We start from the raw sequence: 72089 nt of genomic DNA, 5'->3' as shown, positions 1-72089 counted from the left end.
TCTGCACCGCTTTAACTATAGCTGGCACTGCTGCTTTAATGGTGATCAACACAATCTTTGCTAGATCTTCAGTGCCAAAACTAGCCAGAACTGCGCTAGACTCGCCTTCAATTGCATCCATTATTTCGGCGTGCATGGCTTCATCCTCTTCCTCTCCTCTCATGCCTTTAATCACAGCCTCTTCTTTCTCACTTGTCTCATACCTGTTGCTGAGGAATGACCCGGGCTTTGCGGCTCTGGGTCCCCTCAATCTCGTCGAAGAAGCTGTGGTGTGGGGGGGGCTTCGGCGGGTACTAGCTTCACCGGACTTTTCCCTTGGCCGTGCTCCGCCGCGCTCCACCGAGCCGCCGTCAAGCTGCACCGGGCTGCCGCCGCGCTCCTCCGAGTTGCCGCGCTCCTCCGAGCCGTCGCCGTGCTCCTCCGAGCCGCCGCCGAGCTCCTCCGGACCGCCGCTGTTCTCATCCGAGCCGCCACCGTGTTCCTCGGTGCCGCCGCGGGCGTCGCACACCTCCTCTCGGCCAGAGCTTTTCGTTGTCTCGGTCCCGCCGTTCTCTTTAGCCGCGGCCACTTTCCCCGCCGTCCCCTTGTTTTCTCTCTGCCTCATTGTGGTAATTCTTGGGTTATCACGGTGTGGTTTAGCCCAGCGTGACATGTTGTGAGCCATACTTCCACGGTCGGACACCGCTTCCTCAAACAGGTCTGATCTTTAATTGTGCACCCTGTCTGGTGTCGTAACTCCACAATTCTTTCACGCAGAAAACGGTTGTTTAACCTTCACGTCGCCTTGTTTCCATTTATTTATAATCGTCCACTTTTCCTTCAAACTTGTAAAACTTTTCTCAGCGCTCTCCTCTGCTTCAAACCAGCCGCCATAACGTGATCAACTGATCATGTCACTAGTTTGGGAGCGCTTCCTTCCAGAACTTAGCAAACAGGTGTTTCGTTCGAAACACTTGTGTTTATGCTTAAAATGTTATCCATGCTTATTGCTTAATGTTGTTGGATAAAGAAGGAAGAAGGAAGAGGGGAGAATATTTTCTGTTGCATGCTTACCCACAGACATCAGCTGTTTCTTTGAGTGTAACAGACAGTCATGGCTCTCCTCTCACTCTCAGTTTACGGTAATCAAACATGCCGCTCTACATTACGTTTTGTTATTTTTTCTCTCTCTCTCTCTCTCTCTCTCTCTCCCTGTCTCTGTTCAATGCCTGTTGTGTGCTCAAGAAGCCGGGGGAGGGTGGGGAGAACAGAAGTGAGAGTTGATCTTACTGTTGCAGTCTTTTTTTTTTCTTTTTTTTTTTCTCCCTGTCTCTGTTCAATGCGTGCTGTGTGCTGAAGCTGATCTACACTCAGGACCGGGGAGGGTGGGGCGAACAGAACGTGAGAGTTGATCTTATGTGCAGGGCCAATGAAAAGACTTTCCATTTACTTCAGATGATCATAACTGTCTAGAGCACACCTAAGTTTCACAACCATAACATGATGCAGGCGGACGCACAAACCGCAAAACTACTGTAGGTCTCAAAACAACGTGATAGCAGGAGAAACCATTTTAGCTTTGTAAGGGGTGAGTATACAATATAGAGATCCTCAATTATTTAAATTGTATGCAACAGTCGCTCATTGGTTTTATTCCAGCGGTAATTTTACGTTTTTAGACACAAATGATAATTTTTTATTATTATTATTATTGGGGGAAAAAAACGTTTTAATCCAGACTTTTCGAGGGCCCTGGCACCTTGGGCCCCCCTACCTCAGTCTAACTTTCCTAGGCCCTTCAGCGCCACTGCGCTCACCACATGTTTGAGCACACAGTGCTTAATGGCGTGTTGTCTGTCCAGCTACTGTAGGCTCTCTTCATGCAGCCACTAGAGGAACTGTGTCTGACACTTCTTTTTAAGCTGCTGAGTGAGCAGGTGTGAGCGAAGCGAGCGGTTTGCCAAGGCCTGCCTGTGGTTTGGCCGGGCGGGGGCGTGTCAACAGCCTCCTTGAGCGTGCAGCGTATTTCCCAAGCCCCCAGAACCCAGGGCTAGATTTGAAGCAACCCCGATGGTGGCCAAAGTTGGAACTGCAGCCTAAACGCGCATTTTGGCCCCGCCCCCTCCACTCCAGACAATCCTTCCTCTGAGCGGAGAGCAGCGTGACGTCATTTTTGGCCACTAGGTAGTGACCAATTTCCCCCAGAATGCACCTGGATTAGCTACATGCTAGCATGTAGCCGTTGCTTCAAAACGCCACTGAGCACTTGCATTGAAATGATAGTGGGGGCGGGGCCGGTCCACTCTCTATTTTATATATACTCTATGGTATTTCCCCTACACACTGATGTTAAATGCCCTTTAGTAAGTTAACGTAAATGATGCTACTTCAAAGTAAAAGTCAAGGCTACTGTTCCTTCTCTCTCTGAGCTTTATAAAGTTTACTCTGTATAATAAGATGTCATTATACAGTATAAACTTCATAAAGCTCACATATTATATGAACACAAATGTAATATTGATGATCTGTGCTCATTAGACGCCCATCTGAAAAGAGTTCAGGCCAGATACAAGATTTGGGTCACATGTTCTTTTTTTCCAATATTTATTTTGAAAAGAGCAGATTTACAAGCTCACACTGTGTTGCATCGTAGACAGACAATGACTATAGGGTCAAAATGGTTATGGCATCAGATTGATGCAGTGCAGTACTGGATATTAACTTGTTTATGCTGTGGACTCCCTGGAACCCTGCCAAGGACCCCTGGGGGTCCCCAGACCCCACTTTTGAGAAGCAGTGCAGAAGAACAGCACCACATTCTGTCACTTCATGACTTTATCCTCTCAATGAAGCATTGATTCATTTGATATGTAGACTCCATTTGGTTCCATTTGTACTCTTCTGGGTTCAAAGAGCACTGAGGATTTTACTGTGTGGCAGGGGCGTCACACCAAATTCTGGGCCCTGGGTACAAGGATTCACTGCGGGCCCCCCATCTAACATATAATTTAGCGAATGTCTGTCTGTCTGAGTGAGTGAGTGAGTGTCTGTCTGAGTGAGTGTCTGTCACAGCGTTTCTCCTCAGTGGCTGGAGCAATTGATCTGAAATCGCATCACCAATAGCATATGAACACACCTGACATAACTGTGAAGCCCTTTTTTCACTTTCACAAATCGTTTAATTGATATTAATTTATTAGTGAATACATTTTTCCCATTGACTTATAATGGGAATCGCAAAAACTCACATTCAATATTTTTTTTCTCGCAAACCATAGGGGCTACAGTTACAAAACTCTGAGAGGAGATTTATAATGATATCAAGGATTAAATAAAAAATAACTTTGTCAGTTGGCCTCATGGTGGCGCTATAACAGTCCACTTTACGTTTCGGCCTGTAACTCTTGAACCGTAGGTCGGAACATTAAAATTCTTTTTTCCCTGGATTCCTTGGGTCAATACGCATCTCCCGATATAGGCCCCGCCCATTTGCGTCAGGATAGATTTTCCGCCATTTTGAATTTTCTCCAAAACACACTTTTTGCTCCTTTTCCTACATATTTTCTTCAAATGTCACGAAAATGGGTACACATGATCTCTGAACCCATGCAATGAACATAGTCAAGGGATATTTTGATAGTCCATACCGTTCGTTCGTAACGGGCCTCCAAAGTTAGCGGGAGGGGCCCGTTTTGCAAACAATAGCCATAAATCACAAACAAAACGTCGAGTCAACACTGAATTTCTGCCACAGGTTTAGGGTGACCAGACGTCCCGTTTTACCCGGGACAGTCCCGTTTTCAAGCTGCGTGTCCCGGTGTCCCGACACATATCTCTAAAACACTAATATGTCCCGGTTTTCAACATTCACTGCAAAATTGTCCCGGTTTTCACCAGAATTAAAATAATAGTAGCTGTTTTCAGTGGTTGCAACCGTTGCATAGACATTTATCATGTTCTTTTCATGAAAACATGCTCACCTAACCAATCAGAAAAAGGAACAAATTCATTGCGTGTCTGAATTCAACGCTGAGGCTGTTTGTCAATCACTCACTGCCTGTTTGCAACACTGCGGTGCGTGTGTGCGCGTGCACGAACGTTAGAGAATGGGCACGCGCGTGCGCGGTAACGTGCGCATTGCTTTTAGGGTCCCAGTTTTAGGCAACAGTGTTTTGCGTCCCAGTTTGAGTGGCTGAAAATATGGTCACCCTACACAGGTTGCGGGTGGCTTACTCAACGAATCCCCAGAAGCATTTCCAATTCGACCCGTAGAGGGCGTCACAAACGCGCAAAACGTAACCGTTTTGTTCCAAAACGCGTTTTTCAGGCGGACCGACCCTCTCAAAAAGAAACACAGACCACTCTGCGGATGGTCTCACGGTCCAAACCGCTGCACACACACACACACACACACACACACACACACACACACACACACACACACACACATAGCCATTAAACGAAACGGGTATTTCTTACATTGATGCTCCTACATATTATCATGCAAGTACCAGTTAAAGTTACTTTCCATCCCTCATATACCGTGTGCACAGTGCACATCCCATAACCCACACACTGCACATCATTTCGGAGCTCATATCTTTGAACGGGTAAGGACTAGTGAATGTTAACTATTGAAAAATAGTAGATCTACAAGCTCACAGCGCGGCACCGCGCTGTGAGCTTGTAGATCTGCTATTTTTGAAAAATTGTGAAAATGTGTGCAAGAAACCTATGTCAAGGACCCCCAAGATGATATGTATTTGACCACGGACCCCGATCTCAAAGTATTTAGTTACAGGGACCCCCAGAAGCAAAATTTGAGTTAGAAATGTTCGCTTAAAAAATACATATATTCAAAGATTTTCACACATTTTCACAACTTTTCAAAAATAGCAGATCTACAAGCTCGCAGCGCGGCACTCGGTGCCGCGATGCGAGCTTGTATATCTGCTATTTTTCAATAGATAACGTTATTAGGGCCCCTCCACCTTGGGCCCCAGTAATTCAGTCCCACTTTCCCACCCGTTGTGACGCCCCTGCTGTGTGGAAATGAACACGGTTATAGTCAGCCTTCCTTGAGCCGTTGATTGACATGATGGGATAAATGTTCAATTATGTGTGTGCATAATGTGTGTGTCTGTGCGTGTATGCACGTGCACGCATGCATTAAAGCTATACTGTGTAATTTGCTCAACTAGTGGTCAGTAGCTCTATAGCAAACCTCGGTCGCGTCCGCGTCTTTCGGCCGTTTAATCCTTCTCACACCCCCGCGTCTGCCTCCACCTCGCCGAGATCTATCTTTAGAGGGGTCCCTGGTTCCTGTGCGTTCAGGCATTCCGGAGAAAAAGACTCCTTCACCCATGCTTCCGTTCAACCGAGTATAGAGACACACGGGAGACTACAAATATGGCCGCCCTAGCGACCCCACTTCAAGATGCGCTGTGATTGGCCGGCAGTGTATAACCCTCGCTGTGATTGGCCGGTAGTGTATGATGACGTCATTTTGCCGCGAAATTCTCCCCCCCTCACGGCTCATAGAAAACATATAAAGAGAAGGCTTTTGAAGCTGAAAATAACGGAGTGGGTGTTCTAAAACTTTAGCGATTTAACAGTTAGGACAATTTTAAGATTTGTTTTATAAAAAAAGTTACATGGTATAACTTTAATGTGCCAGTATGTAAATATCATGGTAGTTGTGTGAGGGCTGCTACAGTACAGTATGTTTGTAGATATGTTCCTTACTGTAAATGCTACTTCCCTTTACTGAAAGCACAATATTAAAATATCACTGTGTAAACGTCTTCATCTGATGTTATTTGTACTTGTCTTTAATCATCAACAATAATGATCTGATATTAAATGTAGTTTACTATTGATAGTAAAAGTAAATGCTGTTGATAAAGAAATATTTAAAAACATCCACCAGACTCTCTCTCTCAAAGAAGGCAGCAGAAGAGAATTGCCTTGTCCAAACTCTCCCGAACTTGAATGCAGCATCCCTCTCTGTGTAGAAATCCATGTCATATACGCCACATCTCCAGTACTGACTTGATTATGCTTAGTTCGGTGTGGTATCAAGCACCGAAAATAGCTGACCTCCAAGCTCACAACACGTTGCAATGCTTGGAGGTTTGCTATTTTCAATATTGTCTCCCCAAAGCCCTTTTAGAAATGTCAGCCCCTGCCTCTCTAACATTCTCCGCACGTCTCTGCTCCTCCTCACTTCAGTGTATGTAAACATTATGGTACAGTACAGTATGTGTTATATCAGGGGTTTTCAAAGTGGGTGACGGGGCACCCTGGGGTGCCGTGACAGCAGTCCGGGGGTGCCGCGAGATAACTTGATAATATTTGGAATTTATTTGGACACTTATATTATAATATTTAGTATCATTTTAAACTTGAAGTACAAAGTTATTTTCAGTCAGTTCTAACCAAAATGGCTATTATCTCAACGTTTTCCTCACAACATAATCACTCAAATATCGTCACTGTCGGGCAGAAACCTCGTATCTCCATTCAAGTTTCAAATGTGTATGTCTTTTGGTAAAGCAAAGCCCTGCTTCATCATACAAGACAGTCGCACAAAACTAGTGAAAACAGCCGATCTACAAGCACTGTGTGCTTGTAGATCGGCTGTTTTCACTAGTTTAGTACATTTTATAGATGATAAATACAAAACGAACGGTTTTGGACATAGGCCTTCCACCCGACAGGTTTCCACCCGACAACGCCAATATGCTATAAATATAAGGTGCTGGGAGTGAAAATTATAATGTAGGGGTGCCTCGGAAAAAATAAATATTGGACTATGGACTTCATAGACCCATTATGAGACAGTGGCACCCTGGTCCCTCTTGTATCCTCCTCCACAACTAACCACCAACTGTAATATCACCATGACACTCAACAACCACCAACCAACAAGCTGACTGCCCCCTCAGGCTATGGGATAATAAGACTGACCAAGCAACTAAGTAAACAGTGTTCTGTTTACTTCTTCAAATTTGAGGCGCGCCGGGTTTGCAGCCTACACGGCAGTTTGTTGTGAATTTGTTACCTTGGCTTGGATTATCTACCCGTGTATAATTCCGGTCAAACATGCAGACTCCACCAGCACTGTAGTACAACGGCGACTCCACTTTATCATGCACGGTGCATTCTCATCAGCTGTGACTAACAGTGAGTAAACATAATAGCCTATGTCTCACTGGTGGGCTGGTGGCTGTGTTAGGTAAGACATTAAGCCTAAAACGTTCTGCCGCTGTGCAATAACCGTGTGAAATCTTTCTTGTGAAATGTCTCTAGGAAATGTTGATAATATATTACAGGTCGTTCTGACCCAGCAATTGGTTGAAATAGGCTCTCCAGCCGTGCTGAAATGAGCATGACAGCAGATGGCAATAGATGATTTGAGAATGGATTAATTAATTGGAAATATCAGCTATTAGCATGGGATGTTCACAGACCTATAGTATAAAAGTCTCAGGGACGCACTGGGCCCCTGATTCAGCCCGGAAAAAGGAGTTGGAGAGGCCCTCATTGCGCACGGGCATCGGCCGTGCACCAGATTTTCTCGCCTTCCGGACGCACCGCGAGACCCCAAATACTAACCGATGAACGTTTACTGTGATTTTAGGTCTCATTGTTTTTCTGGTATATTGAGAGAGATCTCTCTCTATAGCTGCTGCTACTCAAAGATTGTCCATTTCAGATCATGAGAGACAAGCCAGTGGGGCCAATTACATGAGTTATATTTACTTTGTGGGCCGGCCATTTTTTTGTAATGGCCGGCCGGGAATGGACCAGCCTTTCGGTAGTTGTCCCGCTCTTCCCAATGGTCAGCACGTCCCTGATAAGTCTGGCTGATGATCCGGTCATCAAATCATTGGCTTAGGAATGCAACAAAAACTAAAGAATCTCTATGAATTCAAGGATTAAATTGGCCTCCTGTGTGCATAGTTAGGATGGGATCTGCGTGCCTGTATTTTTATTTTATTTTTTTGGCTTTTTTATGCCTTTAGTATACAGTAGACTGACAGGAAATGGGGAGAGAGAGAGATGGGGAGTGACATGCGGCAAAGGTCGTCCGGATTGGGAATCGAACCGGCGACGCCTCGGCAACCATGCCTATGTGGCGGTGCCTATGTGGTATGCGCCTTGACCAGTAGGCCACTGGACGCCCCTGCGTGCCTGTATTTTAACATCAGTTATTATGGTGGTACTTGGAGACACAGATATTTTCTGAGGTGGTAGGCCTACTTGGTGTAATAAGGTTGAGAACCACTGGTCTATATCAAGGCTATTTCTGGCACTGCACAGACCCGTTTTAACCCACCAAAAACATCACGTGCACGCGCGGGCGTCCCCCACTACAGCACTGATCAATAGTCACACTTGATCCCTGATGTCATCAAGATTAAGCCCATATCTGGGAATGCCCACATATGGACATGTCAGTCTCATGTGGTCTATGACGTCAAACATCTATGGTGTCATCCGTCAGTCATCTCCATATTTTAGAAAATATGGCCATATTTTGGCCCATGCCAAAGCGCCAGCGCTCACCCAGCAGTCTGACAGATGCGTGCACGCGTCAATGTGCACGAGCCCATGTGTTGCTTCTTGCCCTTAGGGTGTCTCAGTCACTGGTATCATATCATAGCTCATATATCATATATCATGTATCATGTATCATGTATCATATATCATGTATCATATCAAACAGTAAATCATATCACATCATCTCATATCATACTGTATTATCAATATAATATCATATATCATAATATGATAAATGATATTATATTGATATTGATTATCAAATTCAAATTCAAAGGAGCTTTATTGGCATGAGAAAATATACCGGTATGTTTACATTGCCAAAGCAAGTGTCACAAATAACATATAAACAGTTGAAAAAGGGGAACATAGCCTATACCAGTGGTTCTCAACCTGTGGGTCGGGACCCCCAGAGGGGTCCACAAATTATTTTGGGGGGTCCCCACAGATGATTAACTTAATGTGCTGCACTGTTTTCTCACTCAACAAGTTTATGCATATTTATAAAGTAACAATTGAAGGACTTTTTAACACCCCTGAAATGACAAATTAAACATTGGTCCAAATTGTCAAATATTAGAGGCAGCAATTGTGAAAATAGCCGATCTACATGCTCACAACGCCGAGGCGTTGTGAGCATGTAGATCTGCTATTTTCACAATGTTATACAAAATGTTATACAAAATGTAATGCCTCAACTCTTAGTGCTTGTCAGAGAGGGGGGTCCCCAGTTAAAATATGATTATTTGGGGGGTCGCGGCCTGAAAAGGTTGAGAACCACTGGCCTATACAGTTGGAGGGGGTACAGCATTGTGTAAACAGAGCTATGAATGTTGCATCGTGTCATTGTATATACTGTATAGCCTACATGGGTATAAAGCTAATAGGTCTATATCATATCATATCAAATCATATCATAAATCATACATCCCACCCAATCGTATATCCCAGAAACTGTCTTATGGATCAGGAGCAGCAGCTGAGAACATCACATCTTACACATTGTGCGTGTGTGTGTGTGTGTGTGTGTGAGAGAGAGAGAGAGAGAGAGAGAGAGAGAGAGAGAGAGAGAGAGAGAGAGAGAGAGAGAGAGAGAGGGTGAGTCAGGTCTGTGCATGTGACGTGTGTCCATGTTTAACCACACAGCTGTCCCAAGAGTATAGGGACCACGATCCGTTCAAATGAATGACCCCACCGGCGGACCCCCTTCCCCACCCACCCACCCTTCACTACCCCTGCCTGCCGTCTCTGATTGGTCGAGCCGGGCCCAACCTACCAGGAAGCGGTGTAAATAATCGTGTCCACTACATTCACCCTCCCGCGAGAACGCTGCATTATCCTGCATAGCTAATGAGCCGCGAGTCGCGACCCCTCCCACCCCGCACGAACGCTGCATAGCTAATGAGGCTGGCCGCTCCGTGAGGTGCGCTCACAGAGACTATGGTCAAAGTAGCTTTGGACGCGAGGAGCAGCGCACCGTACCTGGACCAGACACACTGACCAGCCCAGCCGGGACTAACAAGAAACCCACACAACAACAGACATGATTTCATGAACTAGAATTTCTATTTTTCCAGCTTTTTGTTACCAAAGAAAACACACAACAATTCGTTGGAATACTTTTTTTCAAAGCTTTTTGATCTTGGGGAGGTTCGAGGGGGAGAAGGAACGACGCTTGACACCAAAGAAGATCCTCGCAGATCATCCAAACAACCAAATAATAATGATACAGAGGTTTTTACTCGCTTGTTTGGCGACGTGTGTCTGTTTGAGTGAGTATGGTTTTATTGTTGTTGTTTTTTAACGCTGGCTTGTTGTGTGCATGTTCACTTTGCAGAGCTTTCTGGGGGAGAGAAGTGTCGCTGTCATTCTAACGGGTCGCACCTGCGTCCGAGCGACTGTCCCGTTGCTTTTATTGGGTTGTAGAGGAAATCTTTCTTTGTCATGTATAGGCTGTAAGCTGTGAACTTGATCTCGTTCTCGAATGCATTGCTGACATTTTTAACGAGCTTTAATAGCCTGTAATTGAGCTAATAGTAACAACCGAATGCGTGTTCTCATGATGAGGATGATGATGGCAGAGGAGGATTTGTCATGTTTAAACAGTTGTGGAAATGTGTTATACAATCTTTATTTGTGGCTATGCTTGAGTTGAGTTGTATCGACTGTGGTTTAGGCTACTTTTCAGTCCTTTTCATTAAGGACCACCAAACTGATTTGTATTTCACCGCGGACCCCCATCTGAAATTAGTTTGAGCAAGGGACCCCCACAAGATAGATAGGCCAGTACTTGGACTTAATTGGACTAATAAAAAAGATTCTGTCATATATCCAGTGATGATAGGCTGCGTTTGTTAAACTTTTGAAAGTGTCTTTTTGTTGCTGTGGTGTCTGTCAGCCATGGCAGAAGTGATCCTTATGCAAATCCATGCACCTGCTCCTGTTCTGTGATGCTTTCTGGACAGTATTAGCCTAATTGCCAAGTTGCCATGATGGTAGATTGATTTGAGGAGACATATCTTAATGTCTACATGCTGTTTTTTCTAAATCTAAAAGATTTGATTATGGTGGTGTAATTTTGAGTCCTGCAGAAAGGCTTATATTGTCAGTTCAGAGTCAGACAAACCACTCACTCTCTTGTCTATTCATACATATTTGTATATAAAAAAGCATATTTCCTCATGCAAATCAACATGTCATAGCTAAAGATCAAGTTTGCAAAGTGTCAAGGTCAAGATCAAGATTGCATGGGGACAGTTTGGACATGACACAGAGTCTTCAATAGAGTTAATTTTAGGAAATGTGACATGGCTTTTTATTGATATTATTACACTTTAAGATCTATGATTGTTTTGTTCAGAAAGTTGCATTTTTTATCAGGCTTTTGTTGCTTCCTTTGTGTGGGGTAGATCACTGTTTCCCAACATGGGGTTTGGGGACCCCCAAGGTGACCAAATGGACCATTACGGGCCTGTGGCCTAACTCTGACAGTGCACAAATGGAACCAAATAGACCCTTATAGGTCAACTCTCAGTGCACTAACCAAATGGACCCTTATGGGTCTGTAACTCTTGACAGTGTACACATGGAACCAAATGGACCCTTATCCAAATGGACCCTTATACAGCCCTACAAAGCCAAAATGGCCCTGAGCCTGAGGGTCCATTTGGTTCATTTTGTGCTTTGTCAGAGACAAATAAACACAATGCCTTTTACAGCATGTATTGGGGTCCCATATATTAATACAATGGTGTCAAACGGTGGGTCTGTGGTCTAATGCATCATACTAGGGCAAAGCAGATATCAGGGACTCTCTAGGTTCCTTTATGGGGGTCTAAATGGACCCTTACAAGTCTGTAACTCGACAGTGTACACATGGAACATATGATATACATAGCATATGTATATCATATCATAATATCGCAATATAATATCATATATCATATCAAATCATATCATAATTCATACATCCCATCCATTTGGTTCCATGTGTACACTGTCAAAGTCTCATATATCATATAGCATATGTATATCATATCATAATATCACAATATGATATTAAAAGAGTGTACACATGGTCCTCGAAGTCATAGTTAAGGGGAGAGCTTCAAATTTCAAAAGTTTTAGAACCACTGTACTATAGGGGGTTGTGATCTTACTCTCCTCGAGTTAAAATGAATAAATAAATTCAGCGGTCGCAGTAAGAGCAGCAGCAGCAGCCCTTTTGTCAGCTGTGTTCCCACCGTGCATCACTAGGACCACTGACCTTCCACCTCTGTGGGGGGGGGGGGGGGGGGGGGGGGAGGGGGGGTTGGCTGTGACTGTGACCAAGGAAAGGAGGTTTGGGTGGGGGTGGGTGGGGGTTGTAGTTGACCTTTAGGGTCCGAGCAGAAGGGACCAGGGGAAAAAAGGCAGGGAGACAATAGGGTGACCCCCCCCCCCTCCCCAACCCCACCTGACCCCTTATCCTGACCTGACCCCTGCACCCCCCCCTCTCATCTCCATAACACTGGCCCGACACCCTCAGATTGAGACCTTATTAAAGATGTGCATGTGTGTGTGTGTGCGTGGGTGGATGGGTGGGTGTGGGTGGGGTGTGGACACGGTCATGGGCAGCTGTAGGGGAGGATTACCCCGGACACCACCCACCCCCTCACCCCCACCCGCCACACACGCACACGTCTGTGTTATTACTTTAAGGATGTCCGACATTTTAGCAACATCGTCAAAGATATCACAAAAAACTGCATGGTGAAAAGTATCGGATCAGCGCGACACGTTTCGGAGATCGGCAGCAAAGTAAATCGGGCGTTAAAACTTCCATCCCAAGCCCTATAACCCTAGATTCTTAAATGCCTAATCCTAATCCTAAACCCAAACCTGAACCTCTTTTCCCAGTCGTAAGCCTAACTTACTCAAATCCTATTTTACACCATGAAACGCAACCATTTGTCTATGAGAGGACCAGGAAAATGGTCCTCACACACACACACACACACACACACACACACACACACACACACACACACACACACACACACACACACACACACACACACACACACACACATACAATGACTGCCTCTGGCCCTGACTAGGCCCATGGCTAACGTCTCTATCAGTGGACAGAGGTGGCTTATGCTAATGCCGAGGGGACTTTGGTGACGGGGGGCCACGGGTTCATGATGTCACACAGTCTGACGGCCCCCCCGGATCCAAATCCATCTGCCTTTAATGGGCTTTTGTGCTGCGGTCCACACAACACTGACCACCAAGAAAGCAAGGATGTATGGTCACTGGCGGCGGGCGGAAACCTTGTCACTCCAAAACTGTTACTTCTCAGTAAATGTAAAAAGAAAAAAACATATGGAAGAAGCTGTGTTCTGATGCAGTGGTTCTCAAACGTTTTCTCTGCCAAAGAACCCGAAAATGTTTAGTGCCAGGGACTCCAAGCAGAGAAGATTTGTGTTACAAATGTTCAAAGATATTCAAAAATAGCAGATGTACAAGCTTGACACTATACTGTATATGTGGCGCACTGTGAGCTTGTAGATCTGCTATTTTTTTAATAGCCAATGTGTAAATATGGTTAAAGGGGTTAAAATGACTGTGATGTGATGTTAACTGCTTTTGAAACCAAATAAAATAAAAATATGGAGATATAAGGTTTCTGCCCGAGAGTAACAATATCATGTTATTTAATGTTATTCTGATTTCAGTTAGGTCAGGTTTAGATCACTTGTAGTTGGTTCAGCTTGCTAACCTCCCAGGTAGAGAAATAGCCAGTATCCTATAGTTTCTATTAGCTTGGAATCTCCAATGACATCGCTGGTAATAGGCAGGTTTCTGAACTGTCCACAGCCCTCCAATGAGACACAGAGTGAGTGGACAGAAATGGTGCCATATTATCATGAGCATCTGAGGACCATATAAACGAAGATAGGCTGAATATGGGTGAAGTCTTCCTTTAACCCCAGAATCCATGCATATTCTGAGTGGAACATTAGCCAAGAATAGCCGATCTACAAGCTCACAAAGTGTCGCAATGGTCTGGGTAGGCTACATAGCAAACATAGGTCTAGTTTAGGCTTTAAGTGGTCAAACCGAGTACAGAGTCAAAGGTCAATTCAACTAAAAACAGGAATCCAACATGGACTGATGACAGTGCTGTCAAACAAGTCTGTGAATCTATCTCTATCAGTGAAAATATGCATCACACATGTATACAATATGTAGAGGGGGTCCCTGCTTCATCTCTCTCTCAGCTAAGGGGTCCTTGGCCTGAAAACGTCTAAGACCCCTGCTATACAGTATATCAACAACAACTCATACTGTATTGTGTAAGTGTATAGCAGCAGTAGAAACACAAACAAAACAAAACCGCTGCTACTTTTGAATAACCAAATTACCATTTAGGCCTAGAATTATTGACTGCTTTAACTGTTGAAAAATAGCAGATATACAAGCTCACAGCGCGGCACCGAGTGCCGTGCTGCGAGCTCGTAGATCTGCTATTTTTGAAAAAGTCGTGAAAATGTGTGCAAATCTTTGAATATATGTATTTTTAGAGTGAACGTTTGTAACTCACATTTTTCTTCTGGGTGGTCCCTGGAACTAAATATTTTGAGATGGGGGTCCTTGGCCAAATAATTTTGGGGGTCCTTCACGTGAAAAAGTTTGAGAACCACTGACATAGCAGCAGTCTCTCAAGAACAGACTAACTGAGCTCCAGTTAAGTGAAAAGGGCCTTTTCTTTGACGATGGCTAACCAGATTGCTGACATAGAAACATAGGTTTAAAAAAAAAATAAAAAAAATTAAAACCTTAGAAGGATTCAAAAGACACTTATAGAATCGGGTCAAAATTCAAATGTTCACGACTTTTCAAAAATAGCAGATCTACAAGCTCGCAGCGCGGCACTCGGTGCCGCGCTGTGAGCTTGTAGATCTGCTATTTTTCAACAGTTAAAGCAGTCAATAATCCTAGGCCTAAAATCTAAAAGGACACAGGTTCTTTCCTGTTTTTAACGGGTCAGGTCGTCCAGGGGCCCCGCTGGCCCCCGCGAGGCTTGCTGTTTTTTAATGACATTTCCCTAATACAGAGTCAGTGCGGGCCCCTTCTGTTTGGCCCCCGTGCCTCTGTGATTGGAAGCTGGGGGAGAGGGGGGTCCCCATCACATTGGACATTATTGCTTATCGATTGGCAGAGGTGGTGTGGTGTGGTGTTGGGTGGGGGGTTGGGTGGTGGAAGAGAAATACTCAGATTATTATTTCTATTTTTTTTACTCAAGTAATTAAGTATCAATACCACACCAAGAAGAAGGCCTGTATTGTGTTTGACTTGAGTGAACATGTGAAAGTGTTGGCACCAAAAAGTAGTTGCCTGTGGGGGTGTGCCCACTGGTCTAGTGGTCCAGGCACATCCCACATATAGGCTGTAATCCAGTGTGTTGAGGGTTCGAATCCCGACCCCGACCACGTTTCCTGCGTGTCACTCCCCTTCTCTCTCCCCATTTCCTGTCAATCTCCTCTGGTACTATCAATAAAAAGCAGAAAAAGACCCCAATAACATCTTAAAAAAAGTAGTTCCTCATATGACAGTAAATATTTGTCAAACCTTTTCAAAAATAGCCAAGATATAAAGTAGGGCTTAAGTGCTTCATGCATGTTTCTGTATCAATGATCAAGATCTAAAGTAACTCGCAACTAAAGTTGTCATTTGACTGTATGGGTGTATAAAGTACAATATATATGTGTTCCCCCTCTAAGACATAGTGGTGTAGAAGTATAAAGTATATTGTCACTGTCGGGCAGAAACTTTGTATCTCCAAGTTTCAAATTTGTTTTTGTTTTTGTTTTCGTAAACTAAAGCCCTACTTCCTCATACAAGACTGTCCCACAAAATTGTTGAAAATAGCAGATCTACAAGCACACAACGCCTCACAAGGTGTGACGTTGTGTGCTTGTAGATCGGCTATTTTCACTATCTTAACCCATTTTCAAAACGGTAAATACAAAACAAACGGTTTTGGACAAGGTTTCCATCCGACAACGACGATATATACACAAAATCTAAATGTACCCACGTAAAGTGAAAGTCAAACATACCGGTATAGTACTTTGAGTAAATGTATCTAGTTACTCTGCACCCTTGGTGGTGGTGCGGTGGGGGCTCCCCTCCTCCCCTTGTATAACCAGTGCTGACCGGTACAACACAAATCAAGAGAGCGGCCAATCTCCAAATGCAGATTGGGGGACCATCTTGTAGCATGGGGTCCCATGGGTGCCTGCCACCCACCCTCCCTGGATCAATGACCACAGCCCTGCCGTCGATAGGTTAAAAAATTGAGGATTGGCTTCTGGAAAGTGATTTATTTATGTTCTCCTGCTAACAATAAGCCCACGGTTAACCACTTAAACCCTATGCTTATAGTTGATCCGATTCTCAAAGGCTCGATACGAGGTCTCCTCCCGTTTTTTGACCTGTACCTTACTCCAAGGGTCTTCGACAGGGGGGTCCTCAGAGTTACTACAGGGGGTCCTCCAAATCTTTATGTGATAGAAAAGAAAGAAATACAATCTCCTTTTTAGCCAGATTCTGAACCAGATTCCGAGAACTTTGGCCCAAAATAGACGATCTACAAGTATTTTCGGCAAAGAGGTTTGGTGTAGAGGGGAGAAGTATTGACAGATCAAGTGGTTCAATATCTGAAAACACAAAATTGACATGAATCCAAAATACACTGATGATTGTGCTGTCAAACAATCAAACCCGGCTAAATTACCAAATAGACCCCTGCTACTCTGAGAGTGTATAGGTGGAACCAAATGGACCTTTCCAGCTCTGTAACACTGAGAGTGTACACATGGAACCAAATAAACCCTCACAGGTGTAACTCAGAGAGTGTACAAATGAAACCAAATGGACCCTTACAGCTCTGTAACTCTGAGAGTGAACCATTCCTTTAACTCGAGACCCTTTACGGGTCCATTTGGTTCCATTTGTACCAAAATGGTGTTTTATTTTTTCCTATCGATTGCTCACCCCATTGAGAGTTGAGTTCAGTACTATTGTTTAGTTTTTGACGCATTCCTAAGCCAATAATTATGATTATTAATAAATATACCCCCATTGAGTCCGGATTGAGACACAAATGCATTTGGGTGGGTGACGTGACGTAACGTTTTCGCTGTCCTCGGTGTCAAACATGTATAAATAAAAAATATATTTGTCAAAAACCTTCTGAATATTGTGCAGGACATTAAGCTTTATGTGAACTTACTCAAGATTAAAGCATTTCATTCCTCATTTCTTCAGAATGTTCAACCAAACATGGCAAAACTCATATGGTGTGACTGTCCTGACCTTGTTTCTCAAAGTGGGAACTTGAATAAAACTAAGAAAAAGAATTGCTAAAAATCATTTGAAAATGAATTTAGGCTAAAAAAATGTCTATTTGTGAGCCTATATCTTTTCAAAGTCAAAGCATAATGTTTTCAGTCATTTCTGATCAAAAACATTTTGTCCCCCAAACCAAAATCATTTGGTGTGACACTAGTTTGGACAAATTAAACAGGCAATTATTTGGACACCTATTGGCTAGAGAGGTCCTTCTTCTGTAAGGCTATTCAGCACTCCCAGCACAACTGCAAGACAGGTGTCTGAGGTGAGTTATGATTTTAACATTTTCATGAAATGCCATCTTGTTGAAACTTTGACAAACTCACCACTTTGGATGTCTGTTGGTGTGACACCTTTTCATTAAAAAAAGCTTAAGTTATTTGAAGTTTTGGTCATATTTCCATGTAGATCTAGGTTGCTTTGTTATAGCTAGCATGCTGTTAGCATGCTAATGTGTACATAGTAGCCTCAAGGTAAACCTAAATGCAGAAAAACGTAATATGGTGTGACACTTAATCATAATGGTGTGACATCTGCTTGTCACGCCATATGACTTGATTGTCACACCATATGATTTATACTGTATTTAACTACAGATATAACAATAAATAACAAAGTTCCATGTTTCTTTTGTACATTTAAACATTTGTTTTAAACATTTCTACATAAAATGTAATTTAGCTTCATTCAGTGATACTTCAAATTCATCAGACAGAGCAGAAACCCCTTCACAGAAACCTTAACATATTGTTTCAATCTAAACAATATTTTCTCTTTGTCTTAAACTATACATTCCATTTTCTTTTGTCAGCTGGAAAATGACAAGTGCTGAGAGAACGAGAAAGTACAGGGAGAAACTAAACAATGACCCAGCAAGGAGAGAGGAGCCAAAGGGGCGAGACTGCATTTTCTACGAAGAGCAGGAGGTTGTCTGTGGCATAGCAGAACCGCAACAAAGGCAGCCGGTTTGCTACCCTCACCAAATACGACTGGCTGATGTACAATACAGTCTAAATGTATAATCTAATCTGATCTAATACTTTTGTACTTTCACTCACTGGACTGGACAGTGGACAGTGTTAAGGTAGGACCCGAGACAAAACTAGCAAAAATAGCTGATCTACAAGCTCTCAACACGTTGTGCTGCGAGAGCTTGTAGATCAGCTATTTTTGGAGTTGCGCAACCCAGCACTCTATAGCTAGTGGAGATGTGGTGTAATGTCATGATTCCTAATTACATTTGCTCAACACAAAATGCTGTGTTCAAGTTCAGGAGACTTCGGAAAAAAGCAATTTACCTGAATGCTGAGTTCTGTTTCCACTAATTCGTGTTAATAAAATGTTGCCTTGGCTCCAAGTGTGGCTATGCGCCTTATTGTCTCTTTAGGATCCTTCTGCCGTGGGCCGGCAGAAGACTTAGGTGTGCGTAGCATTCCTGTGCACATCCTCATCATCCATCTACTACTACAATTCTTTCTTATCCCATGTTAAAGCCCTACAATAATATCCTGTTCAGAAATATTAAGGCCATGTTATCCTGGGTAATTGTTTAATCAATCAGTAAAGTTCAGTACTCACTAATAGGTAGGTTAAAACACAGTTTGCTTTGACACATGAAGATATGATCATACGGTGTGACACTAAATAATTTGGTGTGACATTCCAAATAGTGAAAAATCATACCTTTATTAATGATTAAACCAAAAAAATGTTTATGGATTACATAGAGAATATTATCAGGAAGAGTCACAAATATTTGTGTAATTTTAGAGAAAGTTTTGACAGAATACATTTAAAATATGTTGTAAGATCATGAACATGGGCCTCACACAGAGTGTCGATTATGAAAAAAATATACAGATATAATTAATTTTCAAAAAACTATAGTGGATCACTGGTTAGTTATGATAAAGGACTTTGATAAAGTGAGTAACTTAAGAAAGATGTACTCCATTTTCATTTTATAAACAATTATTTTCATGTCACACCATATGACGATTTTAGGCACAAGTACAACAAACTGCTGAATAAAGTCTGATTCCAATAAAATATCTAAAAACAAAATGTATTTCCATAAGGTTGAGAGTGAGTAGAACAAAAGTAAATAACTTTTATGCCTGCATTTTAAAGTTTTTTTAAAAACACATTTTTTGGGGCGTCACGTCACTGACCCATTTGCGTCTCATCACCCCAGCCCAACTTTGTGTTGGCCCTGTCTCCCCTCTCCACTCCTCTCCTCTCTGTCTTTGGAGAGCAGTGTCTGTTTAGCTCGACTTTGAACTTGCCCACATATGACTGACAATAGCAATCGATGGCTTTAAACAAAAGGCCTGGGCAGCGCACCTAGCAGCCAGCGGACACAATAGCATGTTTGCGTAGCGCGGCGAAAGGAACTTGGCGGAGTTTAACTCCTATTAGCCGGACAAAAGAGTCAGCCCCCAGGCAGCGGTCTGGAGGGGGGCTACGCTACACACACACACCCCCTCCCAGCCAGTTTTCCATGCCACTAGCCTCTCCTCCCAGCTTTGTTTAAACTGAACCCCCTCCCTGTGTAATGGATACATAGCAGGAGTAGCTGCTCATGCATGCGCTACCAAGTGGCTTTTCTGGAAGTGTGTGCGTGTGTGTGTGCGTGTGTGCGTGTGTGTGTGTGTGCGTGTGCTCTGCAGTGGTGGAAGAAATACTCTGATTTGATTTGCTTACGTAGGAGTAGCACCGCCAACAATGTGACACAATTGTAGGCTACAAAAGTGTTGGTATCAAAATATAGGCTATACTTTTAGTGTACCAAAGTAAAACTATACTCAAATCAAATGTAAACTTTTTTTCTGAAATAGACAAAGTATAATATGGCTTACGCTAGCCTTGGATCAACGCTATCATAGGTATATTTTATCGAGTCCGAATATGTAGTTCTAGAGCGGCCATTTCTTGGGTCAACACAGCCTTACACAGGTGTTCTGATTGGAGTAGAGCATTAGTTCTATGCAATCAAACAATTGAAACACCTGTGTTTTGACCCAAAATATGGCCGCTAAGGACTACAATTGCGTCACTGTTGGCACACACTATTCTAGTCTGGTCCCTACCTCCCTATAGTCACTGGACATCCGTCCGCCATGCCCGTACTTCACTGAGCATGTAGAAACATTTACTTTTATCCTCTACAAAATAATTGTAGAAGATTTAAAAGTGCTATATAAATATAGTGTATTATAAGTATTGAATTGACATACGTAAAATAACTTTCAAAATTGTACTTGAGTACACCTCTAGTGCTTGGATAGTCAACCACTGAGTGTGTGGTGTTGTTGTTGTTGTTGTTGTTGTTGTTCAGAAACAGCAGTGGTGGAAAAAAGTATTCAAATTCTTTACTTAAGTAAATGTATGAAGTAAAAGTATCAATACCACAATGTAGAAATGCCCTGTTACAGGTAAAAGTCTGGAGTTCAAAACTTACTCGGGTAAAAGTACAAAAGTATAGGCATCAAAATGTACTTAAAGTACCAAAAGTAAGAGTACTCGTTATGCAGAATGTCATGTTTTCAAATGTATTAAACGTCTCTTGAAAATAGCAGATCTGCATGCTCACAATGCGTCACATCTCGAAGCATTGTGAGCCTGTAGATCAGCTATTTTGAAATGGCCGAAATGTATAGGGTTGAAGTGTTTAATGTATGTTTTGTGATAATAATCAATCTACAAAGTAACTAGAACTGTAGGTCCTAACTACGTTTTCAAATACATAGTGTTTCCACCACTGAGAAACACAACCAATATCTAAACTTTAGATACTTTAGATATGTAGGTAGATAGGTAGGTAGGTAGGTAGGTAGGTAGGTAGGTAGGTAGGTAGGTAGGTAGGTAGGTAGGTAGATCGATCAGTGGTTCTCAAAATGACTAGGGGTCCTTGAGGGAGTTCCAGCTAGGGGTCCCTAGCTAAAACTCAGAGTGTACAAACTCGGAGAGTCTGGAACCGAATGGACCCTAACTCTAAGAGTTAAACTGGATAAACATCGATTTTACAATAAAAATTGGGGTCCCAGAGATGGAATGCCATTAAATGGGGTTCCTGGGCCTAATATGCACGTCAAACTGGGGGTCCTTGAAGAATTACTGCTAGAGCCTTAAAAATCTTCTCTCTGGCATATATTCTTGTCAAATGGGGGTAGTTTAAATTTGGGGGTCCTTGACTGTTTTACAGAGTAGGAAAGTATATATACCAACCGCGCAGTCAGTGACCACAAATACATACATGCACGCTATCCCTCTCCCTGTCGCTCAGAAACGTACTCTCATTCTCATCTTTCTATCTCTCCCTCTCTCTCCCTGTCTCTCTCTCTGTCTCCCGGGTGTCAAGGCCATGGTTCACAATGGCAGTGTGAAGTTCACATACACAGCAGCGAGCGCTCTAGTAAACAATGGGCTGAGCGGGGCAACGGAGGCATCGGGGAGGGGGTGGGAGGGGCAGGGGGGACACAGGCTGTCCTTCCATCCATCTCTCCCCCCCCTCCCATGCATCCATTCTGCCTCCGCCACCTCTCCCATGACCCTCCAGGGGCTGCAGGGGTTACAACCATGCAGGCCCTGCGGTATTGTGGGGGTCGGGTCGCTGGCTGGACAGCCTCCTTCCCTCCCCTAAAAGATCATCTTAATTTATCGCACCCCCCGCCGCCCTCATCAATATTTGGTTCGTCCCCGCTGCCGCACAGATTCAGTGTTGTAGGGTAGGTGTTGTGGTCAAGGTATAGACAAGAGCAGGGGTCTTCAACGTTTTCAGGCCGAGGACCCCTTAGTTTAGAGAGAGATGAAGCAGGGACCCCCACAACCTTTTCATAGATTCCATATAGTTTCATCTTTTGGCAGGACCGATCATCAGTGTATTTAGGATTCATGTCAATTTGTGTTTACAGATATTTAACCATTTGAACCGTTAACACTTAATAAACTTGACCTTTCACTCTGTACTTAGTCTGCTCTTTTTCCCCTCTACACCAAACTTCTTAGTCGAAAATAGCCGATCTACAAGCTCACAGCTGAGCTTGTAGATCTATTTCTGGCTATTGTTCTCAGGATATGGACACTAGGGTTCAAGTGGTTAATCTAGAAAAGGAGGAGAAAAAAAGACACAAAGATTTGGAGGACCCCCTGTGGTAACTCAAGAGACACTTACTATACAGGTGTTCTCAACCTTTTCAGGCTGTGACCCCCCCCCCAAATAATCATATTTGAACTGGAGACCCCCTAGGCCCCCACCCTGACAAGCACTTGGAATTGTAGGAGGTTGAGGCATCACATTTTGTTTGCCTCGGTTACACAGAATATTGTGAAAATAGCAGATCTACAAGCTCACAAAGCCTCACAAGGCCTCTCTCTTATATTGTTTGACAATTTGACCAATGTTTGACCAGATCTATAGTATAGTTTGTTGATTACTTTTTATGTCCCCCCAAAAAAAGAAATCATGTGGGGACCCCCCTGGGGTCTCCACCCACAGGTTGAGAACCACTGTACTAGTTCGTATTGAAGTGGTCTTGAAGTAGTCACATCAACATGACACATCTTTACATGTTTTATATCAGCTGTAACATCAGTTTCCCTGTATAGAGCATCGCAGCGGAAGTGGATGCCTGGGGTCACTTTCACTTTCACCATTCATTTTCGCCATAGACTTTTACAAAAACATTTATAACAATTATGTTAAGCCTCAAACCAAGCCATCCAGGATGGAGGTGAATCATGACCATATAACCTTTTTTTCTATGAAAAGAACATTTTGAAAATCGCTAAACAAAGGGTAGTTATTAAATGTAGTATATCAAATAATGTAATATTAAAATATGTTTTCACATAGGATCAAAGGTTGTATGATCATGATTCACCTCCATCCTGGATGGCTTGGTTCGAGGCTTAACATAAATGTTATAAATATTTTTGTAAAAGTCTATGGCGAAAATGAATGGTGAAAGTGAAAGTGACCCCAGGCATCCACTTCCGCTGCGATGCTCTATTATGTAGACCCGGGACCCCTAGGGGCTCCTCAGAGTTACTACAGGGGGGGCCACCAAATCTGTGTGTGATAGGAACTTTCCTTGCATCCCTATTCTGGGGAGAAGCAAAAACATAGCAGATCTAGAAGCTCACAACGCCTAGCAGCGTAGATCGGCTATTTTCGGCATAGAGGTTTGGTGTAGAGGGAAAGAAGAGCAGACCAAGTACAGAGCGAAAGGTCAAGTTCACTAAGTGTAGTGTAGTCCCCCAGACAAGACCCAGCCACAACAACTCTGCCAATCGGGCTCAGCTCTATTGGCACAGTCAGTTGTGCGTCTGTTTTAGTTTAGTTTAGTTTACCGTTTAGTTGATCAACTCGGATATACTGTATTTATACAAGACATACATCCACATAGTCATTGTTACAGGTGATCAAAAGGAACAGGCGGAAGCTGAAAGCTTATGAATGCCTATCCTACGTATTCATGGAGTAAAATACATTGATTAGTTATAGAAGTGTTTAAAATTCAAGGATACATCGGCCTAATAGTAGATATAAAAAGAAAAGAAAAGAAAAAAAGGAAAGAAAGGAAACGAAAAGTTTAAATGAAGATAAAGATTTGCCGAGTGGGAGACTGGGATTTGATCCCAGCTCGGCCTGAATCACTACAGTGTTGACTGTTTAAGTTTAATTTGTGCAATGGTGGCTTGATCACACTATACGGTTCCTAGGTTTAGGCTGCTGGAGTTTTTAAAGGGATAGATTTCCCACAAAATGACTTCTTGTTCTATCAATGAACTCATGGAGGAAAACTTAACAAGAGCAATGCTTTATTTAAAGCTTTCACTTATAACCTGGACAGTAGCAGTGAAGTCCGCATTGGTCCCACACTGGTGAATGCTAACCTGGTGAATGCTAACCCGCTAACACTGGTAGATGTTAACATGGTGAATGCTACTATGCCTAAACCTAACCCTAACTGCAGTAAAACTATGCCTAAACCTAAACTGGTGAATGCTAACCTGGTGAATGATAACCCTAACCTCAGTAAAACGATTCCTAAATCTATAACCCTGTAGGACTAATTATGGGTAGTTCCCAAAGGAGGCAGCGCTTGCTCCACCTTGTGCCCTAAAACGAGCGCTACTGGTCTCAATCTTACTGAATCTCAAAAAAACTGTGACATATATATATATATATATATATATATATATATATATATATATATATATAGTTTTGCATTGGCCTCCGATTTACTTCAATTAATCAAACAAAAAAATGCATGAATTCAAGGCCCTCAGAGGGTGAGGAATGTGTGCTTGAACCGTCTCTTCAATGGAAGGTCCTTTCTGTGTCGTTTCACCCTGGCTCTTCATCCGTCATGCGCGGCGGCGGAGGCGTGCGTGCGTGCGGACTGATTAGGAGTCTTAGCGTCTGAACGCAGTCACGCCACAAAGGAAGGCAGCCCTCCATCGATCTCTGTGTCAATGCCAGCGCGACAAGGCCCAGCGCACATCTCAGCCAGCTCATTCACAGCGCGCCATTGAGATGTATATTTGGGTATATATCGCCATTCAGGGGGGCTTTCTTTAAAGTCTTATAGCGCCGGACCTTAAAAATAAAAGGGAACCCGGAACGGACGGAACTCATGCTATGAATATGATAATAACTGATTGAAATGCAAAAAAAGCTAGGCTTTGGCTGTGAGGGGGAATTGAGAAAAAACTTTGTGAACCTTTTCTGTCAAGGGTCCTCCGGATTCCTCTGAAACCCCTAAAACAGGGGTCTTCAACAGGGGGTCCGGGACCCCTATAGGGGGTCCTCAGAGTTACTACAGGGGGTCTTCCATATCTTTGAGTGATAGAAACCTTTTTCTCCTTTTTTATATTAACCACTTGAACCCTAGCAACCATATTCTGAGAAATGTAGCCAAAAATAGCAGATCACAACGTGAGCTTGTAGATCGGCTATTTTCGGCAAAGAGCTTTGGAGTAGAGGGGGAAAAGAGCAGACTAAGTACACAGACTGAAAGGTCAAGTTTATTGACGGTTCAAGTGGTTAAACATCTGAAAACACAAATTGACATGAACGCAAAATGCACTGATGATTGTGCTGTCAAAAGATGAAACAATATGAAACCTATGAAAAGGTTGTGGGGGTCCCTGCTTCATCTCTCTCTCAACTAAGGGGTCCCTGCCCTAAAACATTTTTCAACATCAGCTTTGTATTACTACACCGTGAAAAAATCTCCTAATTTAACTCCAAAGTGTACTGTACAAATGGGACCAAATGAACCCTTAAGAGTCCATTTGGTTCCATTTCAGAGTTCAATGAACTCTGAGGATTTGACAATGTATGTTTTGAGCAGGGTCCCGTATCAAATGGGGGTCCGTGGTCTAAATGCATATAAAATAAATGTTTGAGAATCGAGGCATCCACAACAGTGCGCTGCATGAACCAATAACCATGAAGAGTGCTTGTATGACATTACCATGGCCTGCGCTTATGTCCACTCCACATATTAGAACACTGCACACACACACACACACACACACACACACACACACACACACACACACACACACACACACACACACACACACACTGCTTCGGAGGAGATTGACTCTGGCGGGTCTCTCTAAAGGTCTCAGTGCCGGGCGTTCGATAAGCGTTGCTCTAACCTGCACCACCCCACCACACACACACACACACACACACACACACACACACACACACACACACACACACACACACACACACACATCTCCCTCCCCCAGGGCAGGGGTCTCTGAATCTCATCAGTGACCGTGGGAGGGGGGGGGGGTGGCCAGCCAGCCAGCAGGGATATGGGACAGCAGGCTAAAATCAGGGTGGGGTGGGGGGGTGATATCAGTTTGTCCAGGACACATCAGCTGAGCTGAGCCAGTGGACCCTGGGGGTCCCTGGTGTGCTGAGTCATTGGTGGGGGTCCCCCCACCCCCACCCACCCCTACACCACAAAATGGACGATGTCATTGTGGTGTAATCTCCATACTTCAGCTGTTTCATGTTTATGAATGAATGCCCTATACTCTTATTCATGGCACAAAGGTTTTGCGGAAAAGTTGAGAAGGTAGCTGATCCACATTAAGCACGGCTATTTTTGCTACTTTTTGAAAACAATTTTAGAGCGAAAGTGGTTGTGTGTGTGTGTGTGTATATGTGTTTGTGGGTGAGCCGTGAGCACACGCGTGTCTGCGTGCTTGTGTGTGTGTTGCAACGGCCGATATACAAGCCAAATATATCTTCTACAAGCTCACATCTAGCTCAGACCTACAAGCTCACAATGTGTTGCACTGCGACACAATTGTGAGCGTGTAGATAGGCTACGTTTGCTACTTTTGAGAACAATTCGAAAGTGAAAGTGGTTAAGTGTGTGTGCCGTTATAATTTTTTTCCCCCACATTTCGAGAAAAGTTACAGTTTTAGACATTCGAGGTTCTCACCCCGACAGCAACGATATCATTGGTGGAACTTAAAGCAGGTTAAGAAATAAAAAACAAGGCCATTCTGTGAGGATGACAGTAAAAACTGAATTGCAATGTCACACATCAACAACACAGCAACAGCAGTGTGATAGGGCCTACCTAATGAGCTATCAATGTCACACAATAATCTCCATTAGATGTGTGCAGACTGTGCACATGCTTAACATAATAGCCTATTATGACATTACATTTTAATTTGTATCACCAGTCAATCGAAGGGTACAGGTTTACTTTATGTTGACACTCATCATGACATGCATCCAGAATAATAGCTGTTCGTGTTCGTTAAAGCCAAGTCCGATCCTAGACTTCATAAAGAATTTGCAATGACACAGGCTATTTTACCATCTCAGTGCAATGCAGAGTGCATTCATTCCTACCAATCCCTCGTCAAAGTTGACCCTTTTAGACCTGAGGCCGATTTTTAAAAAAACCTTTCTAATCTAAATCCTAACCTCAGTTTTCAGAAAAGAATTCCATGTTGTCATAGCAAGATCTAAAACGACACAGATGCTTTCCTGGATTGAAGGGTATATAACAGGGCTAGGCAACCTTAGACACGGGTGCCAACATTGGCACAGGGGAGGGTGATCACTGGCACACTGGCAGAAGTGTGAGATAGATTCAACAAAAGTTTAGACTGTTAAATTAAGTCCACTGACTCCACTCACATCTATATACAAATTCCATCCTGCACTTAATTCTACATTCATTCAAACTGATACGTTTGACTGGGGAGGGGTTCTGAGATGTGGGTTATTGCTCTGAGTCTGATGATCATTACATCCTGAAAATATTTCAAAAGAAGAAAGAAATTAAGGTTATACAGTATTGTGTAGGCCTATAGCCTATGGACAATCAAAATCAGTTGGAAATATAACATTTTGATGCTGTGTCACTGGTGTCATAATTAAAGTTAATGTTGATATGGCACATTGACTATAAAGACAATGAAAACATGGCACTTCATGTCAAAAAGGTTGCTGACCCCTGGTATATAAGAACATATAGGCCTTCCAGGTCTAAACTCTAAAGCTGGTTAATATCAGGAATAATTCAGTTGCGTAACACTCAGAGTGTTCCAACATGGAAGGTGCAAGCACTGCCATCAATACATGTAGCAGGATTCTGCCCTGGCCAATAGAAACAGCTGCCATGCAGAACAGCACCACTGCTGTGAGGGACTATGTTTTATGCATGCGTGCATTGATTCACCTGCTTTGATATGGATGTGGAGCAGGGCAGAAGAAAACTAGAGGCTCTCAAAGTGAGGTCCAGGGACTCCCTTGAGGTGGTTCCAAATGAAATGGACCCTTACAGGTCTGTAACTCTGAGAGTGTAAAAATGGAACCAAATGGACCCTTACAAGTCTGTAACTCTGAGAGTACAAATGGAACCAAATGGCCCCTTACAGGTCTGTAACTCTGAGAGTGTACAAATGGAACCAAATGGACCCTACAGGTTTGGTTCCATTTATACACTCTCAGTTATGGGGGCCATTGAAAAGAAAATCCATTAATAATTGTACAGCTACAAGTTAGTAACACAATAATGTAAATAGTACAGCAACAGTAGTGCAACATCAACTGAAGCATTCAAAATACACAAATAATTGATGGCACATCATCATGTGATAAATGACATGGTATCAGAATGGCATAGACTGACATACTCGCCGATACTGATATCAGCATTTATAGGCAGTATCGTCAGCTTTTACCATACTGGTATTGGTATCGGAGCCACTACAGAGAAAACTGTTCTTTTAAATCAAAGCCTTTTTGAGAGTTGTGCAGTTTTCAGGGAGTTTGTACCAGAAAAGTGGAGCATCGAAACGTAACGTTTAGCTGTGATTTTAAGGACAGAAATCAGACCTGTCCCATTAGAAAGTATGAAGAGAGTAGTGCACGCACATCCGTGGCCCAGGTGCTAGACAAGCAGAATCATCAAGAAGGACATTATAGAGTCTGCACACTGGTTAAGCTCCATAAGTTTATTGCTGGTCAACGTTTCGACCTTAGAAAGTAGGCTTAGCAATCAACCCGAAATACAGTATATTGAAAACCTACATTTAGAGCCAATAACCCACTTACTTTTGCTCATGTAGGTTAATTCAATAATTACAAGCTCACATGGTGCTGTGTTGCTATATGCCATGTGAGGTTGTGAATCTGCTATTTCTTTGAATATCTAACCCCACTTTGAGAACCACTGTTTCATGTCAAGGACCCCGAAAATGACACTTATTAGCCCAAGGACCCCCATTTGAAAAGATATGCCAGGGACCCCTCTAGCAGTGATTTTCACCCTTTTTTTAAGGACCCCCTGTTTAACATGCATTAGACTACGGACCCCCATTTAATGGCATTTCTATCTATGAGACCCCAATACATATTGTAAAATCAATGTTAAATTTAACTCTGAGAGTATACAACCAATGGCACCCTAACAGGCCCATTGGTTCCATTTGTACACACTCTGAGTTACAGACCCATAAGTGTCCATTTGGTTCCTAACTATCATCATCAGCAGCTAGGGACCCCCTGGAACTCCCTCAAGGATCCCTGGGCCTCCTCAGACTCCACTTTGAGAACCACTGGCCTATATACAACATGGCGGCTGTGGCTTTGCGTATATAGCGCACAGTGACGAGGAACAGCGGTGGGGCTGATGCTAAAACGGCAGATGCTGCCAAAAAGCTCCTCGTTTTGAACTTGATCTCGCCGCCGCGCAAGTTCAAGACCGACCCGGCTTTGTCCCGGCCTCGCTTTATCAGCACCTTTCAACAACAGCTGGGAGGGAGACAGCGGCTGTATACGTATACGACAGGGTCACTCTGTGCAGGGGGCACCTCGAATTTGGGGACAGGCTCAACCCCCATCCCCAAAAAAACGAAAGACAACTAAAGAAAACGAGGGACCTCCTTCAAGGTCAAGGCGAGAGAAGGGGACCGAGCGACTGGGTGTCATGGGAAAGTCACCTTTAGGAGAACGGGTGAAAGGGGACCGGGGTGCGGGAGGGGTCGGAGGGGATGCATAACAAGGGGCAGATGGCGGTATTAGCGGAGCGGCTGCACGACGGCGGACGGGAGTTTTATTTAAAGAGGTTTTTTTGGGGAGGAGGTGGGGGTTTTAGAATTAAGCATCGTCGCAAAGCTATTGTTCGTGCGTTATTTGCAGCTGGTTCAATAGCAGATCTCCTAACTTGACCCCGGCCGAGGACAAACCCATGACCACCCATCCATCCTTCAACCCCCCCCACCCTGATCTGTATTGTTCTCACCAGTGGTGGAAGAAACACTTCAAAATGTCCTCTAAATCCTAAAAAGTTTTCTGAAAAATTGCTATACATCAGTTTGTCTGAAACTTTTTATATCAAGGACCCCCGAAAACTATATGTATGTATTTGGCTGCCGACAGCCCCTTCTGAAAAGATTTTCTTCCAGGGACCCCCAGAAGCAAAGATTTTAGTAAAATCTTGCTTAAAAGAAATATACGTGTAGCCATATTTTTTGAATGGCCGAAAATGTGTGTATTTCCTTGTGTGTCAGCTCGTAGATCTGCTGTTTTTGCATGGACGAAAAATATAATAATTATGTGTAACTGACTACGAGTACAAGCAGTGACATTCTGTTGGGAATTGTTCCGCTGAGGTATTGTGCAACATGAATGAAGAGAATAAATAATAATAATAAATACAGTGCTAAACACATTTAAGATATTGTTCCAGACAGGTGCATTAGCTTACCTCTATGCATCAGACCCAGAAGTGTGCTGGTGATTGTACTTGAGTACTTGACAGTATACTTGAGTAAATGTACTTAGTTACTTTCCGCCACTTCTCCCCCAAGTTTCCTGCATTGTTGTGTCCTGGGGTCCCCTGGCTGGGTGGGTGGGTCTGCTATTGAGGCCAGGGGTTTAGTTTTGGGGGGTTGTGCAAGAGAGCGTCAATCAAGTCTGATGGATTTGCGTGCAGTGAAAATGTTGCCCCCCTGTGTTGTCATAGATCAGTCTTTATATCACTGGGTCTCAACGTGGGGTCTTGGGGTCCTAGACAGAGTTCCAGGAGGTCCCCAAGTAGCTAAATGATTGATTGTTAGGAACCAAATGGACCCTATACCTCTGAGAGTGTATTGAACCAAATGGACCCTATCTCTGAGAGTGTATTGTACTCTGATGTTTTGAGCAGTGCATTTTGGAGCTGGCTTTGTCCAGACAAAAACCAAGGGGAAAAACATGTAAAAAAAAATACCTGGAGCTTGCTAAGGTCTAGGCCCTAGATCTTGGCACAAACGGCTCAAAGTTTGTTGTGTTGTAAAATGTCCGGGTCTCCCGACCCTTCGGTTGTGCTCATAATAAACAATATTCAACCAAAAACATGGATTCTGACAAAGTTACACCTACTAAGAGCGAGTTAAGAGCTACAATCTATTTAGGCTTGTTTTGCTGGTGGATGTAAACAGACCTGCACTGCTTGACGTAACTTCCCTTAGCGGCAGCACTGCCACCACTTCAGTAATATGCAGGCCACAGCACCATAGTGTGGCCAGGGGGCACTAGGTGTGATTATTATTAGTTGCGCCAGAAGTGTGTGCAACTACTGCGTTTGGTGTTTCTGTCACGTCCTCTGTCATATCGTCGTTGTCGGGTGAAAACCTTGTTTGTCCAAAACCGTTCGTTTTGCATTTATCATTTTTTTTTTAATGATTTAAACTAGTGAAAACAGCCAATCTACAAGCACACAGGGTGCTTGTAGATCTGCTGTTTTCACTACTTTTGTGCGACGGCCTTGTATGATGAAGCAGGGCTTTGCTTTGCGAAAGAACGGACACATTTGAAACTTGGAGATACGAGGTTTCCACCCGACAACGACGATATATATACAGTATATATACAGTATATCTGCAGTCTATTTTGTAATTAATGGCTTCATGTCACCATCTCTCTCTCTCTCTCTCTCTCTCTCTCTCTCTCTCTCTCTCTCTCTCTCTCTCTCTTTCTCTCTCTCTCTCCTCCCGTCCAGACGTATGTCGATCGTCCGAGCTGGCCTTCCTGCTGGAGCCCAGTGATGTGATCGCGGTGCGGGAGCGCCCCCTGATGCTGGACTGCAGGGTGCAGGGTGGCGAGGGGCCCATCATGGTGACATGGCGGAGGAACGGCGTGCCCGTGCCCACCGGCCCGCGGGTGCGCGTGCTGGCCAACGGGACGCTGCTCATCCAGAGCTTCCAGAAGCGGCGCGACGGCGCCGAGACCGACGCCGGAGAGTACGACTGCGCCGCGCAGAACCGCTACGGCATGCTGGTCAGCCGCAAGGCCAAGGTCCAGGTGGCATGTAAGTTACAATACAGGCTATATATGGGCATGTAAGTTACAATACAGGCCATATATGGGCATGTAAGTTACAATACAGGCTATATATGGGCATGGAAGTTACAATACAGTCTATATATGGGCATGTAAGTTACAATACAGGCTATATATGGGCATGGAAGTTATAATACAGTCTGTATATGGGCATGTAAGTTATAATATGGGGCGGCATAGCTCAGGGGTAGAGAAACCGTTATTAGAGCACGAAGGGTTCCCAAAGGGTTCCCAGTTCGACTCCGTGCTCCCCCTGAGTTAATGTCGAAGGGTCCTTGGGCAAGACTCTGAACCCCACATTGCTCCCGGTGAGCTGGTTGGTGCCTTGCATGGTTTCCTCCGCCACCGGTGTATGAATGTGTGCGTGAATGGGTGAATGTAATGCACAATCTCTGTACAGCGCTTTGGATAAAAGCGCTATATAAATGCACCATTTACCATTTACCATTTATAATACAGGATATATATGGGCATGTAAGTTACTATACAGGCTATATATATGGGCATGCCCATGTACAGGCACAATAAATGGTAAACGGTGCATTTATATAGCGCCTTTAAGGTGCTTTACAGAGAGTGTGCATTACATTCACCCATTCACACACACATTCATACACCAATGGCAGAGGAAACCATGCAAGGCACCAACCTGCTCACCGGGAGCAACTAGGGGTTCAGAGTCTTGCTCAAAGACTCTTCCACAGTAACTCTGGGGGAGCCCGGGATCGAACTGGGAACCCTTTGGTAACCCTCCACTCTACCTCTGAGCCACTGATGATGATGCCATCAGGGATTGCCATATATGGGCGGGCAGACAGACAGACAGACAGACATATATACAGATGTCTCCATATATGGGCAGAAAAGGAACACAGGCAGACAGACAGGCCAACAGACCACTGATTTAGAAGACATTTATAAAATCGGTAAAAAATATTCAAAGACAAAGACAAACTAAAATAGCAGATATACAAGCTCACAGCGCGGCACTCGGTGCCTCGAGATCTGCTATTTTTCAATAGCTAAAGCATAAAATAATGGTTAAAGTAATAACCGATGCCACTTACAGGCCAATTTGTGTTTGCATGCGACCTGACGGTCGCTTATCTCCCGATTAGGGAGTCTTACTGGTGTGTAATAATGCTTTCCAGGTCTAAATAGAAAAAGAGGTTGTGTTGCTGCAGTGAATGCCACCAAGTAGCCATGTGAGACCATGAGTGGTTGATGGAGTGCAGCTTGAAGCGCTATAGGGATTACACAATAAGGAGCGCTCATCAAACTGATTTAAAGCAGAGATAACTCTCTCCTCTGTGTCACAGCCGGACAGAGCTGTGTACGGCCTTATTCCCCCCTCCAGGCCTAGAGTTTATTTATAGCCACCTAGCACCGGCTTCATGCTACAAAGTCATAAAACAAGACAAAACGGCAAGCGGGGAGGCCTAAACCGCGGCTTTTGTTCTTCTCGTCGCTTTCGCTTTCTGGCGTTTTTTATATTGTTTTGCGTTACCTTGTTATTTTTTACTCCCGTTTGCAGCTCCCTGAGAGCGGACACGTGTAACCAAATGGACCCTTTCTGTTTGTGCTCTCGCAGAGTTAAATTAAAAATTAGGGGCGCCCGCTGGCCTGGTGGTCAAGGCGCATACCACATACTAGGCTATGATGCCTGCTGGCATCGGGAATCGATCTGGACAACCTTTGCCACATGTCATTCCCCATCTCTCTCCCCATTTCCTGTCAGTCTACTGTCCTATCAATAAAGGCATAAAAAGCCCAAAAACAAATCTTAAAAAAAAATAAAAAAAATAAAAAATAACTTTGGTTTGTTTGTTTTTCCAGTAAAAACGAAACACGTTATTGTTAAAAAGTCGAGTGTTTGTAACAGAAAATACATTTTCAGGTGGGTTACGACATTTCCCTTTTTTTTTTTTTATCCCACGATTTTGTAACCCATTTTTCACCCGGTGTCAATGATCTAATCCTGGGCGCTACACTCCCTCTGCCAACCTGGGGAGAGCAACAGACTGACCTCATGCTTCCTTTTCAATGCATGAGGAGTCCAAGTTGCTTCTTCTCACCTGACAGGGGGGAGTGGGTTACAACATTTCCACCAGTCAGAAAAAAAAGTGCTGACCTGAAAATGTATTTTTGTATTTGTTAAATAAAGAGCTTGAGAGACAGGAGGGGAGAGGGAGGGAGGGAGTGGGGGTGAAGTCATAAAAAGGGCAAGCGGGAGGCTGAGGAATGGTCTTTGTTGTGCGGGGGTCCATGGCTCTCGGCAGGTCTCCCTCCTCTCCTCTCCTCCCTGTCAAAACAAGCAGTAGTTTGGGGAGTTATAAATGCGAACACCTTCGCCCCGTACCTGGCAACCCCAGACCCCCTCTGACACGCTGTCCTCGCCCTCCTCTAGAGCAGTGCTTCTCAACCTTTTCAGGCCGCGAGGACCCCCAAAATAATCATATTTTAACTGGGGACCCCCCTACCCTGAAAAAGCACTAAGCGTTGAGGGATTACATTTTGTATTACACGGTTCTATTGTGAAAATAGCAGATCTACATGCTCACAAAGCCTCGCGTTGCGAGGCGTTGTGAGCATGTAGATCAGCTATTTTCAGAATTTCTGCCTCTAAAATTTGACAGTATGGCCAATGTTTAATTTGTCATTTTAGAGGTATTAAAAAGTTCTTAAATTGTCACTTTAGAAACGTACAGATACCCCTCTATACACTTAAACTTCATGTTGGTTTGTTTACTGTTGAGTGAGAAAACAATGTTGCACATTGAGTTAATCATCTGGGGACCCCCCCAGGTTCAGAACCACTGCTCTCGATCTGTGGTTCTCCACCTGGGGTACCCACATTATTTTTTGGGGGGGTCCCCAGATGATTAACTTAATGTGCAACATTGTTTTCTCACTCAAGGGTAAACAAACTAACATAAAGTTTAAGTGTATAGCACATTTCTAAAGGGACAGTTTAAGGACTTTGTAATACCTCTGAAATGACACACACACATCACACACACACACACACACACACACACACACACACACACACACACACACACACACACCCCCCGTATAACTGTATAAAAGCAGTGGTTTATGGGTAATCCAGACAATCTAAATGATGTGGGACCCTGGGTGGTGTTTGGCCAGTGCCAGAGCGTTGCCATGGTGACGTGTGTGTGTGTGTGTGTGTGTGTGTGTGTGTGTGTGTGTGTGTGTGTGTGTGTGTGTGTGTGTGTGTGTGTGTGTGTGTGTGTTTGGAGGGTGGGAGGGGCTGGTTATTGATTACGGCAATGAGCAGGTTATTAAGAATCCTGTGTGTGTGTGTGTGTGTGTGTGTGTGTGTGTGTGTGTGTGTGTGTGTGTGTGTGTGTGTGTGTGTGTGTGAGTGTGTGTGTTTGGGGGTGGGAGGGAGAGAAAGAGAGAGAGAGAGAGAGAGAGAGAGAGAGAGAGAGAGAGAGAGAGAGAGAGAGAGAGAATAGTCCATGGATGTATATTCACAAAAATGTTTGCATGTGTGTGTATGTATGGGAATGTGCACACACACACACACACACACACACACACACACACACACACACACACACACACACACACACACACACACACACACACACAGACACACAGGTACGCAGAATACCGATGAGTTCTAATGTTTTACATCATTAAATTCCTTGTCTTGTGTGTGTGTTCCTCTCTCCCCAGCTCTTCCTAAGTTCCATCGCCAGCCAGAGTCCATGTGGGTGGATGAGGGAGGCGTGGCACGCTTCCAGTGTCTGATCAACGGGGTCCCCGAGGCCCACATCACCTGGGAGAGAGACCACGTTCCCTTGAGCAACACAGACAACAGGTACACACACTGCTGGAGAGGAAACAACTATACTATCAAGTAGTGTTACTCAAGTACAATTGTTTGATTTGTTTAATTTCACTGGGTGGGCTTTTTCCAATTTCCAGTACCTTTACTTCTACTCCACTAGCGAGCTGTTGTGTGAAAGCCCTATCTATTTACTGTATGTGGAGTATTAAGGCCTGGACTTATTTTATACTTTAGCTATTGAAAAATAGCAGTTATACAAGCTCACAGTGCGGCACCGAGTGCCACGCTGCGAGCTTGTAGATCTGCTATTTTTGAAAAGTTGTGAAAATTTGTGAAAATCTTAAAAAAAAAAAGGTATTTTTAAAGCGAACATGCGTAAATCAAATTTTGCTTCTGTGGGGTACCTGGAACTAAATACTTTGAGATTGAGGTCAGTGGCCAAATACCTTTGGGCCTCCTTGATCTCCTCTGATGAAAGAAACATGAGTTTTTCAACAAAAACTTTTAGAAGAAATTTTTAGAATCGGGTCAATATATTCAAAGACTTGCACAAATTATCAAGATTTTTCAAAAAATAGCAGATCTACAAGCTCGAGCTTGTAGATTTTTGCTGTTTTTCAATAGCTAAAGCATAAAATAGCGGTTAAAGTGGTTCAAGTAGTCTAACAGGCCTGGAATTTCGTCATTTTAGGGGCAAGGCCACTTTAGCCTGGGGCCAGCCTATATACAATGCAGCTAACTAGTAACTGTGTATAGATATATATATATATGTTTTAACCATAGGTTTTAACATGTGTGGGGATGAAGTCTAGCTCCAGCCTTTGGTGTTGTCCATTTTTTGAGGACACAAAGGCCAAATGCCAGGGCAGGAAGGCCATCAAATAAAACAAGATTTTAGTCCATTGAATGATTTTGTTGAATTTAAGGGTTAGGGATGATAACCTAATCTGCAGTGAAATAGGTAAATTATGGTATTTACAATCTGATCCATGCTGGTTACACATCTTCATTCAGAAACATTGCCATTCAGAAGATTGACTTCCATTAGCCCTGCACCAATCAAAGTCAATGGATTGGTTTAAAGATGGGGACTCGGGAGAGATTTCAGAATCTCACAACAAAAGACACTGGTGTCTACATGACAAGAAAGAGACACTAGTGTCTGTCCAGTCTAGTCTCTACATATTGACAACAAGAAAGAGACAGAGGAGGAAGTGGTATAGTCAGCTGGGGCATTAAGGCCACAGTGGCCTCAAGTCATGCCATTTTTTTGAGGGGCACAAGGCCAAACTGAGGGGCAACGGCGTCCATGGCCTTCATGGCCTCCATGAAATTCCTGCCCTGAGTCTAACGCAACATGGGTGCGTGGATTTTACAGCAGACAGGCGCTCACTAACGTGTCCTATTGTGTTCATCAGGTTCACTCTGCTGCCCATGGGGGTCCTCCAGGTGACGGGCGTGAGGCAGGGGGACGCCGGCGTCTACCGCTGCGCCGCCGCCAACATCGCCAACACGCGCTACAGCCACGAAGCCCTGCTCAACGTCACCGGTACAAACCAACCTCCGCCATGCAGCTCCACCGGGCATGACACCATATGTGGATATTAACACATCACTAAAAACCCCAGGACGAAAATCCACTCGTCCTTGACAATTCACCCTCCTGGCCCCCAAACTGTGGAATAAACTCCCTGTCGCACTCAGAACCACAGACTCACTCCCTAGCTTCAGCCGTGGATTGAACACTCACCTCTTCAGACTCCACCTAAACCCATAGCACTTACCTTAGCACTTGCATACCCCCCAATGACCATACAATGCCCTGTCAAGTATGTATGAAGTTATGTTCAATCTGTGCCATATGGAAACAGATCTTCCTCTGTGACATCATAGGGGAAAGACTTACATACCGTACTTACCTAACATAACAGACATGTAAAGTGCTATAAAGGTGCTGTGGAAGGGGGAAAAAATGTATTTACAGTGGTAAGCTGAGCTTTAGTTTAACCCTGGTCGTCCCAGAGACTTAACACTAGGGCTGTTAACATTCCTCTGAAATTAAATTAGAATATTTACCTGAATATCGAATTCGAATATATAAATGTGTTCCTCATATTCAAGGAATATTTTAAATTAAAATATTGGTTTACCAGCCCTACTTAACACGTTGTCTCTTCTCTTCCTGGCTTGTCCCCCTCCCAGGCGGGGCTCCCAGGATCTACAGGGAGCCAGTCATTCTGTCTGGACCCCAGAACATCACCATCACGGTGCACCAGACGGCCATCCTGGAGTGCATCGCCACGGGAAACCCCCGGCCCATCGTCTCCTGGAGCAGGCTGGGTAGGACCATCACCACACCACCACTGGAATGCGCTGTGTTGCGTTACGACTTGAACCGCTTTAACCATTATCTTATGCTCTAGCTCAGGGCTAGGCAACCTTAGGCAGGGTGCCAACATTGGCACAGGGGAGGATGATCACTGGCACACTGGCAGAAGTGTGAGATTCAACAAAAGTTTAGACAGTTAAATTAAGTCCACTGACTCCACTCACATCTATATACAAATTCCATCCTGCACATAATTCTACATTCATTCAAACTAATAAGTTTGACTGGGGAGGGGTTCTGGGATGTGGGTTATTGCTCTGAGTCTGATGATCATTACATCCTGAAAATATTTATATAAGAAGAAAGAAATTAAGGTTATATTATGTAGGCCTATAGCCTATGGACAATCAAAATCAGTTGGAAATATAACATTTTGATGTTGTGTCACTGGTGTCATAATTAAAGTTAATGTTGATATGGCACACTGACTATAAAGACAATGAAAACATGGCACTTCATGTCAAAAAGGTTGCTGAACCCTGCTCTAGCTATTAACACTTTGAATGCCATAGTTTTGCCATAACGAATGTAGATTAGCTGCCAAGGCTTTTTCCTAAACAACCTACGTCATGTGGTAGTCATCAGGCGGACAACAGGCTTGCCAGAAAGACCCAACTGGAAACAGAACTCAGAAATGTTTAAAAACTGTTTAAATTGGTATAATCGTTTTGTTTCTTTTGGTATAATAATGGTTTGGTATGTTGATCTTTTTATTTTAACTCGTACCGTGACAAGCGATAATAAACTAATTGATTTGCATTATAACGAAGATATCGTTACGTTACGTCATGCCACCCCTAGACCGGATAAAACGAATACCAGGCTTTCCTCCTGGTGACGAAAGGTTATCTTGCCAATGGCAGGACGTGTGAAGTTTTGAAATAGTTATTTTGTCTTCGTCAGTGAAAAAAGGTAGTCGTCATTTTTTCGTCATAGTTGTGGTCAGGCACTTGCACACATAGACATCAAAGGGGGCTTGAGCCCCTGCCCTTTTATCCATCTTTAAAAAGTGCCCTCTCCAGACCATGAATGCCGTTTTTACTATGGTGAAAGAAATGTAAATGCTCTCTTTCCATGCCATACCTGAAGGCAGCATTCAAGATAATTGCCTTGTCCAAACTCTGCTGAACTTGAATGCAGCATCTCATGTTGAAAGAATTGTCCTCTCTGTGTAGAAATCCATGCCGTTACGCCACATCTCCAGTATCCAGTACTTGATTTATGCTTGCATAGTTCAGTGTGGTATCAAGCAGCCCGCTATTTTCGATATTTTCACCAAACAGCCCTTTGAAATTTCAGCCCCTGCCTCTCTTAACATTCTGTAGTCGACGAAATTAACATCAACGTGTGTGTGTGTGTGTGTGTGTGTGTGTGTGTGTGTGTGTGTGTGTGTGTGTGTGTGTGTGTGTGTGTGTGTGTGTGTGTGTGTGTGCAGACGGGCGCTCCATCGGCGTGGAGGGCATCCAGGTCCTGGGCACGGGGAACCTGATGATCCAGGATGTGTCCCTGCAGCATTCAGGCGTGTACGTGTGCGCCGCCAACCGACCCGGAACCAGGATGAGACGCACAGCTCTGGGGCGCCTGGTGGTCCAATGTGAGTCACACAACCATACAATTATCATACCTAAAAGAGCTGAGTGTAGGGCTGTCACAATTATTACACAATCGTCTAATCGTGATTTTTTTTTTAAATAATCGTGATTATTTTTCATAATCGTCATAATCTTTCCATGTTGAAAAATGTTCCTATATTTAAAAATGAAGTCAAAAAATAGTGGAAATAGCAGATCTACAAGCTCACAACGCGTCGCATCGCGACGCGTTGTGAGCTTGTAGATCGGCTATTTCCACTATCAATGTTCTTTTTTTTAGTATAAAGTTGTCAAATATGTCAGTAATTTCTTTGTATATTTAGGTTATGTATCATATCTACCATGTGTAACTTCAAAGCCTAAAAGCCAAACAGAAATGTAATTGTCAACAACAAAAACACAATTAAATCGTTAATCGTAATTATTTGAGTGACAATTAATCGTCATGTAAAATGTCATATCGTGACAGCCGTAGCTGAGTGGACACCTTTCATACACTCTGGGATGAGGGGAGAGTGTTTTTTTGCAGGTCTTTCAGTGCGAGTGTATCAAAAATGCAACTGGGTTAAGGCAGCGGAAGCTTGTGATTGGCTGCCCCTTAACCCTAATAGTTGGGGGCGAATGCGATACTTCCGTGACCGCGAGAGCAAAGGTCCGTTTCTCAGTGGTTTTGTCAACTATGAAGGTTAAATAACAAATTGAGCTCCCATGCCCCTCGCAAAAATGCGGCCAACTATGGTTTAGTGATGAGTCATCACTTTTCACAGTCTTTTGGGGTCAGTTTTTTAGCCCAAGGAATGTTTTTCATCCAAAACAAATGCTTGCAATGGATTCAGAATAATTACAAAACCCTAGTTTGACCCTCACATCCCACTTAAAGCAGATTTTTTGGGAGTCATTTTTTCCTTTATAGTATGGTGTATAGTAAGTGAATGAGACTGAAAATTACCCTAGCTGTCAAACATTTTGCTCACATTTTTGCGAGGGACATGGGAGCTCAATTTGTTATTTAACCTTCATAGTTGACAAAACCACTGAGAAACTGACCTTTGCTCTCGTGGTCAGGGAAGTATCGGATTCGCCCCAACTATAACCCTAACCTCAGTAAAACTAACGCTGGTGGATGCTAACCTGGTGATGCTGGTGAAGGCTAACCTGGTGAAATGCTAACCTGCCAATGCTGGTGAATGCTAACCTGAATGTTAAACTGGTCGGACCAACGGTGCTTAACCCAGTTGCTTTTTTTATACACTCAGACTGAAAGACCTGCAAAAAACACACTCCTGGGATGATGTCACAATGCCTACAGTGTTCCTCATAGATGTTATAAGACTGATACTCTGTTATCAATGTTGCCAAACGTGTGTCTGGCCCCATTTTTGGAGTGATTGGAATGGCTGTAGATCTTACTGTGTAGAACCTGGATTAATTGTGTGTGTGTGTGTGTGTGTGTGTGTGTGTGTGTGTGTGTGTGTGTGTGTGTGTGTGTGTGTGTGTGTGTGTGTTTGTGTGTGTGTGTGTGTGTGTGTGTGTGTGTGTGTGTGTGTGTGTGTGTGTGTGTGTGTGTGTGTGTGTGTGTGCATTTATTGCTATGCTTGTGAGAGCCCAAATTATAGTAGGATTTGAGAAACAGACATTTGTGGGGACCCTTTTTTTTTTGATTGGCTCACAATTAGGAAAGAAAGATTGCAGTTGGAGTTAGGGTTAGGCATTTTGAAGAGTTTGGGTTGGAGTTGTGCATGATTTATTTGCAGTTGCACTCCAGTTGCACAGAAGACACTGCTATGTGGGTTAGAAATGGTCCCAAAAGAAGGGTGAAAATGGCATTCATAAGGGTGACATCCTAACATGCTGATGTCCTCCCAAAGATAGTGTGTGTGTGTGTGTGTGTGTGTGTGTGTGTGTGTGTGTGTGTGTGTGTGTGTGTGTGTGTGTGTGTGTGTGTGTGTGTGTGTGTGTGTGTGTGCGCGCGTGTGCCATCCATCAGTCAGCAGTGTGTCCATACACTCTGTACGGCTGGTATTTCAGGCTGTCATTCATTACAGCCTCAGATTTAATTGGCCCTCAGCCAGGGTCCAGCTCATTAACCACGGACGGTGGCCTTGGAGGGTCACGTCACCCTCGTCGGCGTGAATGGGACGAGGCAGCAAACACCTCTCCACGGGCATGAATAAATAAACGACCACGTGAATGATTCCATTATGACAGTGGTGGGAAAAGTACTCAAATGTAAAAGCATCAAAGACTGTACTGCGAGGCGTTGTGAGCTTGTAGATCGGCTAATTTCGGCAAAGAGGTTTGGTGTAGAGGGGAAAAAGAGCAGACTAAGTACAGAGTGAAAGGTCAAGTTTACTAGGACGGTTCAAGTGGTTGAATATCTGAAAACACAAATTGACATGAATCCAAAATACACTGATGATTGTGCTGTCAAACGATGGAATCTATGAAAATGTTGTGGGGGTCCCTGCTTCATCTCTCTCAACTAAGGGGTCCTTGGCCTGAAAATGTTGAAGACCCCTGGGGTAGGCTATTATTATCATACTCAATCATTGTCAATACTTTTAACTAGTTCAATTCAATGTTTATAAACGACCTTTTACTTTCACTTTTTCAATGTTCGAAGAAGCAAAAAAGAACGAACGAAATCGCCGATGGCAATTATTTCGTATGCCTATTAATCGTCGCCTCAAACGCTGTCACCGTGACGGTACCGTCCTTCCAACGTCGCATCGATGCGAGGGGATCAGTCGATGCTATCAGATTGATTAGTGGGGTGGGGGTGGGTGGGGGTGGGGAAGGGACACACCATTAATAATATTCATTCACTTATCGATCCTCTACTGCTCTCTTTTTGGAACAAAGAGCTTGTTCTCCTCTCCGCATGATGACCTGGCCAATTAACCTATAGCCATATCAGTGCTGCTCCAACCTTTTACATTTCTAGGACATGCATACGTCTGAGAGTGTACAAATGTACAGAGTTTGTACTGCGCAAACTATATGGCGATGATACACAATATAGAGCTATTTGACACTGTTACTGAACAAACACTCAATAGCAGGGGTCTTCAATGTTTTCAGGGTCCCCTTAGTTGATAGAGAGATGAAGCAGGGACCCCCACAACCTGTACATAGATTCCATATAGTTTCGTTGACAGCACAATCATCAGTGTATTTTGGATTCATGTCGATATGTGTTTACAGATATTTAACCACTTGATCTGTCAATACTTCTCCCCCCTACTCTCTCTGCAGAAAATAGCTAATCTACAAGATCGTAGTAGCTTGTAGATCTGCTATTTTTGGCTGAAGTTCTCAGAATCTGGTTAAGAATCTGGCTATATAATGCAGATTTTTTTTTTTTTTTTTTTTTATCACACAAAGATTTGGAGGACCCCCTGTAGTAACTCTGGGGACCCCCTAGGGGTCCCGGTCCCCCTGCTCTATAGCAATGATTACTATCATAATATACATCTATTGCACTGTTACTGAACAAACACTCGCAATGATTACTGTTACAATATAGAGCTATTTAACACTGTTACTGAACAAACACTCTATAGCAATGATTACTGTCACAATATAGAGCTATTTAACGCTGTTACTGAACACTCTATAGCAATGATTACTATCACAGTATAGAGCTATTTAACACTGTTACAGAACAAACACTTATTACAGAACTGTAACTTCATAACAAAAGCATGTGTTACACATCATTCTCAACCAAATGAAGCATTGCAGTATGGTACTACAGAGCAGGCAGGCTCAGTAAGCAGTGACATAAGCCAGTGTATTGTTATAGTATTGATTTGTTGACAGCATATAATAAGTCATGTTCAAAGTGGACACCATGGCCCCCTGTGGGCTGACACCAGTGGGTTCTCAAATGGGGGTTATGTGCACCCCCTAGGGATATAAGGGGGTACTGCATGGGATATGTGAGAGAAAGTGGACAATCAGATAATTCATTGTGTTTAATTAAAAGAGCACAACTGTTATTGAATAGAGAGCGATGCTTCCATTATGTTTTGCCACATACATCTGCTCCAAGGGGCACAAATTGCAACTCTTTCACTGCATTTCTTGTTTGTAATACTGTTGTCATGTGTTCATTCTATACATGTATGTTCTCTTAAGCTAAACATTCATTCATTCATTCATTCAGTTCGTTTTATTTTTCAGCACTTTTGGACAGTTCAATACAAGTACATATCTGTTATCAGTGCATCTGCATAGTTTCAAGAAAGAAAGAAAGAAAGAAAGAAAGAAAGAAAGAAAGAAAGTTATTTCAAGGCACAGATAGTGCAGTGCATTTGACACGAAAAAGGGTCCAAGGTGCCAAAAAAAGTGAATTGGGAGAAGCATAATGCTTAAAGCATTGCGGTCAGGTAAAGGGGGTACAAGGGTAAGGGTACCAGGAGCCTACAGTAGACAGTTAGAGACCCATCCATCTTTCCATGATATGGGTCTTATAACTGTTTGTCAGTTTATGTGTGAACTTGTAATCTGTCTCTGAACACAGAACCACTTGGGAAGTTCTTTCCTCAAAGCAGGGTCCTTGAAGGGGGTCCCCCCAACTAAACGATCGATCATTCAGAGAGTGTACAAATGGAACCAAATGGACCCTTACGGTTCTGTAACTCTGAGAGTGTACACATGGACAATAAGGGTCCATTTAATTTGGTTCCATTTGTACACTGTCAGAGTGGCCTAATGCATAGTAAACACATGGAACTGACCGACTGTCCGTCCGTCTGTCTCTCCGTCTGTCTGTCTCTCTGGGTCCATGTTCATGGTCAGCTTGAAGGGACAAAAGAGGACAAGGGCAGTGTGTGTGTGTGTGTGTGTGTGTGTGTGTGTGTGTGTGTGTGTGTGTGTGTGTGTGTGTGTGTGTGTGTGTGTGTGTGCGCGCCTCGGACAATAGGAGTGCGCAGGGTGTGCGTCTTTAAAGGTCGGGAGGGGGAGGTCAAGGGATGACCCCTGACCTATCACCCCTGACCTCCACCTTCAGAAGGACCTGGCAGTGGGAGGGGGGGGGGGGGGGGGGCTTTGGGGGCGGAGCTATCTGGGTGTGATTGATGGGCTCCCGGAGGAAGGAAGCGAACGGCCGAACGAACGGTGCGTGACCCGGTGGGGGTGGGGCCTCCGCACAGCTGGTGGTCAGCGCGGTGTGTGTGTGTGTGTGTGTGTGTGTGTGTGTGTGTGTGTGTGTGTGTGTGTGTGTGTGTGTGTGTGTGTGTGAATACTGAAAGAGATCTTATGAATATCAGCTCATATATGCCTCATATAATAAGAAGGATTTAGAAGACATTTATAGAATATAGCAATGATTACTGTCACAATATAGAGCTATTTAACACTGTTACTGAACAAACACTCTTTAGCAATGATTACTATCACAATATAGAGCTATTTAACCCTGTTACTGAACAAACACTCTATAGCAATGATTACTATCACAATATAGAGCTATTTAACACTGTTACTGAACAAACACTCTATAGCAATGATTACTATCACAATATAGAGCTATTTAACACTGTTACTGAACAAACACTCTATAGCAATGATTACTATCACAATACAGAGCTATTTAACACTGTTACTGAACAAACACTATAGCAATGATTACTATCACAATATAGAGCTATTTAACACTGTTACCGAACAAACACTCTATAGCAATGATTACTATCACAATATAGAGCTATTTAACACTGTTACCGAACAAACACTCTATAGCAATGATTACTATCACAATATAGAGCTATTTAACACTGTTACCGAACAAACACTCTATAGCAATGATTACTGTCACAATATAGAGCTATTTAACACTGTTACCGAACAAACACTCTATAGCAATGATTACTGTCACAATATAGTGCTATACTTTACCGTTACTGAACAAACATACAAGCTCACAACGTGAGCATGTAGATCGGCTTTCTGAAGTATTTTAAAATGTTTTTCAAAATAGTAAAAAGAAAAGCAAAGAAGTTTAGGGATAAGGGGTAAATGTAGATGACAATGCCTGCATGCACATTATATCTGTACGTAACTAGTGACATTATAACATATCTGTACGTAACTAGTGACATTGTAACATATCTGCACGTAACTAGTGACATTATAACATAAGATTACAAGACATAATATTGTTGGGGAAAAAAACCTTGTGTTTCCTTATTTCAACTTCTCATTTATGTTTTCCGTAGATTAACGCACTATAGGCTACTACATCATAGATGAGTCTTGCACGGAAGTAGTGAAAATAGCCTATCTGCAAGCGCACTTTCACTACTTTGAAAAGGCTTTTAAAACAATACTAAAAAAGCAACGGTTTTGGACATGATACAAGGTTTGTATGTCCCCAGCAGCGATGCTATACTTTGGTTTTTTGGTTGTATTTGAATGTGAAAGCAGATGGTGCAGAGAGACAGGGGCCATACCGTCCGTCCGTCCGTCCGTCCGTCCGTCCGTCCGTCCGGGGCCTCACAAAACAAAGCCCCGGTCGGACGGTGATCTAATGAACGGATGACCTCTGGTGAAACTCAAGGTCAAGCCGCGTTTGCCTATAGCCAAGAGAATAGCTGATCGATACGCGGTATGGATCGGTGGACAAATGGACGGGGGGGCTTGACAGCTTAAATCTTCACGCCGCGAGGACAGATGAAGGGGTGGACAGTCTCCCGCGTGCGTGACATGCACACACACACACACACACACACACACACACACACACACACACACACACACACACACACACACACACACACACACACGTGCAGGGCGTGATTTAATTATCCATCTGGCTGTCCCCCAGTGTGTCAGTGACAGATAAAGAAACCTTGAACTTGCGTTGTTCTGGATTGAGCAGTGCGGTCGGCTTCTTCCGTCTACTCATCTAAAAAATACAACAACTCTAGTTTAAATCCTATTCTAGAGTTGAATTGAAAAAAAGTATAGCCTATATAAAAGTTACAAGACAGAAGATTAAATCATTTGAGCTTTGGATCAGCGGTGAGAGATGGACTGAAGCAGTGCATGACAGTGACATTTTACAAAGTAGGCATTTGAAACTATAGGATAGCAAGTAAACAATGAACTTAGCATCGGTCTAAACAACATGCTGTCTAAATAACACAAATATTTCAAACTCTAGGATAGCAGGTAAACAATGAATCTAAACAACATGCTAAGTATCTAAGTAACACGAATATTTCAAACTGTAGGATAGCAGATAGGCTATAATGACGAATCTGCCTAAACAAGATGGTATCTAAATAACATTTTGCACATGTGTGGTCAAGCAAAAACGAATGTAAACAGCAAAATCTAAATAACCGACATCTATCTAAACAGTAATTTAGCAAACTAGCATTAAATCTAGCAGTGGGGAAATGCATGGAAGCTGGTTACAACTGTTTGAAAAGACCAGTGTGAAATATAAAGGACCCCTATAATAAAATGATAATAATAACTGGTCGAAATAACTAACAAGCACATAGATATTTTCCTCCAAATCTGCATGATGTTCTGATAGGATAATGGTCAAGTCCAAGTGAATCCCAGACACATGATGGATGACCCTCTACTCCCCCTCTAACAGCACTGCTGTTCCTGCAGCCAGGCTGCATGTGGCTCTAGTAACCTCTGACCTGCTCTGTTCTTGCCTCAGCCACTTAAAAAAAACCCCAGCATCCATATTATTCTGGTGGGAACATTATTATCTCCCCCCATGCACCACCAAAAGAAATGGTACACCTACAAGCCCGTTTTAGCACCCTCTAGTGGACGAACAGTGTTAAGCACACAGACTGACCAGTGTGTCATCATTCCCAATACAATTTACAATTTACAATTTAGGCATTTAGCAGACGCTTTTAATCCAAAGTGACTTAATAAGCAGGTAATACATCAATATAGTAAGCAAGATAACATGTCAGTACATCAACAACAATAGCTAATAGTTGTTTGCATGGCTTTGTGGCTCTGTCGAGCTATCAAGGCCATTATTACTGTTAGTGCGGGCTGTTTCCTCCTTCCATTTTTTTATCAAACTAGCAAAATGTCTTTCTATAAGCATCAGGCAAAACCTATTTCACAAAATAATAAATAAGATGCTGTAGGCCTATGTGTGGTCATGTAGATAAACCTTCGCTCGTCATGATTTCATGCATCAAAACTTGCAGCTTTATCGCCACATCACAGGTTTAAAGGTCTAAAGAGGTGCGTGAAATTATTTCCATGCAAGTTCCTCGAGTTGCAGTTTTTTAAAACTATATATATATTTATATATTTGTTTTGAAAAGGGAAGAAGTACGAGGCAGTTAAACCAGTAAAGCTGAAAGCAAGGAGCCAGGAATAGATGTGTGGATGTGTGGGATCTGTAGGAGGAGCCAAGCAGTTTGGGGAATACGGACAGAAATCCATGAACATTGATTTATTTATCTTCCCATTGAAACGGGTCTTCTCATTGACACTTTCACCCCTCTGGCTTAACCCCCACCCTCACCCCCAACCCACCCCCTCTCCTCTCCTCTCTCCTCTCCTCATCTTTTACTTTTTATTAATTTATTATTTCTCTCTTTTCCTTTCCTCCTCTCCTCTCCTCTCGATCGTGTTCATTGAAAAAAGAAAGCATCTATTATTTCTCCTCACCTCTCCAAAAATAGCATAGCAGAGACCGCCGCCAAGTATAAGAACGGAGGCTTTAGCACAGCCTCTCCTGGCCAGGGGTTGATGATGGGTGAGGGGTTCAGGGATGGGGAGCGGGGAGTGGGGAAGGGTTGGACCTAAGGGTCAAATAGATCAATGAGATGCGTTGGGGGGGTTGGGATAGGGATTACGCCAGTGCTATACGTATATATCTATACCACATATATGCATGTCCATTGTGTGAGTTGTAAGCGCTGTGTCACGCGGAACGGACGACCCCGACAATCTGCCCCCCGCCACGGCCGGACGGCTGGCTGGATGGCTGGCTTTCTGCCGTGTGTGTGTGTGTGTGTGTGTGTGTGTGTGTGTGTGTGTGTGTGTGTGTGTGTGTGTGTGTGTGTGTGTGTGTGTGTGTGTGTGTGTGTGTGTGTGTGTGTGTGTGTGTGTGTGTGTGTGAGAGAGAGAGAGAGAGAGAGAGAGAGAGAGAGAGATGTTAGTTGCTCACAGCAGTTTCCTCAGGGAGCTAAAGATGGTGGAGTTGGTATCTCTTTGCTTCAAACAAACAAACAAAAAAGTCCAAACCACCATATTGCGATTGCTATAGAGCAGTGGCATATTCAGAGGTAGGCGGAGTAGGCTGCCGCCATGTGTTAAACCTTGTGTGATCTGATCCAGCCTAAATTAGTATTTTTCAAATCGACTGAAAAACTCTCCATTTCCATTGTGTAAAGTCCTGACTGGACAGTATAATATGGAGAGGGCCTTGAAAACAGCCCAGCTCCCGAAGAAATGTTGCTTAACCAGTTCCTTGTCCAATCACGGGTAGGCGGCCAATTAATCAACTCGCTCATAGGGATGCAAATCTTTGCTATTGTTTTCAAGGGGTGATAGGGTCGGGGGGGTTGGGCCATCAACTGGCTGTACCTGCAAATTACTGTATATTTCAGGGGCTGGCATTTTGGCTGGCATTTTGCCTACCCTGAATCTCATTCATGAATATAGGCTACTGCTATAGAGTGTTTGTTCAGTAACAGTGTTAAATGACAACTTCGTTTTTTTTTACAACAAGGGTTCATATTTGAGATTGTAATGTCCGTCTGTCTTTCAGTGTTATATGAGATACATAACGTGGTTTCTGTGTAAATAAGCCAAAAAGCTTGCTAGGATCTCCTTTTAGTTGACCTTGTACCAGTGATTTGGACTGTCATGAAACTGTACTGTTTCCTATGCTACCTTCTATTATATTCTTCTTCTTCTTCAACCTAACCTCAAAACCACCTCAAAACCACGTCCACAAAAAAAAAGGTTTATTGCATGGTGTTAAAGGCCCACTTCACCTCTGGGACAACCCTATCTTATTTTATTGTTGTTTGGGACATGATCAACACAATCCTGAGTTATTTTTTGTGTTCAATCTGTGTTTTTAGATATTTTAGTATTTCAGCATGTACTAGTGATGCATTTTGCATCATCAGTGATGCGTTTTGCATCATATGATGCATTTTGCATCACTAGTACATGCTGAAATACTAAAATATCTCAAGAAACAGATTGAACACAAAAAATAACTCAGGATTGTGTTGATCGTGTCCCAAACAACAATAAAATAAGATAGGGTTGTCCCAGAGGCGAAGTGGCCCTTTAACATGACTCAATATGTCTGTCTCTCTCTCTCTCCTCAGCACCACCTGAGTTCGTCCAGTGGCCGCAGTCTGTCTCCAAGCCAGCGGGGGGCAGTGCAGTGTTCACCTGCGTGGCCCAGGGCACCCCCGAACCCCACCTGATCTGGCTGAAGAACGGCAAGGTGCTGACGCCCGGAGACAACGTCAAGCTGACCAACAACAACAGGTACAACACACACTGTACCCCTACATCAGTGGTTCTCACACTTTCAAGATAGCAAGGCCATTTGGCCTTTGGCAGAAAGGCCAAATGCAAGGCCATCAAATAAAACTAGATTTTAGTCCATTAAAAGAATTTGTTGAATTTAAGGGTTAACCCTCTAAGGCCCGCATTAAGAAATACTTGAAATAAAAAATTGAAAAAAATCAGATGGTGTTGTAGGAGTCCTATTAAGAGGAAAATGTAATGTTTTTTTCAAAAAAATGTTTTTGTAAGATTTTATAGCCATAAATCAAAAATCATAAATCATGCTCTAATTTACATATGGGGGATATTTTTCACAATAACAACATATGTACATGTTCTAGACATTCTAATGATCACCAAAAAAAATAGTACAGGCATTTTACTTATGTTTTTGTGAGGTATAGCCTCCATGAAAAAGTGAGATGTTGTTTGTCAAAACTCTGGAATTTCAGCGGGTGTGGCGGGTGTGAATGTCAGCCCCTGTGGGGGGTATTTATATGCAAATATTGTGGCCAATGGCATTGTAATACTAAACAATAGAATCCAATGGTGGTGTTTAGGTGGTAGGGGGAGCTAAAATAAAATGATTTAAACCTTTTTTTGGATAAAATACAAACGTTGTAATATTACAACCGTGGGCCTTAGATGATAACCTAATCTGCAGTGAAATAGATAAATGATGGTATTTACAATCTTATCCATGCTCAGCCCTGCGCCAATCAAAGTCACTGGATTGGTTTAAAGATGGGGACTCGGGGGAGTTAAGATTTTCTCAACAAACAAAAAAACAGTGGTGTCTACATGACCAGAAAGAGACAGAGGAGAAAGTGGTACAGTCAGCTGGGGTATTAAGGCCACTGTGGCCTCAGGTCATGCCATTTCTTTTGGATGGCCAAACTGAGGGGTAACGGCCTTCATGGCCTCCCTGAAATTCCTGCCCTGATTCTAGATATGGCTTAAGTGGTTCATGTAATCTTCATTTTGGTGTTGGAGTACAAGAAAAAAGCACATAGTTTGTCTTGGAAATGTAGTGGAGTGAAAGTCAAAAGTATATATTTTTTGTTTTACTTTACTCAGTTAGTCTGTTAGTTATTGTCCACCACTGCTAAGCCAGTACATGTATATGGACTCAAACACCACAAGCATAATTAACACCCTGCACAGTGCACAGCACATCCAATCTCTGCACTTCATGCTTAATGCCACAGGGTGGCAGTGCTGTGTCAGTGTAGATGTTAATGGTGATCAGAATTGTGAAGGGCTGTTGGTGATATTCTGAACTTTGACAGATAAAGCAATTTGTTTAAAGAAAAACTAGTTAGACACATTTTCTAAGAAAGAAAAAAATAACGTTTTTTTTAGCTGCAATATCACTTCAACTCTCCGTATTTGATCAAAACTGACCTGTAAAGAGAGCATTTGGTAAGTTTCGATACACAAATAGTTTCACCAAAAAGAAAAAAAGCAGATCTACAAGCTCACAACAGCTATATCTCTCTAGCCCAGTGTTTCTCAAATTGTGGTACATGTATCCTTAGGGGTACTCCAGGGGGTACAGGAAAAAATAAGAAGATGTATTTCACTCTTATAAATGACTAAACATTGACGGTCTTTGTGTGAACCTACTCATCTGTAAATTGTTAAACCATCAGTCAAATAAGTTGACTAGTACAACTGTTATTGAATAGAAAGCAATGTTTATTTGCCATTATGCTGTTTTATTTTTGACATATTGGCATTGGAACTGGACTTTTGCTGAGCTTTTAGTGAGCAAAATGCTGTAGTCAGAGGAATGGGGTACTTGGCTTCAGGAATCAGCATAAGGGGGTACAGAAGCCAAAAAAGTTTGAGAACCACTAGCACACAGAGGCACAGTGTTTCTCAAAGTGGATTCTAGGGACTCTGTGGGTTCCGTTAGGGGGGGGGTCTAAATTGACCCATACAAGTTTGCAACTATGACAGCGTACAAATGGAACCAAATGAACCCTAACAGGTCCGTTTGGTACTGGGAGTCTGGTGTAACGCACAGGTCCTGGACCTGGTTAGAGCAGGAGTGGACCTGGTGAGACGTAGGAGGGGGCAATCCACAGAGCCTAGTCCTTGGCTTCCACAAGCCAGATTTCCTCTCCCAGTCTCGGGAGAGTAGTTCCGGAGCGGTGGAGTGAATGGTCCTGTCTTTCCCTAATGGGACTGATCGTGGGTAGCTACTGGGACATTAATCTGAGCTGGGACAATACCGGTTGTAGAGCCATGTGCAATCCCTCAAAACATTGAGAACAGAAACCAAACAACAACACTACAACTATCTACAGCACATGTGTCAAGGTGAATCCTACCAGACTACTGGGACGTAAGTCGGGACTTGATCAACCCCGGCTGGGTCACCTGGATGAGGGTTATGATGTTGCGAGACCCGAAACCCTGATGAGTTCAGGCTATGACTGAGGATACATCCCAGGTGCATCCATGTGATGTTTTTTCGTCATTTGTACACTGTCAGTTAAGGGAAGACCTTGAAATGTGAAAGTTTGAGAAACACTGATCTAGCCTATATCATCAGAAGGCATTCATATCGTCCCGTTCCTAAATAAACCGCTAACTAACCGCTTTCTGTCCGGCGCACGCAGCACTCTGGCGGTGACGCGCATCAGCTCAGTGGACGAGGCCATCTACCAGTGCATCGCCGAGAACAGCGCGGGCACCAACCAGGCCAGCGCCCGCCTGGCCGTGGCCGTGGCCACCGACCTGCCCGCCCCCCCGCAGGGCCTGGCCGCCGGCCCGCTCTCCCCCAGCGCCCTGCACGTCACCTGGACCCAGCCGCCCCCCGAGGTCACCCACGGCATCATCGGATACGTCCTGCACTTCCGCAAGATCGGAGGTGGGTCCACGAGGGGTTATTTTATTAATTGTTTTGGGATAGTTTGTAATGTCCCTCCCTCTTGATTAAGCCATTAAGACCTGGATTTATATTACACTTTAGCTATTGAAAAACATCACATATACAAGCTCTACAGCAGATCTACAAGCTAGTGTCGCGCTGCGAGCTTGTAGATCTGCTATTTGTTTTTAAGTTGTGAACATTTTTGCAATCTTTGAATATATCTTATTTTAATGCGAGCAAGTGAGAGATATTTGTTGATATTAAAAAAAAAGTTCTGGTTACCTCAGAAATCGGAGCAGTGTGTGTGCATGTGCATGTGCATGTGCATGTGCATGTGCATGTGCATGTGCATGTGCATGTGCTTGCGTTTTACAAATGTCTATACAAATATAGCAATGGTTTTTATGGTTCAAAACAGACGAAGGCTTGCAGTTAAAAATGTCAAATGAATGGCATTCATAAAATCGTGGTCCTAAAATGTTAATGTCCTCACAAGCAAGTATAGTAACACAGACGTGTGTGTTTCAGAGCCGGACAGCCGCGAGCTCCAGGAAGCGGTCAGCAAGAGCACGTTTCAGCACGACTTCAGCAGCCTGGACCCTGCCACCACCTACTGCATCTACCTGAAGGCCTACAGCCCTGTGGGGGCCAGCCTGCAGAGCAGCACTGTGGTGGTCACAACACTAGGGGGCGGTAAGACACTCATAGAGATTATTATAGAATCTATAATAGATAGATAGAGCAGCACTGTGGTGGTCACCACACTAGGGGGAGGTATGGAGCAACAAATACCACCTCATCACTTGTGCCAGTGGGGTTCCAAATGGACTTACAAAGGGTCATTCATACTCTGCAGTCTGCAGAAGGTGAAGATCAGTTGTTTTCTAAAGTCTCACTTCACCCTGACTTCACCCTAGTATGACTTTAGAAAACAACACTGCGGTGAACTTCTCTTCACCTTCTCTGGAGTATGAATGAGCCTTAAGAGTCTGTAACTCTGACAGTGTAGGAATGGAACCAAATGGACCCTTATGGGTCTGTAACTCTGAGCTTGTACATATGGAACCAAATGGACCCACGTTGTTTCTTTTTTAATTTTATTTTGTCACATTCATCTGACTCGCATTCATCTGTCCCACAAGTATAGCAGAATATGACAAAATAGACGTTGTGAGGACTGTTTGGTGCTCACAAGGTACAAAAGTATTTTAGAGATCCAGTTACAATTGTGGGGTTGGTGTTAGATTTACGAATCACGATTAGACATTTAGTGGTTAGGTCTATGGTTAGGTCTATTGCTCGGTCAGTGCTTTTGTGGCCCACAGTGTGTTGTGGGCTTATTAGACCTGCAATTTTACAGCTTTAGACTCATGGATATATTTTTTAATACAATTGTTTTAATTGCATTCATAAAATCGCTGTTTTATAATGATGATGTCCTGTGTGCGTGTGTTCGTGCGTGCGTGTGTGCGTGCGTGTGTGTGCGTGCGTGCGTGCGTGTGTGTGTGTGTGTGTGTGTGTGTGCAGTCCCCAGTGCGCCCACCTTCTTCACCAAGGTGCTGAACAGCAGTGCGGTGCAGGTGCTCTGGGAGCTCCCCTCCAAGGCGGGGCAGACCCAGGGCTTCCGTCTCTCCTACCGCAGGGTCCCCCACGCAGACTACCAGGAGCCCGTCCTGCTGCCGCGCCAGACCAACGCACACACCCTCTCTCTGCTCGGTAAGTGTGTGTGTGTGTGCGTGTGTTGGTTGGTACCACTGTTGGGCAAGCAACCAGGTCTGCGAAAACAAGACCATAAGAAGCGACTATGGCCCACATGATCACTTTTTACAAAAGAAAACTCGAAATAATTACCCAATGAATGAATGAATGAATAAATGAGCATTTAACTCATTTACTACCAAGAATATTTAATGATGAATATTTATGATGTAATATTCAAAAAATGTACAGTGTAATTCAGGGGTGCCGTGGATGAGAATGTTATTTACAGGGGTCCCCTGAGTCAAAGAAGTTTTAAAACCCGTGCTCTAATCAACATCACCCGATGCTGTGTCAATAGACTGAGCAGATTCTCTCCTCTCAACATCACCTTTCCAATCCATCCAATCCCTCGTCATTGATTTTCTCTTGAGAACACCTGCAACATGCCGGTGTGGCCATCATCAATCTGATTGGACGATGTTTTGACCACACAATGTCACTGACATCATAGCCTAACCCATCATAGCCTAGAATGGATCTCTATTGGAGACATGGGAATCAGTGCGGTCAATAGGATCAATCAATAGAGAATTAAAGGGGATTTAAGTTGTGCGCACGGCTGCCGGGCACTGGAAATCGACGATCTACAAGCTCACGCACAGTAGATCCATATTAGTAGATCTAATAATAAAATAGCTACATCGGCTCCAAATCGGTACCCCGCAGTTCAAAACTGTTCCTCTAATATATATCATATTTTATCCCTAGTCAACACTGTACTAGATGTCCAGCCTGCTATTGAATAATTGTAACACAATAGGTGGCTAGAGAGGATATTAAGAGGGGCAGGTGCCAGCTTTCAACAGAAACAGTGTTGTGCATGTCAGATAAACACAGCATAATCCATACCTGGTTTAACTGTACATGAACAGACCCGGCCTTCTAATCCTCTGATCAATGGCGTTCGATTAGAGCAGTGGTTCTCAACCAGTGGTCCGGGGACCACCAGTGGTCCTCAGCTAAATGATGGAGAGTTGGTGACCAAATGGACCCTTATAAATCTTAAATGTAAAACGTAAAATGGGTCTATTAGGTTCCATTTTACACTCTCAAGAGTTAAATTATCGTTAAACATCTGCTTAACTTACAAGAAGCCTACTTATAATGTAGAAGAATTGTTATTTTGAAGATCGTTTGCCTGTTAGCTCTCCAATGGTAGTTTAGGGATACAGGGTAAGGCATGGACGATAATATAGCTACAGTAAATACGTATCTCTGGGGTGGCAGAGGCTCAGGGGTAGAGAAACCGTCATTAGAACACAGAGGGTTCCCAATGGGTTCCCAGTTCGAACCCGGGCTCCCCCAGAGTTATTGTTGAAGAGTCCTTGAGCAAGACTCTGAACCCCTAGTTGCTCCCGGTGAGCAGGTTGGTGCCTTGGATGGTTTCCTCCGCCATCGGTGTGTGAATGTGTGTGTGAATGGGTGAATGTAATGCACAATCTCTGTAAAGCGCCTTGGATAAAGGCGCTATATAAATTTACCATTTATCTAATCAAATGGTGGTCCATGGCTCAAACCAGAATAAATAATGGACCTTGATATGAAAAGGTTGGAAACCACAGGATAAGAGGAGGGCTTTTTAGTTTGTTTACTTTAGTTTTTTTTTAGAAGCAGCATGTGACAAAGGTTGGATGGATGTCTGTATGGGGAAGCAGCTGTCTAAGCTGTGAGCGTCCTGTCAATCCAATAGGATCAATGTGAAGACACATATAGTTTTCACTGCTTCAATAACAAGCTCTGAATTACCTTCAGCAAACCGTTTAACCCCCAGCTGTCCTTGTAGAAGCAATGGGACATGGCTTTACTGTTTTACCATACCAATCTTATATCGGAAAAGCTCTGTATCGGCAAGCATGCCAGTCTATGCCATTCCAATGACACACACATTCTTTAATTACACACAGAAATCAAATAGGTACACTGTATCGTTCGACTGATACACAAGTTATCGAAATCGGAATCTGAAAGGAAGAAATGGTGTAGGTCAGATCCAACCAGTCAGATAAATACTACTAATAATTTGCCAATACCACTTGTACCATATTATATACACTTAGTTGAGGGGAGTCAACTATCTTGAAATATTTTTGTAGATAGTTTAATTAATTGTGGCAGGCTTAGGCATACTGTACAATTTATATTGTGTGTGTTTTCCAGAATCCGGGGCAGTGTATGAGCTGTGTCTGGTGGCTTATAACGGCAACGGTGAGAGTGAGTGTTCCAAGAGGCTGGTGTCGCTGGCAGAGGATGGAACCAGCGCCCAGAACACTGGTGAGTTTACCTACTCTAGCACCAGAACACCGGTGAGTTTACCTACTCTAGCACCAGAACACTGGTGAGTTACTGAGTATACCCACTTACACCTGTCATGCTGTGGGGGCAGAGACAGTGGTGTAAAGTAACAATATTCCAACTCTTTGTGTTTTTTTGTCCTACTTGACTAAAGCGTCACACAAAAGCATCAAAAGTAGCAGATCCGCAAGCTGGAAACGCAGCGCCAAGCTTGTAGATCTGCTACTTTTGTTATTGTTGAATTTTAACCCTGAAATGTATAACACGGTAGAAAACACCACTGCCTTTAATGCTGGGAACGTCTTTTAGACTCAGGCCATTTATGTCCCAGCTTCTGGAGCAATTGAAAGCCTAAATATTTGGCAATTGCCGACAATTACGTACATCCATAACCAAAGTCATTCGCTGCATTTTAAAAATGACTGCCAAAGTTCCAGGATGCCACAAGTCTCCATAGACTTCCATGTAATTCATAGTGCACGGATCATGCACGCCCATGCACAGATCATGGGGGTCAAACATGCAATTTCGCGATCATGCCTAGTAGATAGAAGGAAGTAAAAATAAAGGCCCAAAACTCGGGAAACTCGGGCGTGGCGGTGTGAACATATGGTATAACTCATGAAACTCCTGATAAAGCAGTCAATGAGTTACATGAAATGTCTGTTTGGTGGGCATATAGTCCAGAAATCCTCCTAAACTGTTCTCCCTCTGCCAGGTGGCAAGGCACCGTGCCAGTGTCGGGACGGAGAGGGCTCTCTGGGTGGCATCGTGGTTGGCATTCACATCGGCGTGGCCTGCATCATCTTCTGTGCCCTGTTCCTGATGCTGGGTTACCGACGCAGGTGAGGGCCTACTATCACTGTTCATTTATTTAGATGTACTGTAGTTGGGTTACCGACGCAGATGAGGGCCTACCACTGTTCATTTAGATGTAGTTGGGCTACTGACGCAGGTACTGTTCATTTAGATGTAGTTGGGCTACTGACGCAGGTACTGTTCATTTAGATGTAGTTGGGTTACTGACGCAGGTGAGGTTTTGTAGTAAGGTGTGTGTGTGTGTGTGTGTGTGTGTGTGTGTGTGTGTTTCAGTGTGTTTTGCAGCAAAGGGACTCAGGACAACTGGTCCGTGCCGAGGGAAAACGGAGGACATCAGGGACACAACGGAGCTCCCAAGGACACGGCGCTGCGCTCCAGAGTGGACCTGGTTCCTCAGGTACGGCCTCTCAGTCCAGCTCAAACACCTAGCTAATAGTTAATTAACTAGGTTATTACATATATATATATATAATCTTTATTCAGGAATCACACAGGGGGTCCATATCAAAAACACCAATGACAACAACAGCAACAATACAGTATACAAAAAGAACATAAAATACATAAAAGACACATAACAACCATATGCTGTCAGTGCACAACAAAGAGGCTTCTGCGCCAATGGCGCCACAGACTTGAGCTATACCTAAAGGAGCTTTTAGTAGGGTCCGTTAGTTTCATTAGAATGTCATTCTCAGATTCATTCAACCGACACATGAATCTGTACATCAAGTTTCTTAGTAGAGCTTTAAAAGTAGGTAACTGCAGATTAACAAATAATTGGCTGGCGCTGTGCCATCTAGGCACACGCAATAACAGCCGCAGAGCATCATTGTAAGCTACATTTAGTCGCTGTAAGGATTTAGCCTTGTACCTATAACCTTGTACCTATAACTATTACTATGGATTAACCATAGTAATATAGTATAGTATAGCCTTGTACCTATAACTATTACTATGGATTAACCATAGTAATAGTTATTACATGGAGTACAGTTCTCTGTCAGGGACTAATAGGGTTGACTAGCATGTGTTTTTCCTTTAACCTCTTTGAGTCCATATTATGTGTTCAAATACATTGTCCATGTATTCCCAAAGAATCACAGTGTTCACTTATTCATATCCATACTAATACATGTTTCCCTTAAAAACCCGCACTACACATTTCACACAGATTTATTGTTTTGCTAAATAGTTACTCTAAAGATTGTAAATGAACAAACCTTGTATTGTATCGCCAACCATGTATCGCGATGCGTATCGCATCGCTGTTAAAATGTAAAACCGTTACACCCCTAGTCCTTAAAAGACACTTTTTCAGTGGTTCTCAACCTTTTCAGGCCTCAACCCCCAAAATAATAATATTTGAACTGGGGACCCCCCACCCTGCTCAAGCACTTGACATTTTAAGAGTTGGCATTACATTTAGTTTGACTCGATCTGTTCCATTGTGGAAAATAGCAGTTGGGATGCGTTGTGAGCATGTAGATCTGCTATTCACAATGTCTGCCTCTAATATTTGACAATTTGACCAATGTTTGACCGGAGGTACTAAAAAGACATTTAAAGTCCTTAAATTGTCACTTTAGAAATGTGCAGATATACATTTATACTGTATGTTGGTCTGTTTACTGTTGAGTTAGGAAAAACAATTCTAACATTTAGCTAAACATATGGAAAAATAATTTGGGGACCCTCCGGGGGTCCCAACCCACTGCTTGAGAACCATTGCACTATTTGAGGAAGGGGGTCAAAACAAGTATCTAATGTTTTTGTTTTTTCCTCCCTTTTCTTCCCATCACTCTCTCTCCCTCCTCTCTCTCTCTCTGTCCACCCTCCCAGGCCGGGGGTCCGACGAGCCCCCCCACTCAGTGCCAGGTCCTCATCGAGCAGCACTCCTCGCCAGGTGGTCTTCCTGGCACAGGCACTGGCTAGCACTGACCCCCCCTCCTCCCCTAAATAACACCCCCACCCCACCCTACCCCACCGCAAGTGGTCTGCATGGTTCCTCCACCTCACCCTACCCAAACAGAGACCCCCGTACCCCAAACCTACCTAACCCCCTCCTACCCCAGTGGTTCTCAAACGTAGACATTTGAAGGTCTTCACTTTAACAGTTTACAAATGGAACCAGAACCAAATGGTTCCATTTATATACTGTCAAAGTTACAGACTTTTAACGGTCAATTTAGACCCGCATGAAGGAACCTAGACAGTCCCTGAAATCCACTTTGAGAACCACTGTCCCCTGTCGCTCGCCAGGAAAAACGTTATTCTGAACCTCAACCGGTTCTGGAGTAAACTCTCAAAGTCAAATTCGGAACCTTATCAACATCATTGAGCCTATAACCTGACGTAGATGCCATTCCCTGGTACAAAGTAGATCCGAGTCGCCGAGGACTGGAAATAGTCGACCTGTAAGCTCACAACATCAGCTTTAATCGTCTATTTCCGGCAAGTTTGAATTGGCGCTTCGTCTCAAACTCCCCTCCTCCCCTCCTCCTCCCCTTACCCCCCACCCACCTCAAAACCAAAGCTTATTGCCTTTATTGCCTGTACATCATATGAGTATGCAGAAAAAGAAAAAACACCCACGCCTTGGGAAAAAGTATTCTCCCTCAAGAACGAATCCTGTCATGTTGGAATTTTGAATTTGCCCAAAAGAACGTAATAAAACAATGTTGTGTTATGTCACCAGGGAGAGGTCCTCCCGTAACCAAAATGTTCTCCTTTGGGTGTGGCCCCCTCCTGGTGACAAACCGCAACGACACCCTGAAGCCCCAAATGATGCCAAATATTTAAACTAATTGGGGCCTCGTATGTACAGTATGTTCAAACACGGGAACTTTTAACAGCACTGCCCGTAAAGGTAGCAACGATATCCCTGTTCGATTTCCAACTCACTGCTATGAGTCATGACTAGAGTTTGCCTTCAAGTTTCAACAAAAAAAAACAGAGCGGCCTTTGTGATATAGCCTTATTGTAGGTGAAATAAATGATTGTCTTTTTATCACCGTGCTAGCCTTGAGGAGGGTGTCGATCTGGAGGAACCAGCCAAAGCGACCGATCCCTTTACACCCCCAACCCCCTGCTCCCCCCTCTACCCCCCCAACCACCACAACCAAAAGCTACATACCTCCAAAGATAGAGCTACCTCAGTCTGTGACGAGAACGTGTGAGCCATAGGCGAGGCTAACGTTAGCCCGTTGATGCTGCTTGTGCTAGCTTACCTCAGCCAAAAAGAAAGAAAGAAAGAAAAAAAAAACACAAGATGATAAATATAACCAAACCCTTACCCTTAAAAAAAATCCCAGAGTCATGTGCCCGATGCCAGTGTCCTTGTGCCAGAGCCGCCAACGATGGCCGTCGTCGTGAGTGTCCACCTGGATGACTGCCCATGGAGAGTGGAACCTCGGCGGAGACCTCAACAGTCCTGATCCTGCTCCCAGCCCGCTACATGCCATATGTCCCTGGCCATGTGACCATGTCCCGCTTTAGCTCTGCCAAAGCTCGGGCCTCGCCTCTTCGTGAACAGAGCGTCTATTAATTTTTTTTGAAGGAGGAGAAGGAGCTTCAAACGTTCCTTTGTTCGCTGTGCGAGAAAACACACAGCGACGATCTGGAACCAACGTTTTCGCCGCCGCTCTGAAGCCTTGCTTTGTCGAACGTAGCGCAACGGGCGTCGCTTGCCGCGTTGTTAGCTTAAAGATCGGTTATTGGCGGTTTAAGTGGCAACTGCTGCGCGACGGAGTTTGAATTAAGCAGGAGTCACAAAGCGAGCGGCGATCGACCAGAAACGCGTTGCCTCTTCGGTTGCAGTCGCTCCTGTGTTTCACTTGCCATGGCTTTAAACAAAGCAAAACCAAAAGAAAAAACACCTGGATCACCAGTGTTGAACGGGAACAAAGACGTGCTGCGTTGGAACCTCAAGGGAAATACGGACCTTAAGGAACGCCTCTCCCATCCAATGACCTGTCGCGTGGGATGAGGTGGATCCTGGCTTTTCCTACGCGGTCCAACAAACGAAAACAAGCCGACGTCTTTAAACGTGACGCTTGTTTTCACTGCACAAACATTTCAAAAGGCCAAATACGGTGGTTTGTTTTAGGCCACTCTGTCACGTGAAACTCTCCAGATGCCAAATCGGTCGCCATGGGGGAAACTTGCCGATGCCGAAGTTGGTGGCTTTATGGATTTCCCTTGAAAGTTTGAAGGTGATTCTTTCGTGGTGGAACTGACCTACCCTGGCATTAGTTTCCAATGTAAAAAGCCTTGTCAGCCTATCCAAAAAGAAATATGTTTTTTATATGAAAACCAAGCTTAATGCTACCCAAAGATATAAGAGTTTTGACGGTTTTCCTTGTTTTTCCTTCATGCCATTGTTTTAAGAGAAACTACGTTTGCTTCTCAGTTTTGTGTTCTTCCTGTTTTAAGGGGCGGTCACTATGAAAAAGTGCTTTAACTGAACCTAATAAGCCAAAAAACCTCCTTATGATTTCATTTCTAAAGATTATTTACAAGTCCTTTTTGCTTGTAAACCGTGGTCTGCCCCTTTCGACAAAGGAACGTTCACATTTTATTATTGGTTATAACGTTTTACTTTTTAAAGAGTATACAAATGAAAATGGTATATATTTTCAAGATTTTCTATACTAAAAAAAAGGAATACTTGCCTACTCTTTTTTTGAAAATAGCTAAAACTTTGCCAAATAACTAGCTGTCTTTTTTGATGAAAGAATTTTGTGACCAAATACCTCTTACAAGTTTTAACATTCGTTGTCTTTAGCGTCCAATGACACTTTCTCATAACCAAAGCACAGCAACATGTGTATGTGAATGTAAGAACATGTGTGTGCGTGTGACAGAATGACAACCTTGAGGACAATTATTAGTGGCTCCAGGAACCCCGCGTTATAGCTTTAAAGTTATTATTCACTATTGATTTATTCTCAAATAACAGTTGGCTACCCAATAGAGACCTTTCACAGAATGTTCGTATAGATACTTTAGCTCTCTGACTTCCAACGTGGCTGCCTGTAACCAAAGCATCCCCTTCCCAAAGTAAAACAAAAAACGAATTTCTGCATGTGCAGAGGTAGCAGGGTACGAGGAGAATGCTTTGAGATTTATTTCCAAGATCCAGTAATCAGCCACTGTTATCAGTATATTTCATTTATCTAGGCATTGAAAATAAGAATAAATATTAATGAAAATAAAACAGAGGGAGGATATCCATAACCACCTTTTGTAAATCTAAATGTAATTAAATTATAACATTATTCATTATGAATTATCATGAATACCAAGCATATCAGACGAAATACATTCATGTATTTAATTCAGATTGGCCAGAAGAAGCTAAGAAGAAGAAAAAAAAAAAACATATCCCTGCCAGACATAAAAATGAATATCAAAAACAGAAGCATGTGTGTGTGATTGTGAAAGGCCTGTATTGACCAAAGGACATAGCTACTGTGCCAAGGTGTGCTATCACACTGTCCATGATGCTGAATTTTATTAGCAGATGAAACATAATATTGGGGTGATTTTATTTTCAATTGTTTTATCTCACAAACCAAAACCGTGGGTCGTCTTTGGAAGCCGTATTGTCCTCAAGGTTGAACCCAAGCCATTAATGAGTGTTGAAAGGTTTATTCAAAAGCTTTGCAGTACCAAAGCCTGACCACCAGGGCTTTGACCAGCGGTGGACAGCAACTAGGACTACATTTACTCCAGTAGCTGTACTTTACTTTGAGTATTTGTATTTTTTGACTTCTCACTCCAGTGCTTTTCATAGAAAAATATTGTACTTTCGACACTATATTTCTAGGAAGGGGAACAAAAACATTTTGTGAATGAACCACTTAAGCCATATAGTTCCAATATAGTGAAAATAGATCTGCTATTTTCTCATTATTTTCCCCCTGGAAAATCGTAGAATTTGTCTTCTACATTTCTACAGCAATGCACTTATTAAAAATGAAATGTACTTTGTAATTTGTACCGTTGAATACAAATGAATTCAAAAGCAAGTACTCCAGTACAAATTTGCAGCTTTCGTGGAGCATCTGTACTTTGACTCAAGCACTGGGGTCCAGTAGGCTACTTTGTCCACCGCTGGTTTTAACTCCCAACTTCGTTTCTCACAGGAATGAAATATGATAACAAGAGGGGAAAAATAAATATATACGGTATATGTGGGAGATTGTTGAAATACGTATTTCTCGGTAGCGTGATGAGTTGTGTAGAGGTCTAGATTTGTCTATTTCTGCTGAGCACATGGAGACACTGCCAAAACAAATGCTAATGTTTTTTTATTTTGTTTTTGTTGATATTATATTATTGTTATTAATTTTGAATTCCTGACCCACGTTTTCCGAGGTGTTTTTTGTATAATTTTTTTTTCCACTAGAATGTGTAAGGATGTGTGTTAGAATTGATGATGTTTTGAAGGTATTCAGGCACAGCGAGTTTCACTGACGTCCAAAAAGGCACCGAGTCCGGTTGACCACTTAAACCCTCTTTTATATTTCATCGTACAAAGGTGTCGAATATATAGCGGAAACGGATGATTTAAGCTCACAACGGGTCGCATTGCAAGACATTGTGAGCTTATAAATCAGCTCTTTTCACTATTTTTGGGCAATTCTTTTTGATTAATTACACAAAAAACAAAGTTTAAACCTTTTGAAAACACCTACAGTACAATGGCGTGCCCAAACTAGGGATGCCAGGGTGAACGTGGTCAAAGTGGTATTTCACTTAAAAAAAAAAAAAAACATTATTCAGGCTTTAATATTTATATATTTATAAATAAATCTATACAACCACCATTGACAAATTCAGGCTCCATTTTAACTAGCCTAAATTTCAAAAACATTGAAAACACATGGTGCCTGGTTCTGGTGACTGACACTGTTCCTTCTAAAACTACCGGAGAATGTGTCCAAATGACCAGAGAAGTGTTTTAAAGTGAAATACCCCTTTAAGTTGAGCTGCCAAGCGACTACAGAGCTATAGCAGTAATATTGGAAAGAAATAGATGCTCTTCTTTACTTCCTTCTCAGGTGTTACCAATGATACTAATGAAGCCTCTGTTCCATTAGTGTCTTGCACAGTGGTTCTCCATTTGTTTAATTCTTTTTAAAGACCACCTGAGACTCTGAGAGTGTACAAATGGAACCAAATGGACCTGTATGGGTTCATTTGGTTCAATCTGTGCACTCAGAGTCAAATACCCATAATGGGTCCTTTGTAACCTCCTCACGGAACCATGAGGGTACCTGGACCCGATTCATACTCCACTTTTAGAGCCGAAATTGTCTCTGTCCAAACTACAATATGGCGTCATTCAGAGGTTCGGGAGGGCGGGTACCGTCATTAATTCGACGGTTCGGTGCCACCGAGATTTTGTGACTCCCCGAACCGAACCGAAATAAATTCGTCTCTAAAAGTGGAGTATGAATCGGCCCCTCAGACCCACTGGTTTTCCAGAGTGTTTACAGTGAGCCAACATGCAACAATATCAGCACCCTGACTCGCCGTCATTAGCATCATTGGTAACACCTATATCGGAAATATGGAAGAGAGTAAATTTCTTTCTGGTATGGCAGCTGTGCATAGAGCCTATTGTAATGCTGTTGCAGTACTGTCTCTTCACCAGAGGGGGCGCTGAAGCAGCTCAACTAAGCATAACTCTAGGTTTGCCGAGCGTTGACGTGAAACTCACTGGCTGTCCCGAAGGCCTGCCAAAGCAGGAGAAAGAACAAAAAATAAATAAAATGTGTGTAGGGATGCTAGAAACCAACCGCTAATAGAACCAATTCCATGACATGATAATAATGATGCTTTAACGATACGTGAAAACCTAAAGCTTTAAAAACCGTTTGTCAGATGAAAGACAGAGAGTTCTTTATCTCCGACCAAAATGTTTAGGAGGCAGGATTTATAGGAACCCCGGCAGATGCAGACGCAGAGCAAACCCACCTGTTCCACTCACAATGCATTCATTCATCTTGTCAGTTTGTTTTGTATTTATTTATTTATGTAACCTACCGATTAACATAGTTATTTTTTTAGTATTTTCTTTTTTTTTTACCAGAATCTATGCACAGGTGATTTAAGCCAACAATAGCCATATAATACCAGCAGTGCTGGGTTTTCTTCTTTTTTTCTTCTTTCTTTGGTTGTGGTTTGGGTTGTTGTTGTCCTGTTGTGACAAAATATTGGCGACGTGTTTCGCTCTGTTGCTCTACTGATTCGAAATTGATCAAAAAATAGTCGATCCTTTGAATTATATCACACAGTTGAAACTCAAATAATTGTATTTGCCAAACATAGCACATTGTGCCAATGTCTAACATCACACATGCTTTTTTGGATTATCGGTTTCTAATCAACAAAGCAACCATATTGAAGATGTAGTCTCCTAATAACATATTAGGAGGCTAACAGGCCAAACCTCTACCAAAGGGCCATTCTGGTTTAAGTCATAGGAAACCTATTTTGTAGTGTATATTATAGTATGCATGTTCATATTCACACAGTTGAATGATGTGTCATCAGACATTGTGTAGGTTGGATTAAAAGGGTTTAAGCAAACTAATATCTTTTAGATACACCAGGTTTCTCAGGTCTGCTCACATGCTGTCTGTCCTCTGCCGCGGTTTCGCTTGCTTTCTTGGTCTACATTCTCCATGCGCCTAAAACCAAATAAAGACATTTGAATAGGATTGTGTTTCTGATGTGTTTTTAATTCGTCATCTTCCGACTGTCCTGCAAAACTCTTTTTGTTTTGTCCAGTAGAATAGAGTACCGAAGTCCTGAAGTCACCTATAGCTCTGTTCCATAGCGTTAAGGACTCCTTCCAATGCTATGGACCAGAGCTGCAGTATAGGTGACTTCAGGACTTCGCAACTGAAACTGTTGTATAATCGCAATATTACACTTGAGCGTGTGTTATCGTGATTATCGGCACTTCTGTGTTGCCTACGGCACTCACCTTCAGCTCGTTCCTGCAGCAACACAGGCATGCCGATATTCACGATTAAACACAACCTCTCGTGTAATATTGCTTTAAAAGCTGCCGGCTCGCTATTATTGTTTTCGTAGGTGATGCTATAGAGCAGTGAAGTCTGGTGTCATTTACCCATCCTACCTGATTCACGTTTTCCCCCCCCATTCTGAATTCCCGGAGACTTTTTTCATATCGCGTCATGTAAGAACTGTGTTCCAAACATAAACAAATTATCTCGGCGGTTTGACTCATATGGATATGAAGAATCAACTGATGGTGAGAAAACACTAATGGTACTGTCACCGAATTAGTTAAATGTTCGCTAGAAATAGGCGTTTATCAAATATGAGTGACTGACTATCATAAACCATACAGAGCCACCTCCCCAACAATATCGTGCAGACCGTTTGTTTATCTTTGGACCACAATGCTTATATGAGACGATTTTGAGATGACCCAACGTTATTCTCCATAGAGAAATTACTTCTGTGAACCGGAGAATGAGCGAGTCACGTCATGACTTCACTGCTCTATGCTAGTAGTTTTCATGTGAAGTTCAGGGACATAGTAGTGGCTAGATCTGGCATTACAAATTTACACATTTCTATTGAATATCTTAATTACAATGAAATGAAGTTTATTTAAATGTTTTAAGGGTAACTGTCGTATAATCACAATATCACTTAATTGCTTAATTTCATTACTGATGGTGTTTGTTTTGAGTGTGAGTGAAGTCTCTTAGCCTGGTGTTCTCTACTTCAAGTTGTCCGGGACCCCTAGGGGGTCCTCAGAGCAACTGGAGGGGGAAACTGGAGGGGGTTCCACCAGATCTTGTGGAACATTCGCCCAAAAAATGGCAGCTCAACAAGCTTGTGAGATCGGCTATTTGTGGGGGTAAAGGGGGTAAAAAAGAGCAGACCCCGCACAAAAAAGAGCAGACCCGGCACAGGGCCATCGTTCAAGCTGACTAAATATTGATGGTTCAAAAGGTTAACTGTCTGAAAAGACACACTAGCATGCATGGATCCAGCATATTAATATAGATGAGATCATTTTGTGACCAACAGGTCTATGAAGCTATCCAAGCTACTAAATGAAAAACATTAAAAATTTCGTTGTAGACCACTGATCCACAGTGATTGCCTCCGTTGGTGAAACTATAGTCTGTCTGTCTGTCTGTCTGTCTGTCTGTCTGTCTGTCTGTCCGCCTGTATCACTCAGAGAGAAAAAAAGAAAAGAAAAAGTAAAAAAAAAAAAAAAAAGAAATCACTGGTCATCAGTATGACCATCACAAACACCAGCTGAAACCAGTCTATAGGCTGAGGCTATGGGAGGTGGTGTGGGGCTTTCCTCCACACAACATGCAAGTACTGCGATCGGCCAGGGTATGTACTGTATGTCGGTGTCTTTCTTTCTTTGTTTAAGCCTGTAGCCCAATCAGGGGCCAGCATTTCTGGCAACGTCATCATTAACAGCCAATGAGGGAGAGGGACCATGCGGCGATGCCAGTAGTGATGTCACTGGCATCACCTGTGGTGATGCCAGTGGTGAGCGCACCCTCGTGGCATGCTCTGCTGGCGCAACAAGTAGGCCGGCCATACAGGGCCTACTTGTGCACAGGGAGCAAGTTGGCACCTCGACAGAGTGCAGTTCTAGTTATTATTGTGTTTACACAAGCTTACATTTTATATCATACACTATGATGCACTACTGTACATTTCACCAGTGTAAAAAAAAAGTAATTCAAAAAAATAATAAATGTTAATGAGTTCAAAGCATGCATCGCATAACCGCCATGTTGTGGTAAGGCGGCTATTGTCCCAGTCCCGCTGGTTCATGAGTTCCCCTGGGTACAGGTAGTGGTTCTCAGTGTTTCCTATTTTATTTCAAGGACCCCAGTTTGACATGCATTATTAGGGCCATTATATTTACGGATATAATTATATTTATTTATTAATTAATTTTAATCTATCACTTGTGCCCGCAGAGCGTGCAAGCACTGCGTTTGGCTGCGTACGTATGTCGGTGTCTGCTCCGCGTTTAAGCCCGTAAGCCAATCAGGGATCAGGATGTCTGGCAACGTCATCATTGACAGCCAACGAGGGACCAGCATTCCAGGTGATGCGAGCGGTGACGTTACTGGCATCGCCAGTGGGTGAGCGCAACCTCATGGCGCGCAGATGAGTACTACTGGTGAGGTGACTGGAGACGCTGCCACAAGGATTGTCACGAGGACGACCTAGTGATTTACTACAGGGGTCTTCGACGTTTTCAGGCCAAGGACCCCTTAGTTGAGAGAGAGAGATGAAGCGGGGACCCCCACAGTTTAATCGTTTGACAGCATCAGTGTATTTTGGATTCATGTCAATTTGTGTTTTCAGATATTACTTGAACCGTCAATACTCAATAAACTTCACTCTGTACTTGGTCTGATCCTTTACACCAAAGCTAAAAATAACGGATCTACAAGCTCACAACGCCTCGTAGCGCGAGGCGTTGTGAGCTTGTACATCTGCTATTTTTGGCTCAAGCTCTCAGAATATGGACGCTAGGGTTCAAGTGGTTAATATAGAAAAGGAGGAGAAAAAAGCTTCTATCACACAAAGATTTGCCCCTGTAGTAACTCTGAGGATCCCCTAGCTAGGGGTCCCGGACCCCCTGTTGAAGACCACCCTGCTGTAGAAGGTATCTATCTATTGTCAAACCATCTCTTCCCCGAATCAGCACCACACACGTCACTCCTGGTTCTTGAGCTTGCGCAGCTCGTCGGCGGCCCAGGTGGCCAGCCTCTTGGTGTTGGAGATCTTGGACTGCCGTCCCTCCGTCAGCAGGTTGCTGATGAGCGGCCGAGCCTCCACCAGCTTCAGCACGTCCAGGCCGAACGAGCTGCACAGGTCGCCTATGAGGCCCGAGGCCTTGGCCACGACCGCGTCCGAGTGGTCCTCGTCCTCGGCGATGTGGTGCACAAAGTCCAGGATGAACTGGACCTCGTGGTGCACCAGCATCACGTCGGCGTGCACCACGTGCTTCTGGTCGCCCTTGAGGCCCTGGATGATGCCCGTGTAGGCCTCCAGGCAGCCCTCGCGCAGGTCGTTCAGGTAGTCCACCATGTCGTAGTCGGGGTTCTCCACCCGGGGGATCCGGGCCAGCGAGGCCTGCTTCAGGATGTCCAGGGCGATCTTCAGGTACCTCTTGAACTCGCCGCCGATGGCCAGGGCGATGTCGCCGAACGCCGACAGGATGCGGGGCTTCACCGAGCGGTCCACGCTCTCGTTGCCCAGGTTGGCCAGCAGCAGCTGCATGATCTCGTCGCAGTACGGCAGCATGTTGGTCATGAGGGCCCTGCAGAGGTCGCTCACCAGAACCACCGCCTGGAGACACACCTGGTACTCGGCGTGGTTTTTGAGCGCCACACACAAGAAGGGCTTCAGGGCGTCCATGTATTTCTGGAAGTCCCCGCCCAGCACCTCCACCAGGGTGGACATGGCCATGAGAGCGTCCTCCTTGACCTCTCCGGAGCCCGCGGTGCTCTGGAACAGCCTCAGCAGGAGGACCATCACCTCGTCGGAGATGTTCAGGGCGTCCGGGCGCCGCAGCTTGCGCACCACGGCCTGCAGAGTGGCGCACAGCAACAGCTGGAAGTCGTTGTACGTGATCCTGTCCGGGCTGCTCAGGACGTGCGACTCCTTCTGCAGCAGGTCCTGCAGCCGCTGCATGACGATCTGGGCCGTCTTGTGGACGGTGGCGTAGCAGTCCTTGGCGCTGTTCTCCACCATCTTCATCAGGGCATCGTAGGCCGCCGAGCGCAGGTTGTTGGCGTTGCCGTCGGCCCGGTCCGCCGTCTCCAACAGCTTCTCCACCACGACCTGGAAGGAGGAGGACAGGCAGAATGTGTCAGGCTCCGCGGCGGTGGTGGCCTCGCGAGCCGCGTCGGCCAGGCCTGAGAAGGCCGAGCAGACGTTGGAGGCCACGCGGGGCTCGTCCCGGAGCCCGTCCGTCAGACACTGCAGCAGCGTGGGCAGGTGGGCGTCAGCGACGGCCGCCTCGGGCAGCAGCTCGCACACCCTGCCCACCGTCCAGGCCGCGGTGTCCCGCACCACCACGCTGTGGTCCTTCATCAGCGTGATCAGCGTGGGCATGGCCTGCTCCACCTGGGGCCGCAGCCGCTCCGGGTCGGGCCCTTCCAGGATGCAGCCGAACGCCATGACGCAGGCGTCGCGGTAGTGCCAGTTGGGGTGGTTGATGTACTCCTTGATGAAGGGCAGCACGTGCTCCACAACGTCGTCCTCGCAGCAGGACGCCAGCAGGCACAGGCACACGCTGGCCGCCTTGGACGGGATCCAGTCGTCGTCGTCGCTCTCGTCCTGCTTGGTGAGCGTCTGCGTCAGGATGGGCACCAGGTAGCGCAGGGCGCCCTTGGCGTAGAACTTGCTGGTGTTCTCCGGCGGCCGCCCTTGCTCCTCGGCCTCGGTCAGGGCGTCGGCCAGGTCGATCTCCTCCTCGCAGACCGTGGACCAGAACTCGATGCCCTGCAGGGCCACTTTCTCGTCGTCGCTCTTCATGGCCTCGATGGTGATGCCGAAGAGGGCCTTGCACATGTAGTTCTCCATGTGGCGGTAGTACAGCGACATGATCTTCACCAGGTTCTGCAGGGCC

The 72089-nt window shown here is 43.8% G+C and overlaps 2 protein-coding genes across 2 annotated transcripts in view; one reads left to right on the top strand and one right to left on the bottom strand.

Annotated features, from left to right (window-relative positions):
• Positions 1 to 31994: 31994 nt before the first annotated feature.
• On the top strand, positions 31995 to 60352 carry LOC308292823 (immunoglobulin superfamily DCC subclass member 3-like; the record flags this gene model as incomplete). The annotated part of the gene is made up of 13 exons (XM_080735244.1): positions 31995 to 32295; positions 36036 to 36180; positions 37569 to 37699; positions 38353 to 38490; positions 39975 to 40133; positions 50478 to 50643; positions 53292 to 53542; positions 54074 to 54238; positions 55073 to 55261; positions 57464 to 57577; positions 58317 to 58443; positions 58691 to 58814; positions 60260 to 60352. Exons 1-13 carry the CDS (start codon positions 32061 to 32063, stop codon positions 60350 to 60352), a joined length of 2037 nt encoding a protein of 678 aa, XP_080591370.1. The 5' UTR covers positions 31995 to 32060.
• Positions 60353 to 70168: 9816 nt separating this feature from the next.
• Positions 70169 to 72089, bottom strand: part of LOC308292821 (importin subunit beta-1-like) — a gene marked incomplete at both ends in the record, with an annotated part of 2628 nt that continues 707 nt past the window's right edge. Inside the window, one exon of the mRNA XM_080735243.1 lies at positions 70169 to 72089. This exon is cut by the window's right edge and continues 707 nt beyond it. Coding sequence (XP_080591369.1) covers positions 70169 to 72089 — 1921 coding nt within the window.

The sequence above is a fragment of the Nannobrachium achirus genome (assembly GCF_963921795.1).
Source record: "Nannobrachium achirus genome assembly, chromosome: 10".
Taxonomy (NCBI): Eukaryota; Metazoa; Chordata; class Actinopteri; order Myctophiformes; family Myctophidae; genus Nannobrachium; species Nannobrachium achirus.
Note: the sequence above shows the minus strand (reverse complement) of the source record. Positions and strands in the feature narration are given on the sequence as shown.